The sequence below is a fragment of the Ostrea edulis genome, chromosome 8, assembly GCF_947568905.1.
Source record: "Ostrea edulis chromosome 8, xbOstEdul1.1, whole genome shotgun sequence".
NCBI classification, from domain to species: domain Eukaryota; kingdom Metazoa; phylum Mollusca; class Bivalvia; order Ostreida; family Ostreidae; genus Ostrea; species Ostrea edulis.
The window spans coordinates 53,399,758-53,471,846 of record NC_079171.1 but is presented as its reverse complement, the minus strand read 5'-3'; the positions used below and the strand labels follow the sequence as shown (position 1 = coordinate 53,471,846).

The window sequence follows — 72,089 nt, the reverse complement described above, 5'->3', positions numbered from 1 at the left end:
TATGGAGCCTTGTCTGGATCAGGAGCATGGAACTACGTGGATGATGGTTTGGTGGAAGACAAAGGAGGCGTGGAACTACGTGGAGGATGATTTGGTTGCGGAAAATAAATTCTGAAGACTTGTCTGGATTAGGAGATGTGGAAGTACGTGGAGGATGATTTGGTGAAAGACAATGGACTATGGATATTTGTCTACATCAGGAGCATGACACTGTGTGGAGGATCATTGGTGGAAGACAATGAACTATTGATATTTTTCTGGATCAGGAGTCGTGGAACTACATGGAAGATGATTGGTTGTAGACAATGAACTATGGAGACTTGTCTGGATCAGGAGACCTGGAACTACGTTGAGGATGATTTGGTGGAAAACGAACCAGACGTGCAACTACGTAGATAATGATTGGTTGAAGACAATAAACTATGAATATCTTTCTGGATTTATACAAAGAAGTATGTATGCTTGTCCGGATCAGGAGTTATAGAACTATGTGGAGGATAATTGGTGGAAAACAATGAACTATGGATATTTGTATGGATCAGAAGACGTGCAACTACGTGGTGGATGCTAGTTGGAAGGCAATGAACTATGGATATTTATATGGATCATGAAACGTCGAACTACGTACTTGTCTAGAATCAGAAACATGGAATTACGTGGAAAATGATTATTTGTAGATTATGAACTTTTGGAGGCTTATCTCGATCAGGAGACAGTGAACAATGGATATTTGTATGTACCAGAAGACTTGGAACTATATGAAAGGTGATTGGTTATAGACAATGAACTATGGAGACTTGATCAGGAGACGGGAAAACTACATTAAGGATAATTTGGTTAAAATAATAAACTATGGAGACTTGTCTGGACGACAATGAACTATGAATATTTGTCTGGATAAGGAGATGTGGAACAACGTGGAATATGATGTGGTGGAGGACAATCAACTATGGATATTTTTCTACATCAGGAGACATGAAACAAAGTGGAGTATGATTGATTGAAGACAATGAATTATAAATATTTGTCTGGATCAGGAGACATGAAATGAAACTACGTGAAGGATGATGTAGTGGAAGGCAATGAATGAACTATGGATATTTTTCTGGATCAGGAGACGTGGAACTAAGTAAAAGATGATTGGTTGTAGAGAAAGAACTATTGAGACTTTCCCCCATGAGGAAACGCGAAACTAAATTCAGGATAATTTGGTGGAAAACTACGTGGATGATGGTTTGGTGGAAGATAAAAGAGGCGTGGAACTACGTGGATGATAATTTGGTTGAAAATAATAAACTATGGAGAGTTGTCTGGATCAGGAGACGTGAAAATATTTGAAGGATCATCTGGTGGAAGACAGTGAATTATAGATATTTGTCTGGATCTAGAGATGTGGAAATACGATGAGGAAGATTTGGTGGAAGACAATGAGCTATTCAAATTTGTCTGGATCAGGAGACGTGGAACTCCGTGGAAGATGATTGTTTGCAGACGATGAAGCATGGAGACTTTTCTTGATGAGGAAACGTGGAATTACGTTGATAATAATTGGTTAAAAACAATGAACTATTGATATTTAACTAGATAAGAAGACATGGAACGACGTGAAGGATCCTTGATAATTATGGATATTTGTTTGGATCAGGAGACGTTGAACTACGTGGAGGATGATTTGGTGTGAACACAATGAACTATTGAAATTTGTCTAGATAACAATACATGGAACTATGTGGAGGTTGAATGGTGGAAGAGAATGAATTTTTGATAATTGTGTGGATCAGCAGATATGGAACTCCGTGGAAGATGATTGGCTGCAGACAAAGAATTATTGAGACTTTCTCCTTTGAGGAGACGTAAAACTACGTGGAGGATGATTTTGTAAAAAAAACAATAAACTATGGATATTTGTCGCGGTCAGGAGACGTGGAACTACGTGGAGGATTATTTGGTGGAAGAAATGAACTATGGATATTTGTCTGGATCAGATGACGCGGGATTACATGGAAGATGATTGGTTGTAGACAAGGAACTATTGAGACTTTCCCCTATAAGGAGACGCGAAACTACGTGGATGATGATTTGGGGGAAAACAATAAACTATGGAGACTTGTCTGGATCAGGAGACGTGAAACTACCTGAAGGATGATTGGTGGACGATGGTGAATTATAGATATTTGTCTGGATCAGAAGACGCGGAGCTACGTGGGTGATGTGGTGGAAGACAATGAACTATGGATATTGGTCTACATCTAGAGACATCAAACCACTTGTAGGATGAATGGTGGAAAACAGGATCAGGAGACATGACACTAAGTGCAGAATGATTGGTTGTAGACAAATAACTATTGACTTTTACCTATGAGGAGACTTTAAACTACGTCGAGGATTATTGTTGGAAGACGATGAATTATGGATATTTGTCTGGATCACAAAACGTGGAACTACGAGAACGATGAGTGGATGTAGACAGATAATTATTGAGATTTTCCCTATGAGAAGACGTGAACTACGTGAACTACGTGGAGGATGATTTGTTGGAAAACAATAAACTATGGATATTTGTCTGGATCAGAAGATGTGGAGCTATGTGGAAGACAAATGAACTATAGATATTTCTCTGCATTAGGAGATTTTGCACAATGTGGAAGATGAGTGGTTGTAGACAAGGAACTGTGGAGACTTGTCTCAATGAGGAGACGTCAAACTACATGTTTGATGATTTGGTGAAAGACATTGAAATATGAATATTTGTCTGGAGGAGGACATTTTAAATTACGTGGAGGATGATTTGGTGGAACAGAATTAACTATGGATATTGGTCTGGATCAGGAGACGTGGAACTACGTGGAGGATCACTGGTGGAAAACAATGAACTATGGATATTTTTCTGGATCACAAAACGTGGAACTACGTGAAGGATGACTGGTGGAAGACAATGAACTATTGATATTTTTCTGGATCAGGAGATGTGGAACTACGTGGAAGATGATTGGTTGTAGACAATGAACTATGGAGACTTGTCTGGATCAGGAGACATGGAAGTACGTAGTACACAATTTGATGGAACTCAATGAACTATGGATATTGGTCCACATCAGGAGACATGACACAATGTGGGGAATGATTGGTGGAAGGCAATGAACTATGGATATTTTTCTGGATCAGGAGTCATGGAACTACGTGAAAGATGATTGGCTGTAGACATTTTCTAATGGAGACTTGTCTGGATCAGGAGACTTGGAACTACGTGAATGATGGTTTGGTGGAACACAAAGGAGGCGTGGAACTACGTGGAGGATGATTTGGTTGTATAAAATAAATTCTGGAGACTTGTCTGGTTTAGGAGATGTGGAGGTACATTGAGGATGATTTGGTGGAAAACAATGAACTATGGATATTTATCTACATCAGAAGACATGGCACTATGTGAAGGATGATTGGTGGAAGACAATGAACTGTTGATATTTTTTATGGATCAGGAGTCGTGGAAAACTACGTGGACGATTATTGGTTGTAGACAATGAACTATGCAGACTTGTCTGGATCAGGAGACGTGGAACTACGTTGAGGATGATTTGATTGAAGACAAAGGAGACCTGGAACTGCATGGATAACGATAACAATAAACTATGAATATCTGCCTGGATCAGGAAACGTAGAACTACGTGGAGGGATAACAATAAACTATGAATATCTGCCTGGATCAGGAAACGTAGAACTACGTGGAGGATGATTGGTCGAAAACAGTGAATTATGAATATCTGTCTTGATCAGGAAACGTGGAACATCGTGGAGGATGATTGGTTCGATACAAAGAAGTATGTATGCTTGTCCGGATCAGGAGACATGTAACTACGTTAAGGATGATTTGATGGAAGACAGTGAACAATGGATATTTGTATGGAGCAGAAAACTTGAAACTACGTGAAAGCTGATTGGTTGAACTATGGAGACTCGATCAGGAGACTTGGAACTACGTTAAGGATGATTTGTTGGAATACAGTGAACTATGGATATTTGCCTGGATCAGGAGACTACGAAGTACGTGGAAGATGATTGGTTGTAGACAATGAACTATGGAGACTTGTCTCGATCAGGAGACGTGGATAATTGTTGTTCGAAGACAGTGAACTATTTGATACTTTTCTGGATCAAAAGACATGGAACTACGTGGAGGATGATTAGGTGGAAGACAATGCACTATGGATATTTGACTGGATAATAAGACATGGAACTACGTGAAGGATGATTGGTGGAAAACAATGAACTATGGATATTTTTGTTTTGCGTATACAGTGTTTGACAAGAGGAAGATGATAGTGTATATATTCTATAAACAGATGTAACGATTGATTGTATATTGTTTAATGTCCCTCTCGAGAATCTTTCACTCCTATGAAGACTTCACCATTGCCGGTGAATGGCTGCACAATTTAGGCCTTTGGTCGCCGCTTTTGGCCTTTGAGGAGGAAGAGATATCGTGCGACTCCTGCTGTGACAAGGGGTCTCGGTTTTTGCAGTCTCATCCGAAGGACCGCCCCATTCAGTAGCCTCTATTGACAAGCAAGGAGTACAGACGACTTATTCTAACCCGGATCCCCACGGGACTAAAGAGTTGTTTATAGAACGTTGTGTTTATAGACAGTTGTATATATATGGTGATTGTGTGTTTTTTATATACATGTGTTTTTCTCGTAAATAGATATTTTATATACTTCTATATCATTGTTATTTATAATTTGATAAATTCTGGTTTCATTCTACGTCATTATATTCTCCGCTTGATCATTAGATGTTAAAAAAAAAAGATGTATCGGAGAATTATAGTTTAAATAGAAATTGAAATGAAATGGTCAAAATTCAGATACAATAACAATAATGATTATTTTAGTAATTTCTATCGATATTGATTGGGATCGGTACATTTCCCTCTCGTTTAAATATATTGCATATATCTGAAATTTGGTCATTGTGGTTCAATTTCTTTTTAAAAATTGTAAATTAGTCAGATATCGCATAGAAATCCTTAAGATATTTACGAAGAACTTGAAATTTCAGGATACCTGGAATCAAAAGGTATAAATAGCTGACTTCCTTAAGCGTGATATCTGAAAATCGATGATATATTGAGATACCTAATGCCTTGTCATCTAGTTCGTCAATACAACCTATCATTGGGTCAAATGCTGTATGACATGTTTCATACCGATTGTTAAGCCGTTATTGGCACACTGATTTTGACTACGGATAACTCCGTTTACCTGATCAGGATATATGACTCATGGTGGGTGTGACTGGTCGACAGGGGACGCTTACTCTTCCTAGGCACCTGTTCCTCTGTCCGTTATCTTCACCTTTCATGTGCAATGGTGAATTCGTCAGATATATAAACACATGATCCCTTCATTGACGCAAATATTGAAATATCGGATTACTTTGAATAAAAAGGTATAAGTATCTGATGGCATATTAATATACCTTTTATCACTACTTGCCATATATGCAATGGTAAATTAGTATATATCTAAAATAAACAAAGACATTTACAAAGATTTGAAATTTCAGATTACTTACAATCAAATGGTATACGTAGTTGACCTCCTAAAGCGTGATATCTGAAAAATTCGGACATATCAAGATACCAATATCACTACTCGCCATACGTATCATTGTAAGTTATTTAAATATATAATATAAACACAGAGTTCCTTAAGGTATTCAAATAGATCTTGAAATTTCATTATACCGCTAATCAAAATGTATAAGTAACTGATTTCAGTCAGAGAGATATCTGAAAATTGGTGGCGTATCAAGACATCCTATATCGTTTCTTCTCGTGTATAGTCGTAAATTCGTCCGATATCTAACACGAACACAAAATTCCTTATAGTATTCACATAAATGTTGAAATTTCAGGGTAACTAGAATCAAATTGTAAAAGTGGCTGATGTCCCAAAATGGGTGGTGTATCTAATGAAGGTCTGAATTCAATACTTCAATATTTTAAAGTAAACACTGAGGTGGAAAAGTTTAAGGTAGTACTCTACATCGTCATAATGGCTGACTTCCTTTACAAAACATGGATGAAAAAATCGATATCAGCAATATTTGACTTTTCCTTTTCCATTTAAATACATAGCCGAGTAGCTCAGTAGGTTAGAATACCGACTACTGAACTGTAGGTCTCGGGTTCGAGTCCAGCAGGGGTTTTTAAATTTTTTTTTAGAGTATCTTCTACTAAAACTGTATTTTTTGACAAAATAAAGTCAATTTCAAAATTTTCAACTTCAAAATATTGTTCAACATATCCTCCACTTTTCATCTACATCAACTTTCTCTGGTGTAGCATACCTCCTTAATCGTATTTTGCATTGCAAAGTGATGTAATTGGGGAAAATTGAGCATGAAATTTTATACGACTCCTCGTCAAGATAAACTTGGTAGAAAATAATTTTCAAACTCATTAACCTTTATCTGACAGCTGGCTATCAGTAATGATAACTTATATTTTGTAGTAGCTGGCTACGAGTAGCTAACTTTTCTTACTTTTAGTAGCTGATTACTTGTAACTGGCTACTAGTAGCCAACTTTTCCTGGTTCAAGTAGCTGGGTACTAGTAGCTAACTTTTCTCTTTTTAAGTAGCCAGTTACTCGTAGCTGGTAGGGGGCGGATCCAGGAGTTGTGGTTACGGGGGCGCCACTTTACGAGGCAGTGGGTCCAGGGCGAAGCCCCCGGAAGCTCCTGAATTTTACAGATTTTATGGGACTTGAAATATTTCTCCTATTAAGTCATTTGTACTATTTTCTATCATTTTAATAAGGTGAGATTAATAAAATGATCCAAATTTTAAGGGTTTTTGGGAAAAATTGTTCTCTCAATAAAGTAATTCAAGAAATCAAAGGATTTTGACATTTATTTCTCCTTGAGTGAAAGAAAGTATTGCTTCTTTTATCGTTTAGTACATTTTCCGAAACAAGATACAGCGATTTACCTTAAATTTAAGGGGAGGGGGTAGGGGGCGCCGGCTGCGCCCCCGTCTTAATCCGCCATTGGCTGGTTACTACTAGCCAACTTTGCCGTTCTTTGTTATCTGATGAAGTTGTCTACAACGTCACGTTTGATTGTGATTTATATCCGGTTAATTATTTAACTGATTTTGATTAAATATATATTTGATTGACCAATTATCTCTATATATCAGTTGAAAGTTCGGTCTTCTACAGTGTACCATTCATAAAGGTTTTTTGGTCCTATTCAAATAAAATTCATATTCTATACTGTACAATTTGTATCTATCTTGTCTCAAGTAAAACCTAACTGTATTAGGCTGATGTGTTTCATGTCTTATTTACCATGATTCATTAGATCAATCTTGAAGTGTCACATAATTTTGAGAGCTGATTTACAAGTCACGGTATGGAAATGACATCTTGTCGACAAATTTACGGCGACTTACAACAAATATCATATTTCAAAAGTCGTGCAATAGCCAGGGCGACATTCATTTTATCGCCTTATTTTTTGACGATAAGCTACTAGTCATCACGTTGAATTTAGTACAACCATGACAAGAAGAATATGTCTTATTGAGTTAAAAAGTCGTTAAATTGTTAACATTAGCGATATATCGACTTATTAATATATATAGACATGTTGATGTTTAGTGAACAAGACGCTTTAACGTTTCTGTAGTCATGGTTATATGATGCCCCGTAATAGGACCGCCCGTTCCCTCACTTTTCCGCCCTTAACAACGTGAATCAATCTCCTGCAAAAGAGCGAGGATATCCGATCGAGAAAGCAATCAAACCATTAGTTCCTAATCGCTCCCTCGTCTTCATACTGTCACTCCCTCTCCCTGTGTTGTATTACCGCCCCCTCTCCCTGTGTTGTATTACCGCCCCCTCTCCCTGTGTTGTATTACCGCCCCCTCTCCCTGTGTTGTATTACCGCCCCCTCTCCCTGTGTTGTATTGTCCCTCCCTCTCCCTGTGTTGTATTATCCCTCCCTCTCCTCTCCCTGTGTTGTATTACCGCCCCCTCTCCCTGTGTTGTATTACCGCCCCCTCTCCCTGTGTTGCATTGTCCCTCCCTCTCACTGGGTTGTATTGTCCCTCCCTCTCACTGGGTTGTATTGTCCCTCCCTCTCCCTGGGTTGTATTGTCCCTCCCTCTCACTGGGTTGTATTGTCCCTCCCTCTCACTGGGTTGTATTGTCCCTCCCTCTCCCTGGGTTGCATTGTCCCTCCCTCTCACTGGGTAGTTATGTCCCTCCCTCTCCCTGGGTTGTATTGTCCCTCCCTCTCACTGGGTTGTATTGTCGCTCCCTCTCCTTGAGTTGCATTGTCCCTCGTTCTCAAGAAACAAAAAGATAAACTCCATTTGTATTCCACAGTAAAAACGGTGTCACGTATGCAGACCTTGACACACTTAGTTCGTGCTGATCAGCTATCTCCAATCAGGGAAAGTATCAGAGTAGAATATTTACCCTGAATTGTGAATGAATCCTCATACCGTATGAGAGAGAGAGAGAGAGAGAGAGAGAGAGAGAGAGAGAGAGAGAGAGAGAGAGAGAGATTCAAACAATGATCTTGTTGGCTGTTATTTCTCACTTACTTTTCAATAGATAATTTATGTTTTGTCTTTATTTAGGGGTGAGAGGTCCCATCTGAACATGACTACAGCGATCAATATGTAGAGTATGGATTAGATTTCAAAATAATGGTCTCCCAGCATAAATAAATTAGTTCATCTTATCATAATTCAAACTTTATATCCAGAAATACGCCATGCCTAACACACAAAGTGCTTGACAGTATATTTATACAAGTTGGCATTGCGATTAGAAATATATAAATCGATAAAAAATTTCATATTCAATGTGTATGAAGTTCTCTTACTGTAGTCTACCACTTCATATAAAAAGAAAATATGTTTTAGTATAAACAGATATAAAATCCGCGATCGTTATGTCATTTCATAAGAAGGGCATGTAGCAACCCAAAATGTAAAAACGACGCAAAATGGAATAAATTATCATTATCTTCAATTACTTCAGTTTATGCTAATTGGGCCCTCAATAGATCTTGCATATCTTTGATATTTTGCGTCATTACATTCTGCGTATAACTCACATACACTTATTTCATGTATGACACAAGTGCCTGTGGTTAAACTCGAAGGAAATTGTACCTGTGCAAAGTGTGATAATTGTGTTTATCATATTCTGCGTCGTTATCAGACACACAGAAATCAAGGGGAGGGGACAACAGGGTCTGTCCCCCACCTTTATTAACAATTTGTTATTTTGTAATGCAAATATAAGATATATTGGGTGACCCCCCCCCCCCCCCGCCCCTTGCCCCCCACTTGACCCCAGCTTGAAATTTTCGATATAATAGTAAAAAACGCCCACCACTACCTTCAATTAAGAAAATGAAGATTGAGTAAAAAAAAATTATGAGACACTCATAGTAGATGTCTAACCACCCCATCCCATCCCCAACGATTGAGAAAAAAATTAAATGTGGGGGATTATTGATGCATTCATAGTAAAAGGCCTTTCACTCACACCCCCTCCCACGAATTAGGACTTTTAACACCGGTCTTGGTTTGTTTATGTTTTTTGTTTCGTTTTATTGTTGTTGTTGTTCGTCTTTTTTTTTTTTAAATCATCAATCATTTTGCATGGCAAAATATTCCAATTTTCCATTTTTGAAAGTTGATTTTTATCAACTCCTCTATGAGGTCACTCGGCTATAGGAATGAGAGTACCAAACCCCCGTATGCGTAACCCGGACGGAGTTTACCCAAAATTGAGCGGGGGTATAAATGTCTAGGTGTTGCGTGATTGGCTAATATCAAGAGTGAAATTGTTTGGAATTGAAAGAAATATTATAGAGGTTCAAATTAATTGTCAGGATGAAAAATTATCGCACAAAATCGAGAAATGACTGAGGAAGTTACCATGGTAGGAGTGTGCTTAAAACGAAGTGTGTAATTTACTGCAAATTGCTATGTCTTGTAAAAAAGTACAAATATGGCCTATAAAAGGCACGGGAACCTATATATTTTTTGTCATTTTTTATCAACACATGGAATGCATTTTGAAATGTTTGCGGTCATTTGTTTAAAATCGATATAGTTAATTAGTGAGAGGGCCAAAGGTTAACATTGAGGTCTATGGGAAATGAATTGGTACGCTTTTCCCTTCAAGGTGGTGTGGACCTTAGCACTTCTTTACAAACAGATGTAATTTGCAGCGCTAGCACCATATAGGTCGTAAAACATGTGTATGTATTACATGTTTAGATGCATTATTTCTGTAAAATTGTCTTTTCTACCGTCGGTCAATTGAGTATGTAAATTGACAAACAACCAAAATATCACTAGAAATACAATCTAATGTCAACAGCGATAATTCACACAGTAAAATATTCCTACACGCAGACAGAATATCATCGATCTTAATATAGTACAGGTCAAACACACAGGGCCTCGCGGACTGCATGTTCATGCTTTAGCGTGGACATAGAAAAATCGGTGTCTTCTGTGTATTCTATAACAGTTGCGAGGACCTTTCAAATTCAGGACACATATACATGTACACACGTGTGTCAACACACGTGTCCACAATCAGAAAAATCAATCGATCGGCGATGATAGTAGTGTTTAAGATACAAATTGAAGCGAACTAAAAATATCGTGCACCACAACATTCAATGTTGGAGTGGCTGTATTCATTTTCCACCTTAGTGATAAAACCAAGAAATGCGTTTATGAGCTCGACAGTAAATGCATTTTGATTATTTTAGTGTGCAAGCAATTCAGACTTTTCCAAACTTAAAGCTGTAAATCAAATCAAATATTGATTTTAAAAAATCCAGATATTTTGTTGTGGACATGTATTTTCAAGAAAATTTGTCATAAAAAGTTTGAAAATCAAATTACACGCTATAGATTTTCAGGTTGTTTTTTTTAAATACACATGGTCGGCAAAAAAAATGCACTTCAAGATAAAATTACACTTTGAAACTCCTAACACTGATTTAGAATATTTTACATAAATATATGTAAATTCTCTATGGCAAATCGTTTGGGATTTCTCTGACACAAGTAAACTTTATTCTATTCGTAATGAAACGCCAGGACGGAGTGGTTATTTCAAGGTTACTAATCGGACATTTAAAATTGACCCATTCTCACCTACCAAACAGAAAACTTCATCCTGAATGTATATTTTGTGACAGTCCATTAACTATACATCACATTGTTTTAAAATGCAGTGATTTTACGCCTTTAAGGGGTAGACTTTTTGGTAATGTGCAATCAATGCAAAAACGTTGTACAAATATTGACAATCATTATGATATACAATATTTACAAGAATGTGATTTTTACAGAAAAGGTTGAATACTTTGATAATACAGCGGTTGATATACATGAACTGATCTGTATTTCTACCTGTGGATGTATTCTTAACTTTTATATGTTAAAGGTAAGATAACATCTTTTACGCATTAACTTTAGAATTGGCCGTGGTCATTTACAGTTGATATCTAAATCTCCAAAGAAGCAGCTCATCTTTATCAAATTAGGAAATGAAACATTCTCTAGCTGTAATATATATTTATGTATTGGGAAAGAAGTCAGTTTCTTTTCGTTTGTCATCATGTGGCCTTACTTTTTACTGTTGACTCTGAAAACCCATATCATTAAAGAAATAGCATTCATGCAAGTTTTGCATTGAAACCTATTTAGTGTGAGGATTGTTATACAATATATTTGTCTGCTTTTACAAGGTATCTTTTTTAAAAAAAAAATCTCAAACTTAAGTTTGAGGTTTTTCTTTAATTTGTGCAGTACGTAAGAGGGACGTAGTTAGTACGTAGGCGACTTTCGGCGTTTCACGAAAACGTCACAATCTACGTTGCGGTATACATTGTTATTTTTTAAAAAAAAATATAGGTTACCTTGGAGGTGACGTAAATTTAACGTTAGTACATAATTCGATAAAGATGGCCGCTTTCATACATGTTGACGAAATAGTGAGAAAGAATTTGCAAAGGAATTTAAACCAGGCTTGTGTCTTCTACTGTGTCAGGTAAGAAATGTGGTATTATTTCAAGGTAAGAAATGTGGAATTATTTCAAGGTAAGAAATGTGATATTATTTCAAGGTAAGAAATGTGGTATTATTTCAAGGTAAGAAATGTGGTATTATTTCAAGGTAAGAAATGGGATATTATTTCAAGGTAAGAAATGTGGTATTATTTCAAGGTAAGAAATGTGATATTATTTCAAGGTAAGAAATGTGATATTATTTCAAGGTAAGAAATGTGATATTATTTCAAGGTAAGAAATGTGGTATTATTTCAAGGTAAGAAATGTGATATTATTTCCAGGAAGAGGCAACTAAAAGAAAGAAAGAAAATCTGTTGTAGAGGAATACATGGTTTGCAGGTAGACATGATTAATGAGCTATGCACCATGTTGAACACGAGTTGACAATTTGATTCATTTTTAGAAAGGACTGCATTTTGTGGCGGAAGGATTACTCAAATACTTTTATTGACAGTTTCTGTTTTATCCATTACATAGTCAATATTTCACTCCTGGATGTGTAATTAATCATATATATTGTTATAAGTAGTGTAATGGAGACTTTGAGCTATTAGGAATGTTGGACATTTGAATTGCTTTGGTCCAAATAGAACAACGACTCTTAAATTCGTCTACATTAATTTACACGTTGGTATGGAAATTTAATATGTTGGCTAATCAACAACGACATTTTGACGTACATGTTTCAGAAGCGTGTGTGCAATCTGAATTTCTTTTTACAATATTACTAATTATTATGATCCTTGTAACAGATGGGGTTTCCCGTAAATTAAGTGCCAAAAGGTCATTATTTATTTCCAATCTACCAGTATTATAGAATTGTATAGCTATATTGTTAGAAGATAGGAGAATATGTTTATTTTATGTAATGATTGATTTATGTTGTGTTGGCATCCACAGACAAATCGACTTTATGAGAGTAATCGTAAGTAAATTTCAAGTGCAAAAAGGTTTTGTTGAACACAATATTGCTCAATAAAAAGCGCCTAAGTATTTCTTTTTGATTTCATAATTCTCCCTCAATTTAGAAATCAAAAACATACTTCCGGATAAAAAAAATAATGTTTCAAAAGTCAATAGGGATCCTGTTTTTACTACATACACATCGCAGTAAAAGTATTTTAAAACGTAAATTTATTAACTTCATGTATACATTATGATTTTTTCCATACATAAATTGATAGTTAAATTCCTCCTATTCACTGTGATACAGATTGATACTATCGAGTGACCCCACACCATGTGTTGACACACTACTAGGCGTTCACACAATTTGATGACGTGCACAGCATTACTGGTTTCAATGACCCGCTCTTCAGGTGTGAACTATTTAGCGCGCTTTATCACAGTCAGCAATTGACATCAATTGATAACACTAAATAGTCGAGTACAATGCGACTAAATTGTATTGTCCAATGTCGTCTAACAGGTGCATTAAATTACACCTTACCCCAGGATATATGCCTCGTTTAGGAAATGTATCAGCATGAAAAATATATTGTGGTGTAAAGTATTTTCATCACTTTATTCCGAAAAGCAAATGTTGATAATTTTTCATTGTCGAATTTGGAATTTGTCAAAAGCTTTAGAAAATAAAGATTAAAACTTCGAATAATATTACAAACTAGGGGAGAATATAATTCTACTCAGTTTGACAAAGGTAATGAATATCGCTAATGTAGTTTAAAGATACTTAAATGAAATGTATATATTTTTGCATGGTAATAAGAAAAAATGAAATATGTACAACATGCATTTATTTCGCAGAGTTACATAGCCAATAAATCAAAAGCAAACATCTGAAAAGTAGAACTCAGAATCAAAAAGAAAACACTTGAAAACAAACTTGAAAGTTCGCCGTGAATATAGAACTCGGTGTCTTGACTAAATGGAACAAGGATCGACCAATAAATGAAGATCGTGTCAGTGGAATGTCTTATCACTTTCAGAAGTCCTGTCATGTTTAAAGCAAGTGATCCACGATTTCAACAGGAATATGTAAATAATGAATTTCGGCTTAAATTCTATCGTGGGTAAGAATTATTTTACTGATTAAATTCTATTGTGCATAAGAACTATGTTACTGATTTTAAAAATCATATCGGGGGCAAGAATAATTTTATTGATTAAATTATATCGTGGGTAAGACTAATTTTAAAGATTAAGTACTATCGTGCGAACAAATAATTTTACTCAAATGCCACGTTAATTTATCATGTTTTACAGTTACACAAACCTATAAATACAGGTAGCATTTATCATTAAGAGTCCCATCGCATCTCCGCGTGGTTCAAACAAAACTACGTTAAAAATGCAGGTGTCCGTGCTTCAATGGGCAGTCATTTCTATTGTGTATATTCATTACTTTATACAAGTACTCAATTTCGCAAAGTAACTCATACACGTCAATTCGCATGACCATCACTTCGCGAGTGTTGTCTTCCTCAAATGTTTTTTACATATAATTTTTAAAGTAAAAGCGGATCATTTTGCGAATGATGTTTCTTGCGACATTACGCAGAAATGAATTCCTTGCGTATTTACAGTATAACCACGTTCACTGCACTGATAGCCATCTCCTCATGAATGACAAGTAGTTGTGAACAATGTGCGTATGAATCTTGTTAAATATAGTACATCTGTTTTAACGGCTGAGAAATTCCTCCCTGTAAGGGCTTCACGTCAGCATACTTTTCAATCAATGAGATCCAGATTCTTTATTTCCTTAAGCTATTCAGCTCATCGGTTATAACTACAAAATATCTACAAATGTATACCAATAAGACAGTAGAGGTCGAGTATACATGCGCATTGCTAACTCACTTCCTGATGTACGCTGGACATTTTCTCACCAGAGGGCGCGTTACGCAAGCTTCACATTCACCTCCTTCAAGCTTGGAATCAGGTGACAAAATAATCACATCATATAAACAATCATTATCCGTTTCCTTTCCCTTTAAAGGTTATGGCAACAGGTGATACGTCAGGTTCTTTTCATAATAATTATATATATTTTTAAAAATAATTATTAATAAGTACATATTTACCACTTCGCTGTTTGTCTCTTATTTTACAAGTCTTATCGTATTTTTACAGCCTTTCTTACTTTTGATTCCATGTTTACAATAAAGCACCGCGTGAATGTTATACATTCATACGCATACTACGAAGCAATTCCAATTTTAAAATCAGAAAACGGCGATATAAACGGGGTCTATATCATACAACTTAGTCAAGTGTCTTTCCTTTTGAAACGGCTGCAAGTCGAACCCGACGATAAATAAAATTACTCGCCCAATACGGATTTTACTCGCATGATACGGTTTTTTTCATGTCGTCATGTGACCAAGATCTGACCAATCAGATTTCAACAATTTTGTCTGAGGCGTGATAAGACTAAATATTTAGTGCAAATAATAAATGTTAGATATAAGAAACGTTTACAAGATTTCTGTAAAAAGCCGTTGACCGAGGTGTAGTGCGAGGAGCGCACGGAACTCTGGGTAGAGAATGGTACGCTGGGGTGGAGCTTTGCCGTTCATGTCATAATGTATTTTCAGAAATGAAACTTCTTTCTTCACAGTTAACAATAACGTATTTAGTGTAGGAGGGGTATGGGGTATCAATTTTAAAACCAATCAAAGTACTGTTAGTACTGGTAGACAGTGCCATGGGTTGGGAAGGCTTAGCTAGGATGACCTCCAACTGTAACTGCCTGAATGCGCAATTAATGGTGATTCATTTTGTAATAATAGTTCGGTAATGGCAACACAACAAAACCGAGTTCATAGAGAGTTTATTAAATCCAAAAATAATAATAAATATTAATAATAGGTCAGTAATGGTAAAACAACAAAAAAGAGTTTATTAAATCCAAAAGAAGAAAGAAGTACACGTAGTTTAAAAATGCAATTCCCAAATTTGAATTAACATCAGGCCTTATAATTTGCTTTCTCGTGACAGAATATAAACGTATCTATGCATTGTTTTCCTGCTGATCTTGTGGGAATATATTTCAGAAATTTGAGAACAATCGTAAAATGGAGAATGTTATATCATACAATCTGCCAGTGGGTCGAATGTTGCCTGAGGTATTTCATACCAATTTTCATGCCGTTCTTTTCACCCTGTTTTTTTCACTGCGGATTGTTCCGTTTACCTGATCAAGATAAAGGGCTCAATGCAGGCGTGACCTGTCGACAGGGGATGATTGATCCCCCTGGGCACCTGATCCCACCTCTGGTATATCCAGGGGTCCGTGATTGTCCAACACTTAATTTGTATATAGTATAGGAGTTGAAATTGATCACTTGTCGTTATCTTCACTTTTTAATTAAAGTCTCTGATCAATCCATTTTGAAATAGCCATATAATTCTAGTATGCTGCATCCCCCCCCAAAAAAAAAATAAATTGAAAAGAGAGATATATGTAATTTTTCTTATAACAGATCAAAATAATGAACTTTTTCATTTCATGATATGATTACCTGTTAAGTAGATTGCTATTGTGTACCGGTATGTATAAATTGGAAAAAAATAACGCATTTAAATACTGTTTTTCAAAAGAGATTTCAAATGAATTATTCATCACATGTTTAAAATATTCTCACTTGGATTTTTAATCTTCAAATTGTTCTGTGTCATGTTATGTCAAAACGAATTACAATAGATTAGTGAAGTTCACAAAAGATATCCAAATATGCCTCGTGTTTGAAATAGTTCACATTTTTTATGAATCTAATATTTAAAAAAATGTATATTCTAATTGTTGAAATATCACAGTTTTCAATTTTAAAATCTTATAAATCATTAATGAAATGCTCAAGTTTTCAGTCAGAATGTGTTAGTCGTGTTTGTTCCTGTATATTTTCTTTTTCTAATTATCTCAAATATCCACATAATGTCAACTTCTCAATCATCTAATATTTCATTCATGTAATCTCAATAACGATTTATCAAACTCTCAAAAGATCTCGTGTTCAAATAATTTCTCTCTATTCTAATCCTAAGAATATTTCCCATGTTGATATATCTGTAACTAGTTCTCATACGTTCAAATATTTCTCATATTGTTCTAAATTGTTCAATAATTTTCATGGCTAAAATCTCTTGTTTGAGAGAAACCTCAAAACTGCTAAACCAATGAATGTCCTTAAATATAAAGGCAATGGGATGTTCAAGTTCTTAAAGTATTTCAATTCAAAGTATATTGTATTTCAGTTGTATATTATTCCTGGTTCCCTGCAGTTTTGTCTTATTTTCTCTCAGTTCTAAACCATTTGATATTATTATCTTCAAATAGTATATAGTCATGTAATCTTCAAACTGAGTTTAAACTGCATTCATATATTGCGTTATTCAATTATTTTCCAAAGTCTAAGAATTTTCAATCACTAATTATCAAAAAGTGTTGGGGTTTTCAGAAAGATATCTAGAGTTACCTCGATCAGGGAGGATGTAAAAATCGAAACGAATCTGCAAAATAAGGAGAAAACAAATCAACTATATAGTTAATTACAGGAAGAATTTACTATGCATCGAGATAATTTATTTATCTGGAAAAGGGTTAGGAACCGCTTCACATTAGAAGGGAAACAACATTGCATTTAGTGGAGAAGAATTATACTCCACACTACTAGTATCTTATAGACATTTACTGGTAGAGTTAGACTCCCTAAAAACACTATGAATTACCTATATGTAAACTCGTCAAATCTATTAAAATCCATGTGCATACCAGTTCTTATAAATGAGCGGAAACCCCTCCAGTTGCGAGAAAGATGAAGCTAACGAACAGTGATCAATCTCATCAATCCAATACTTTTGTAGTGATTTTGTTCTAATGAAAGGTGGAGATAACGAAAAGTGATCATTCTCATAACTCCTACAAGTAATGCAAAAAAGATAGTTGGGCAAACACGGACACCTGGACACTCCAGAGGTGGGATGAAGTGCCTTGGAGGAGTAAACATCCCTTGTCGACCGGTCATATCCGCCGTGAGCCACATATCTTGACCAGGTAAACGGAGTTATCCGTAGTTAAAATCAGTGTGCCAGTTGAAATCAAATGAAGTGAATCTTTGGGGATCGTTATGAATATATTTATGGAAAAGAAACTTCTCGTGTAGCAACAGTTTGTAATATGATGGCACCACAACATAATTGTCGTCACATCGATTGATTACCTTTTGATATGAACTATCTACGAACCTAACATCTTTATCTTTTGCTGAAGGATACTTGTCGCCTTGTGTATAATATTAAATTCAAAGATGCCGAAATTCACGAGGTGACGGAATAATTCTTATAAAATATGACACATAGACTTGAACTATCAGTGATGTTCTCAATTCAATAAACACATCACTAAACAAATCATAACTATTGTAGGTTAGATAACCAATATTTTAATAGCATTATGCAAGAAAATGTACTGTACACTATTTTCAGAAAAGACAATTTTATACTCTTAGTAACATGGGAGGGAGGGGTTAGGCTTTCAAAGACCAACGCAGAAACTGCAACTTCATAGGCGCCGACTAGTATGTAGTCATACGCCTGGGCATTCGGTCCACGGTGTCCCGTATTTTTTAGGGAAAAGACCTGTAGCCCATACGTTTACTAAATATGAATAAGTACTTAAATGTACAAAATGTACATGTAACTCTTATTTTCGTTAGCTCTAGAAACTTTTTTTGATGACATTAACAATTATTCATGTTTCACCCTTACGGTTTTTCAATAATCAGAGTACCGTGGGGATTCGTGTTAGAATATGTCCTGAGTAACCATGACTTGTCGCAAGAGGCGACTAAATGGGGCGGTCCTTCGGATAAGACCACAAAAACCGAGGCTCCATGTCAGAGCAGGTGTGGCACGATAAAGAGCCCTTCCTGCTCGAAGGCCGTGAGCGCCGAGCATAGGCTTAAAATTTGCAGCCGTTCACCGACAATGGTGACGTCTCCATATAAGTGAAAAATTCTTGAATGGGACGTTAAACTACATACAATCAATCAATCAATAATCAAATCCTCTATGTACAATTACAGTACTTCTATTCTAAGTATTATTGTTACGTACTCAGTTTGACTATCAAAATACAGATGTATTGAACTCATGTTAAATGGCATTCAATTGATAAAATGTAACATCAATTTGGATGAATCATCTAGTGCATGTGCAGTATTTTTGTTGATGACAACGTCGTAACCTTATGAATATGTATGCGTCGAGGAATGTAACAAACCAGTAATTGGGGATTATCTTTGCGTAAATGGCACAAGATGTAATCTTACACATTTAATTTTTATAATAAAACAACTCAAATTTCTGGATTCCCGTGTATATACAGGAATGCCAACTGCCGAGGCAGCACAAGACAGTGGCTATTATTAGGCATCATCTAGAATTGTTATTCCGTTTTATTCTGAAATGAACCGCACATTTAGTGCAAGAAAGCGGCGCATTGAAAATATGACTAATGAATTTCGCTTACCCCCTCCCCCTTGATATTACTAACCCTCCATGGTTTGGTAGTAGGTCAGTAACAAATACGGTATTGGTTACGTTTTAACTTTTTGTGACAACATAGTCTAGACTGTGAGGATAACGACGGTAAAATGTACCCGCACAACGTGAAGATCTGACAACTTTTTTGTCATTCAACCAGAATTCATTTTCCTGTGTCGAAATGTCCGTTATATGTCACGGAAGATAATCGCAATTTTTCGTACACACTAAACACGAAACATTAGTGTAACTTTATCTTTTCCGTGTATAAACTTAGTCGACAAAGTATCCAAAGAACAATAACAAACAAAAGAAAGTCTGACAAACTCTACATTTTCATAAACTCTATCTCTAAAATAAACATTGCACATTTCTGTGTCATTTTCCAATCCGCAAAGTTAAGGCGCATTAACGCATTGCAAAACAAGATTTACTACGTGTATATCATTATTGTAAATGTATCATTGAAAAATAGGACAGTGATTGTTGTTCGTTTGTTTTACGTCCCGTCGAGAACTTTTCCTTCATATTGAGACGTCACCAGTTGTGCAGGTAGGACGTACCACAAATTTAGACCAATGCTTGGTGTTCAGCAGGGAGGGGTATCTAGTTCTGATTCTCACTTGTGCATGCCGAGCGGAATAGAACAACAATACCCATACCCATGTCTTAGATTTGTCGCGGCCATGTCACGAGTGGGACTTGAACTCAGAAGTGGGAGCCTCCGTGGCCGAGGGGTTAGAGCATCGCGCTCAATATCACGCGGCCTCTCACCTCTGTCGGCGCGGGTTCGAATCCCACTCGCGCCGGTAAGTGAGAAAGTTTCCCAGTTTACTTTCGGAAGGTCGGCGGTCTCTTCCCAGATACATTGTATCTGGGTTCTCTCTTCCACCAATAAAAATTTGGCGCCACCATATAAAGGAAAATTTGTTGAGTGTGGCGGAAAACATCAATCAATCAATCAATCAATCGGTTACGAAGTGAACGCTCTATCACTGAGTTACCGCGACGGGTTAAGACAGAGGTAGAAATCAAATCATGCTCAACGAAATGAACTTTGATATAGAAAATGGCGCGAAACAAGTTGTAAATATCATGATGATACTCAAGAATTTGAAAAAATAAAAAATCGAAGATACGAAGCAAAGTTGGGTGAGCGGTTTTTTCATGACGTCTTAAATCAGTTATGATGACGTGGTGAAGCCCTGGGACAGTATTAAAATTGTTAAATAATTAATACGATTTCCATCAATTGACATCACATTTCTGTTCCCTGTTATCAGGTAAACATGTACAGTAAATCAGTTGAAACTAAGCATAAAGGCCATTCTGTTTTCATTGTAGGGTTCCTTCTATGTGTGAAATGCTACCTTAATGTTGCTCAAGGTGAGACGATGATTTTGATAACATTCATTAAGTTCAGATAGGGTTTTAATTGTGTTCGAAATAGCCCAATGTAATTTAGATTCTCCTGGGTTATTTTATTTCTGGATTTCATCTCATTTGACCAGTGTCTACGTATATGTATAACAATTTGTTTCAGTAAGATAGAAATGCACAAATTGCAGTCTTTTGCTTTATTCAGTGACTCAAACAAATCCCATACTGACATTTGGTAGCCAAACGCCACCAGATGTCGCTATCCCACCTGTGTTGCAGCTTAAGACCGGAGATGACGTCAGAATACCTTGTAACACGACAGCAGCGGCTGGAAAGGTTACCATCACGTGGACCCACGAGACGGTAAGCAAACAATTTCATTGCGATAACCACTTTTTCCACATCTATATATTGTATGAGTAGATGTATCACAGTGTATTACATCTCTGGAACTCATTTCATAAAGGACTGTACAATTTCATAAAGGACTGTACAATTTCGATCAGTAATCTATTATGTCTGATATGTACAAGTTGTAAAAATATGGTTTTATGCACTATACTCATCGTCTTACACCTCAGAATAAGCGCAGCGTTAAATAAAATACTTTTTTAGTCTTATGTCGTAAGATCTTTTTAGTTATGTTTCAGGTTTGTTTCTGCGGAAACAATTAGTAATTATTGCCTACAATTTCACAATTTCTACACACTGAAACTTGATGCATATGGAAACTTGTGGAAACTATGCAATCCTATACGGAAAAAGGCAACGTCAGGTTTCCGCAAGATTTCCATGTTGTCTCAGTTTTAAGGAAACTAGCATTTTCATCAGTGATGGAGTCCTGATTTCTACTTTGATACAGTCTTCACCTCGCTTCACTGTTCTTTACCTTCACCATTCCATCAGTGACGCAGTCCTGTTTTGTGCTCTGATATATTCCTCACATCCTTTGTAGGGTGTATTTCCTAGCAATGTCCAACAGATCGGTGTGGATCTGGTCATTATGAATGCTGCTCGTGTGGATAGCGGGATATATTTATGCCATGTGAACAACAGCGCTGGTGTTGCTTATAAGCTGCTTCAGGTTATTGTCGGTAAGTTACAACACGCCCACTCATATGAAAACGACCGATATGGCTTTTGTTTTCTGCACAGTACAATTTAACTATGTAAAATTATATACAAAGATACAATATTAGTCTTTGAATTGATGACCTTTGTTTTATAATCTGATTGTTTTCTTTTTGTAAAACGCGGGTTGTGCAGATTTTTTGGCAATATTTTCCATTTAAAAATATACATTGACTCTTTCAAGTACGTAATATAGCGATATTACTGCGCATTTAAACGTAATGATTTCCAATTTAAAGGATGGTAACGAGAAATAGTCCAAGAAGGAAAACTCGAAACTCTAAACACATAAAATAAACCATAATTTCTATATTCTTATCGAATTGCAAGTTGATATATATGTTACAGCTCACTTCTTATTTATTTGTAAGTACCACATTTCAAAAATGAAAATCTATAGTCGGTGCAATGTATATATTCATACGCAGATAGACGATAGAAAAAGATCATATTTAATTAGGTTGAAATAAAATACGACGTCATTGCTGCAAATGACAAACAATGGATTTCAATAACAATTAAGCAGAGGTCACAATGTAATAATATTAATCATGGGCAAACCATTTAGCTGCCGGACCTGACTATTCTGTTATTTAACTGTGGTCACGCCATGTAGCTTCCGGACCTGACTATTCTGTTATTTAACTGTGGTCACGCCATGTAGTTTCCGGACCTGACAAATCTGTTCGGTAATACAGTGTGTAGCATTTGACAGTTTGTTTCCAGGTGAAGCCGCTATTACAGGCGCTACTTCATTGATCCAGCCCAAGGTTTCTCTGCCGGATCATAAGACAGTGCTCTACGGAGAAAACGTAACTTTAAATTGTCACGTGACCGGAAGTCCGACACCCAGTGTACTTTGGCTTTTCAAAGACGTAAGCGAGTTTACATGTAACAATTTGATTTCCCTGGTAATCTAGTATTCTTGAGAAAAATTGATAAATACAATAGATGTACAATTAAAACGTCAAATTATTGGTTCAAAGATGTTTTATTATTATTGATTTTTGCATATCCCCCAGATAATGATACTCATATTTATAAGCATCAAATTTACAATAAAATTTTATATAAAATTTCTGATGTCCTATGATAGAGACTTATCAATGATGACCACATGAAGCAGGAGGGTAATAAGTTGCACATGACCAATGCTACATTAAAAGAAGATGGAACATTAACATGTGTTGCCAAGAGTTTGGCAGGCGAGGTCAGAGGTCACATGAACGTCTATGTCGTTGGAAGTAAGACTTAATTCATATTGTTGACAAGGACAAAGTGAAAATAGATCAGTAAGGCTTAAATCATATTCGTGACAATATCAAAGTGAGAGAGCACAAGGAAAACACATCTTTATTGAATTATAACAGTGGTTTCTGTATTTTGAACTGTATATTCTTCTACTAGTAATTGAAATTTCTTATATTTTTATCTACGTACACAGTTATGCCTGTCATTGACTACATGTCGGAATCTGCCTACGCATTGGTCGGTTCGTCTGTTACATTTCGCTGCCAAGCTTCCGGTATTCCCAAACCTCATCTGTATTGGTACTTCATATCTGTAAGTAGTATTGGATTTTCTACTGATTTATAGCGTACAGTCTCCATACATCTCACTAACCGGGGTTTGCTATCTTGTACTTTATTTTCATAACATGCCTTAAAAGGACTGATTTACGATTTTCCTCAAAATTTTATTTTTCACTTTTAATGGTCCAAATCTACTGTCTAACATGTTTAAAAGGTTTCACAGAAAAATTAAGGTTATACATTATCACAGAAGCTCATTTTAGAGAGTTCATTATTAGTTTGTAAACAGAGATTGCAGTTTGTTATTGTTTACGAAATTTTCAAAAGAAATAGATATCGATCTAAATTTATTGTATCTTTCACATTTATTCTTTGTGTAAAATATGTCATCTAATATTTTTTGTGACTATGCACAATTAAGATACTATATATTACAAATTCAATATTTCACTGGTTTGTTTGTCTACATAACAAGACCCGAGTCTTTGTTTACATAACACAAATTTAAGTCAAGAATATAGCTTTTATTCTTGCATTCAGAAGGTCAACATTTTGGTTGTCAATATTAAATGAGTTATATTTTTAATGTTTAACATAAAAAAAATATTTTGTTAAAAAATTGTGAACCAGTCCCTTTAAGGCTTTGAAGGCGAAACCACAAGTACTGACATTAGTATTTATATCCATGAAAGGTGAAAATAAGGAACATCGATCATCTCATAACAGGATGAAACAATTCAAAGTTTACCGACAACTGCCAAAGTATCTTCACCTCATTTTCATTACTTTCGACTTTTGATACGCCTATTCATTGAACGATAGTAATATAATAATAATAATAATAATACCATATTTATATAGCACCCTTTTCATACATGTACACTATGGACGCTCGAAGGTACTTCACAATGGATATGGGGCTCACGGCGGGTGTGACCGGTCAACAGGGGATGCTTACTCCTCCTAGGCACCCGATCCCACCTCTGGTGTGTCCAGGGATCCGTGTTTGCCCAACTATCTATTTTGTATTGCTTGTAGGAGTTATGAGATTGATCACTGTTCGTCATCTTCACCTTGCATATATACCTTACTACAGAATGTTATACACATAATACACAGACAGTAAATAAAACATTGAAAACCAATTATATAAAAGGCCTTATCACATGTAAACAGTCCGTAGCTGCACCTATCCTGATTGTACATATAAAACATGAAAACACAAGATACCATAAATATGCTAGACAAGATTAAAGATCAGTTTCAGGGCGTATTAAAGTCATCATAATAATGAAATACACACACGCACACACAGCATATAATGTATAACATAATTGATGTAAAGAATGTATTCAGTGCCAGTGTTTAGAAAAATTACAAACATAGGAGATTTGGTACAATCCAGGAGTGATTAACCGATGAGGGGATATGTTTGACATGTTTTAATGTCTTAACGGAATTTATTTAACACCCCAGAACGACGTGAACTTGGGTAGACGAGATTCAAATTGATGCAAAACATGTCCACGCGCTTGCATTCGAATGCAAGCCACTTTGACCAAAATTTCAATGCCCATAGATATGGTTTAATGTACCATTGGTTTTCCATAGTTTTATTTTAAACACGTATATACGTGTTAACTAAAGGGAGAGTTATACTAACAGCGGTGAAAAGGCGTAGAAATATATCATTCCCTCTTGTTAAGCGAATTTATTGATGAGCCTCAATCCACCATTAAGAATTACAAATCCTTAAATAATCTTCAGCTACCAAATTATGAAATGAAGGCGTATGAAATGAATGCGCGCTTTTTGTATCAGAATGCACAAATGCAAATAGCTTTATTAACTGTAATTCACATTTTGATCTTGATCAATCAGCCTTGAATTGATAAAAGTTCACTCAAAATGACATTCATGTATCTAATTATTATCAGCATTAACAATGCAGTGAGGTAATAACGTTAACAATATATACAACCAGGTAACGGGAGAGGTGGGAATCCCGGAATCTAACTACCAGATTAGTCCTGACCACACCAGGCTGACCATACACAGTGCTCACCATTCCGGAACTGTCTGGTGCATTGCCCGGAACTCGTACGGCGCCAACAACGCCAAATCTTATCTTTGGACCCGCCTACGTAAGAAATAAAAATTCATGATTCATTCTCCGATAACCCCCCCCCCCCCCCCCCCCCCCCCCCCCCCCCCCATGAAATAGTCTTATTTCCCATCACAATTGAAGATTTGAATGCATTTACATGTATACTTGTGTTTCTATCTTTGTTACAGCGGACTTGATTGGGTGAAGACATGTGTATGGTGAAGGAGAAATAAATATATGTGCATAGCTTTATCGAATTCTCAGTATCTGTTCGTCTTTCGTTTATTCGTCTTAGAAAACCTCTACTGTTCGGAACACGCGGTAGTGGGCGGATCCTATATTATAATGCGGTGTTTTTTAATGTGTTATCTTGCATTGATGGGGACTACCTCACATCATGGGTGAATAAAATATCTAAATCCTTGACTGATGATTTCATTTTTTGCTTTTGAATTGTTTTTCTCCTTGGTCGTTATCTCGACTAGTTTTGATACGTGCTTCTTGTCTTGTGACCTTGTTATTAACAAAATCATCACATGCCCTAAACAGGTTTTACTGATTCATAAACAGTTTGCTGTTGTTTTATGCACTTTTATTGTAATGATAAAATTCCAAATTTCATGATATATTATATATATATATATATATATATATATATATATATATATATAGTTTTCCTAGCAGTCTATAACTTAAACGGGTTGTTGAAACCACTGTACCGTTGTTGTATAGTGGTCTTTCACCATAGCAGGTCCCCTCGCTCCTAGGGGGAAAGGCTACTATATAGTAAATCTTCCGCCATAGCAGGGTTACCCCCTCACGTTTTAAATTTTGATTTTAGAAAACAGACCATCGAAAATCAAATATTGATATTGCATAGATCTGAGTATCGAAAGTGTATGCTGCCGATAGTTTAAATTAGTCTGGTATTCGCCCTAGATTTATTAAAGAAATAATAATAAGGATTAGGAGAGACTATTAATAATAACGATGAAATAGAAGAGTGTATAGTGTATTTTCAAGAAGAGGTGGTGGTGCGACTAAGGTTTGACCCACCCAGAAAAAATATAGGGTGACGAAGACCCAATAATGGCAAAAATGACAATTTAAAAATAATATTTAAAAACCAGGAGGTACAACTACAACCATAAATTCCGATAGATTCAGTACTGCACTTTAAGGTACTTGTCGGTGTTTTGCATTTGTTTTACTCTTTGTTTAAATGTCTTGTTTACAATACGTGAGCACTAGAAATGCCTTCAATGTGCAAGATGGGTAACTTCTTTTCAAATGAAGACAGACCATTTTAAATCGTTAGTCGACGGAAGTGTATCAGACTGTTGTTATCAGTCGACAATGATCTATCTTTAGCCACCTTGTTCTGCGTATAGCCAGTTTATAAATAATCGTATATCAGCAATAATTGGACACATGTAATCAATTAATAATCGATTATAATCGGAATTGGTATTTAAGTGTTTTCCTTCAAATTAGATGTAACAGAATCATTAAATGTATGGAAACAACATTTGAATTCTTCTTTGTTTCATTTGTTCACAGGTAAATAAATCAGAATTCCAATATATCAAGTGATGGAATTTATCTATAATCTCAATGTATCAAAGATATTAGAGATAGGCTCCTTTATTTGACTGTTGAATGTCGTTGTTGTTACCGTCCTTCATATCCCCCACCATTTAGATTGCTTATTTTTAATCGGGTTTAACATACAGAAAATATTATTTGTACAACGTTGAAGAGATATCCGGATTTTGTTTGGTCAACGATGTCGGCGACTTTCATTTTTCGATTAGTAGCATCGCAGACCTCTGAACAACCAACAATTGATCATCGGCGACATCGTTTCATCACTAGTCGTTTTAACCATCTACTTCGTCAATACAACCTAATATTGGATCAAATACTGTCTGATGTGTTTCATACCGATTGTTAGGTCGTTCTTGGTACACTGATTTTGACTACGGATGACTCCGTTTACCTGATCAGGATATAGGGCTCATGGTGGGTGTAAACGGTCGACAGGGGATGTTAAATTGCTTCCTCCTCCTCGGCACCTGATCCCACCTCTGTAGTGTCAAGGGATCCGTGTTTCCCCATCTATCTATTTTTAATTGCTTAAAGGAGTTGTGAGATTGATCACTGTTCGTTATCTTCACCTTTCATACCAAGAATTTCAGTAGCAATTTGTTTAAAAAACAACAGACATCTAGAATTAAAGCATGTGGTATAATCAGATACATAGCATCATTTTTTAATAAAGGGGGTCATTTGACAATACTACCAGACAATTCTTGGTAAGTAAATTAAAAACAACATCCAAAGCTCAAGAGGGAAGGTGTCAAGGGTTGATCTTTCAGTTCCATTAATCGGTTAAATTTTACATTTACACTATAGCATTCACAGTGATGGGGTTGTTTTAAATAGAGAGAGAAGGGAGGGAGTGTGTTCCAGCCTATCTATAGGTCAATCTATGCACGTGAAAAGTATCCAACTTTGCATTTAATAATACGAGGGGGCGGACCCATTGTTGCTACGTGCCTGATAATTGTTTCTGTTCTAATTTCAGTAATTGCTGTAAGTTGAATGATTTACACTAAATTTAACCTTCAAAAGATTAAATCATAAACGAAAAAAAATATATTTCAAAAGAAATATTAAACAAGACATACCAATTCGAAATAACTAAAGCGTTCTGTTTATTGACACCTGGTGTACATCTAACAACAAGTAGTTTTGTTCCGTGTGAAATGATTATTTGATAATGTACAAAATGTATACATGTATGCGTTGGTTGCACATGTGTTTAGGTATTATATCTTACTGCATGCGTTTTGGTTGTCAAAAAAACGACTAGTTAATATCTATAAACTTTCTTAATTGTGTACTACTCGCTAAAAAACCACACAAATATATATATATATATATAACTAGAACTAGAGATAGATAACTAGTAACACAGTCAAATTAGTCCACAAAAGATTGTATAGAGATAGATAACTAGTAACACAGTCAAATTAGTCCACAAAAGATTGTATAGAGATAGATAACTAGTAAAACAGTCAAATTAGTCCACAAAGATTGTATATAGATAACTAGTAACACAGTCAAATTAGTCCACAAAAGATTGTATATAGATAACTAGTAACACAGTCAAATTAGTCCACAAAAGATTGTATATAAATAACTAGTAACACAGCCAAATTAGTCCACAAAAGATTGTATATAGATAGATAACTAGTAACACAGCCAAATTAGTCCACAAAAGATTGTATAGAGATAGATAACTAGTAACACAGTCACATTAGTCCACAAAAGATTGTATAGAGATAGATAACTAGTAACACAGTCAAATTAGTCCACAAAAGATTGTATACAGATAGATAATTACTAAAAGAGTCAAATTAGTCCACAAAAGATTGTATAGAGATAACTAGTAACACAGTCACATTGGTCCACAAAAGATTGTTTATAGATACATAACTAATAACACAGTCAAATTAGTCTACAAAAGATTTTATAGAGATAGATAACTAGTAACACAGTCAAATTAGTCCACAAAAGATTGTATAGAGATAGATAACTAGTAACACAGTCAAATTAGTCCACAAAAGATTGTATAGAGATAGATAATTAGTAAAAGAGTCAAATTAGTCCACAAAAGATTGTATAGAGATAGATAACTAGTAACACAGTCAAATTAGTCCACAAAAGATTGTATAGAGATAGATAACTAGTAACACAGTCAAATTAGTCCACAAAAGATTGTATAGAGATAGATAACTAGTAACACAGTCAAATTAGTCCACAAAAGATTGTATAGAGATAGATAACTAGTAAAACAGTCAAATTAGTCCACAAAGATTGTATATAGATAACTAGTAACACAGTCAAATTAGTCCACAAAAGATTGTATATAGATAACTAGTAACACAGTCAAATTAGTCCACAAAAGATTGTATAGAGATAGATAACTAGTAACACAGTCACATTAGTCCACAAAAGATTGTATAGAGATAGATAACTAGTAACACAGTCAAATTAGTCCACCAAAGATTGTATACAGATAGATAATTACTAAAAGAGTCAAATTAGTCCACAAAAGATTGTATAGAGATAACTAGTAACACAGTCACATTAGTCCACAAAAGATTGTTTATAGATACATAACTAATAACACAGTCAAATTAGTCTACAAAAGATTTTATAGAGATAGATAACTAGTAACACAGTCAAATTAGTCGACAAAGGATTGTATAGAGATAACTAGTAACACAGTCACATTAGTCCACAAAAGATTTTATAGAGATAGATAACTAGTAACACAGTCAAATTAGTCCACAAAAGATTGTATAGAGATAGATAACTAGTAACACAGTCAAATTAGTCCACAAAGGATTGTATAGAGATAGATAATTAGTAAAAGAGTCAAATTAGTCCACAAAAGATTGTATAGAGATAGATAACTAGTAACACAGTCAAATTAGTCCACAAAGGATTGTATAGAGATAACTAGTAACACAGTCATATTAGTCCACAAAAGATTGTATAAAGATAGATAACTAGTAACACAGTCAAATTAGTCCACAAGAGACTGCATATAGATAGATAACTAGTAACACAGTCAATTTAGTCCACAAGAGACTGTATATAGATAGATAACTAGTAACATATTCAAATTAGTACACAAAAGATTACATATAAATAGATAACTAGTTACACATTTGGATTAGTAATTAGCATACTAAGATTAATAATGTTCCATTAAATATAATAATACAGATAATGTTAGATATAATTACAGTGAGAGACTAATGTACAACCAGTTAAACGCACAAAAACAAAAGTACAGGTTATATATCACAAACACAGGGCGGTAATGTGCAAGGACTTTAATCAACAAGCAGATGTAATTAACATGGTGCTGTAATGTACACAGGACTATAATGTACACAGGACTGTAATTAACAATATTGCTGTTAATAACACTATGTTTAGTAATTAACACTGTGTTTATATATGTATTTAACACTGTGTTGATATGTGTGATTAACACTGTGTTGAGATATATAATTAACACTGTGTTGAGATGTGTAATTAACACTGTGCTGAGATATGTAATTAACACTGTGTATATATATGTATTTAACACTGTGTTGATATGTGTGATTAACACTGTGTTGAGATATATAATTAACACTGTGTTGAGATGTGTAATTAACACTGTGCTGAGATATGTAATTAACACTGTGTATATATATGTATTTAACACTGTGTTGAGATGTGTGATTAACACTGTGTTGAGATATATAATTAACACTGTGTTGAGATGTGTAATTAACACTGTGCTGAGATATGTAATTAACACTGTGTTGAGATATGTAATTAACACTGTGTTGAGACATGTAATTAACCCCGTGTTTATAGATAAATGGATTCCCTTCACTTTAGCAGTATCCCACTCAGCCACAAAGAGATTGTCTCTGATGTCCACACATAAACCTAATGGATATTCTAAATTGTGAATGTAGCGGAGGAACTGTCCGTCCTGATCTAGGATGTGAATACGGTGATTGTTAATGTCTGCTGTCAGGACGTGACTCTGGATGTCTGTAGTGATGCCGACTGGATCAAATGATTGTTTGGTATTAGAGGGATGACCAGTGTATCTAAATTGGAGTTTTCCTGACTGATTGACCACCACTACTGCTCTAGCTTTATTATCAGCTACACAGATATCTAAGTTCCTGTTTCCACTGATTTATTTAATATTATGATAAGATGAATAGAGAGGACGATCGTGATCATCAAACTGAATGATGTGTTTCTCTGTGGAGCCGGAGTATGGTACAACTCTGGATTGTTGTCCATCATCACTGATCATGGCAACCAGGAGATCATCAGAGGCGGTACTGCAGATAAAGAGAGGCATCCACCCCTGTAGTGTGATCACGGTCTGTATCTGTTTATTCTTCACTAGGTTCATAGTGTTATCATTATAGTCAGTATAAACAAGATATCCGTCCCGTGTCAATGTTATGTCCCCTGGTTGTTTGCCTGACTTGGTTTTTATTGATGTCAGTAGTTTACTCTGGAGGTTGAGGAGCTTAATGATTTCGTTATCCCCGCGTGTCCAGATTTGATCTTCACTCAGACAGCTAACACTGTTTAGATAGCTATACACATTGTCTATGGTGGTGGCGAATCGCGGTTCATCAAGCAATGGTTTGACTAGAGGAGACGATAGTTTCTGACGACTTCATTGGTTTGACTGGAGGAGACGATACAGCTTCTGTTGACTTCATTGTGTCGCCATGTTATGTGGCGGGTGTGACCGGTCAACAGGGGATGCTTACTCCTCCTAGGCACCTGATCTCACCCCTGGTGTGTCCAGGGGTCCGTGTTTGCCCAACTATCTATTTTGTATTGCTTGTAGGGAGTTATGAGATTGATCACTGTTCGTTATCTTCACCTTGCATGTGTTAATGGATAATGGCGACAGAGAACCAAACATTTCATTGAGCTGATCTTTGTTTATTTTCTGAGCAGAAAGACTGGGTACTGTAACTCGGACTTTAGGCGGTAATGCTCTAAATTCGGAATTCCTAAATTTGTAAGTAGAGGTTAAGGAGACGTCATTTGCTTTTAGCATTGATTTCAAGTCGGAAATGATCTGCTTGAATTCAGTAATTTTCTGTGTGATTTCATCTGTATTTTTATTCAGGGTAGTAGGTGTTTGTTTTCCATCTCCTGAATGTCGGATTTCCATCGGTTGACAATGGCGGTGATCTCCCGGCGTAGGACTTCGCCTTGTTGGTCAGCAGCTGTGGCCAGTTTCCTGTAATTTGTTTCTAACTCGACTTTCTCAGTTTGGACAACAGACGGCATTTCTTCATATCGGGGATAAATTTTCGTCTCTTATTCTTCCAAATCTTTTTGTAAACTTTCATTTTTAGCGCTGAGTTTTTCCAGAATATCTGATACATCGTGACCTTCTTGTTTACTTGAGGAGACGCAGGTAGAACAGACAGGAGACTCACATTTCTCACAGTAATTTTTACAGAGTTCGTCGGCGTGGTCTGGACATTTTGATTAGTTGAGAGACTTTCTGTATTTATTGGCCACGACTTTGTGTCTTATATACGAATCCGAAAGGTGCTCCCCAACACAAGTCTGGCATAGATTTATATCACAACTTTCAAAGTGACTCTGTAGGTGGACAGTTTTACAGAGGTCACACAATAGGATAATCTGGGCTCTGCGTGACGGGTCAATTTCTGGTGTCGGGGTCACCCGGAAACTTAAAACTGTTAATGATAATGGAGCATCTTAATTAAAGAGTTTGACTTGTTGAAACACACGACCAGGGATAATCACAGTATGAGTATGTTATATAAACTGCGAGTATTTATATACCAGACGTCAATGTATTGAATTAAGCCCCCCCCCCCCCCCCCCCCCCCCCATCAGAATTATATGAAATAATTGTGAAAATGAGCAGATTTATCTTATTGATCACACAAATATGGATATTTAAAAGTTTGTGTCACCTGAAAATCCAACATGGCCTCCCCGTTATTTCGACCTTCCGTCTAGTCCTGAGAATTAGATACTGGTTTGGCGTGTCAGCCTGTATACACTATCTACATATATGTGCGTGTTCTCCATTGTGTAAATAGTTATAAAGTTTGTTTTGGTCTAGTTCATGTTCGGTAGCGACGTCAACATTTACGTCAGAAAAATATGATTGTTTCAAGGTTTGTGTAAATTCCTTTATTATAATCCTTGTACAAATACTTAGCAATATCAGCTGTGCCTGCGGGTGGGTGGGGGGGGTGGGGGGGGGTGTTCATGTAGTAATCACTACTACTGTCTCAGTTTGGACAGAGTTTTATATAGAGACAACACCTGATTTAAGTGAAGTTATTACTACCGTAGCATTGAGAGTTATTTATCCTGCCAACGCCCGCCATTACACAGGACTTCTGTTTTCAAGTTCATATCTGAAGGACTATGCAGGCGTAACGTTGTAAATTTCTTCTTGCTATTTGCATATGTATTATCCAGTGCTACATACATGCATCTGAATGGCGTGTGACTTTCACAGAAATAAACAAAAAGTTCCATCGAACGCTTATTGAAGGAACAATTACTACCTATATATTAGAGTAGACAGTTTAGATTTGACGCGGTGTTGAGATTAATATCATTTAGTAAATGTAATCAGGAAATATTTTATCTATACTAGGGAAATCATGGTATTTTTAACATTTTACCCGACTAATTCATTTTATAAAGCAAAACCTTGTAAACATTTAGAGGCAAAATCAAACGTCTAGATAGATTGATCAAATCAATCGACGGTTATATATTATCAGGTCAATGTAGTGTATGATGTCGTACTATGTATTCCACGTGGGTTATGCATTTTTTCTGCAATACTTGTTACCTTCATCACTCGATGAAACAACAATGAAAACATTTTATTGTTTAAACACAGGCAGATCATTTCCCACGTATCAGATAGAAGGGCGTTTTGGGAGTTAGTATTTCCGAAAATCGACATTTTTCCGAAAGAAATCTACCTATACATGACATGTATTTTTATGCCCCCGAGATCGAAGATCGGGGGGCATATTGGTTTTGTCCTGTCTGTCATTCTGTAATTCTGTCTGAAACTTTAACCTTGCTAATAACTTTTTAACGGTAAGTGCTAGAGCTTTGATGAGTATTCCTTGTGATAAGACCTTTCCATGGGTACTAAACCTTTTGACCTTGACATTTTACCTACCTTTAAAAAAATTGGCATTGGTCATAACTTCTAAATGGTAAATATTAGAGCTTTCAAATTGCACATGTGCATTTCTTGTGACAAGATCTTTCTACTGGTACCAAGATATTTGTCCTTGTGACCTTGACCGTCTTCGGAATTGACCATTATCCGGGACATTTGTGTTTCACAAACACATCTTCCAAAAAGAATGTGTCGAAAATATAACTTCCCCGTTAGACAGGTACATAACTTGTACCCCCCCCCCCCCCCTGCACATCACTCAGTAGTACCGCAGTGGCGGATCTAGAGGGTGTTTATAGATGCACGTAGAATTTGTAATTTTTAGCATTATCTAGCGAAATCCCAAGCCACTTTTTCTTAATTTTCAACATGAATTTGCAAATAGGTAATGATGAAATAGTCTGTATCATTGCAATAAACAGATACTGTAAATTGTGTACAACAATCAGAACGGCCTTTTCTGTATACTGATAATAAACTTAACACACTAAGCAGAATTTTACAGACTTTTCTGTATACTGACAATAAACTTTACACACTAAGCAGAATTTTACAGACTTTGTGTATACTGACAATAAACTTAACACACTAAGCAGAATTTTACAGACTTTTCTGTATACCGACAATAAACTTAACAGGCTAAGCAGAATTTTACAGACTTTTGTGTATACTGACAATAAACTTAACATGGTAAGCAGAATTTTACAGACTTTATGAGATTCTCACATGTATAGGGCTAAATACTTAGTTGGGGGGGGGGGGGGGGGGGGGGGGGGGGGGTAAAACATGATATCGATTTCGGAAATGTAAACAAGAGAGCTGATCAAAAATCTAATAATCGGAAACCATATATCCAGGAATGAAATGTGCTATCGTTTTAATGGCCCTCAAATTTCAACAATGCAACATTTTGAACCCATGTGCCAGCTATTTATCCCCCAACCCTTCAAAGAAGAGGGCCATATTGCTTTGCACCTGTACGTCGGTAGACGACATGTTGTCCGCTAAATATCTTGAGAACCATGCACTTGATCGTAATGATATTCCATGTCGATTGGTTATGAGTAGAAGATGACCTTTATTGATTTTCAGGTCAAAAGGTCAAAGACCAAGGGTCAATCCACTCTGGATACAGGAGGATACTGTCCACTCAATATCTTGAGAAGCCTTTCCTTGATGGACATTGAACTTGGTACACTAATACATTGTGAAGAGTGGGTGACCCTAGTTTTTTAAGGTCACATGGTCAATGGTGATACTGGACATAGGGAAATACTGTTCATTCAATATATTGAAGACCCTTTGCTTGACAGACATCGAACTTGGTACTCTGGTACGTCATAAAGAGTAAATGATCCCTATAAAATTTAATTTCATATAGTCAAAGATTAATGGTCAAACTGAACATAGACATCATGATGAGTATATGACCCCTATTGAGTTTTAGGTCGCATGGTCAATCAACTCTGGACACAGGAAGACATTGTTTGCTCAATATCTTGAATTGGTTTGGTACTACTATCAATTAAATGGTGTGTGTGTGTGTGTGTAACGTTTGTCAATTTTGCACCACGGGGGAGGGGGGAGGGGGTTGAGTATATGGTTTTTAAATATTTCCAGTATTTTATCGGTGCATACGATTATATTGCTTAATAAAAGCATTTTCTCACCAGAGAGCGCGTTACACAATCTGTATTTATACACGTTAACCATTCCCCGTAAATGTAAAGCTCACCTGGCTGTGTACAAGTAAACAATAGATAAATCACCCGTGTAATCGAAGATGGTGGTGTGCCGCTCTCTGGTGAGAGAATGACATGAAATACGTTTGTGTATTAATACTTGGCAATGTTTTCTGTTGTAGATTGATTTGAGTGTCTATGTACATGTGTATGAATAAACTTTTGTTGCACCTGCGCATGCAAGCTTATTCTACATTATGTGTTCGAGTTGTTTTTCTTCTTCATGGATTGGTTAGGTTCTGTTTAACTGCAGATCTGTAACTCTCTGAGGAAATATTAGGACAAAACCAAGAGCTACATATCAGCAACTTAAACTGCCTCAATCCCACAAACTTCGGTTTCTTGAATAATTGGAAAGGGGCGTCCTGCAGAAAATGGGGAGGGGGGGGGGGGGATAACCCAATAATATAGCTTTATGTATATATGAATATAACCATTTGAATGGGCAATGACCGTTGTCGAAAATGATTGGGGGACCCTGATTCTACGTGCCTGATCTAAGGCAGATCTGCACTTTCCTCGGAATAAGAAATATGTTGATAGTCGCTGTGTTGATCAAGAAGTGCAAGACATATTTCCGCCATGTTTTAATCGGTTGACCAACAGAATACTTTGATTACAGCTGGTCAATGTAGCAAGCACAACTTGCCTTAAATTGCCGTAATATTTGCAATTCTACCAAAATGATTTGAAAACACGAATTCTAAAAATTAGGTATCCTATATAAATATTTAGATGCTGTTTCGAACATCGTATAAAAACATGGAAGGTAAGGCACTCGTGATGGGATAAAAGAAATCCAAATTGTAAAATGATACTTAAGTATTGGAACGCACGCAAGGTATCATTGTTTGTTAAATATTTACTTTTAAATGTGATCAGTAAAACATTGAATATTTAGGCCAACCTGTGTCTCTATTGACTGTACAGTGTACCTGAATTTCATTGTATTGAATTATATCAATATACTTGTATACTTAAATAAAGCCCAGTTTTTAAACACTATTATGTAAATGAATTATTATTCCAAAATAACTCGACACCCCCCCCCCCCCCAAAAACACCGCCGATTCTGAAAATTCAACTTTGTGATTAGCTGCAGAACTGTAGCTCTCTGAAAAAATATTTTGACATAACAGAGAGCTACAGAGCCACCCCTTATAAAAACCTTCGATTTACGGCGCACAAAAAGCTGCCCACGGTTGAGGCCTTATATCGTTGTATTCTTGAGTTAATGTCTCATAAATTTAATATCAAAAAATTCTTAACATATTTTCCTACTATACTTGTGTCTAAACATACCTTCAAATATTCATTAAAGCCCCACACGACCTGAAAACTCCCAGTTTCAAATGATTTCGTCATGTTATGTCAAAATATTTTTTCAGAGAGCTACAGTTCTGCAGCTACTTTGTGATGTAACCTGCCATGTTTATTTTGACACGGATCAATTTCATTGGTTGGAAGATATACAGGTCTGTGCTTATATTGAATCTTCACCGGAATCTGGCATATTACAGGAGTTTTACAAAAGTTCATAGTACTTTGAAAACACACATCGGGGGATGCACCGTGACGCTTTACCCCGGTCTACTTCACGAAGCGCGCTAACTCGGCAAGTCGTGCCCTAAGGTATTTTTAAAATATGAAATTTATTTTTTATATTTACATTTTACTTCCATTTCTGTCAAAATTACTTGTACTACATTATTTTTAGATTCATACACACATTGGGAACCTTGATGAGGAACTTACTTTTTAAATGGTGAAGATATCGACAAAAAAATATGGGAAATGTAAATATCGATTTATTGTTTTAGTCGTTGACAGGTACACTTTTTCATCCTTAGTTTTATATATTCACCTCGCTACGTTGTAATAGGTGGTTTTATAAGTGATAATACTATTGTCTTTCTGTCATATTTTTTTTAGTTTATAACCCAGAAAGACACTATTAATAGTAATAATGATAATTATCTTTATTTATAACGTCGGACATTACTACAATGAACGTCACCTATTTATCGACCTGCACGAAGGCTGGCGCTGGTGTTCATATCTGTGGGAGGAAACCGGAGTACCCGGAAGAGATGCACGTGTCCGAGCGTGCGACCGCCATACACTCTCACATACAACTACTGCCGATCACGGGTGTCGAACTCGGGTGTCAGTCGTGTTTAATACCGAAGGCCCGTCCGCGAAGCAAGGCTCTAAAAGTAACACGTATGTAAAAGAAAAAAGTCAAATCAGCAAAAGAAAAAGAGATAATCTCTATATACGTTCACTGAAATTTTCGTGATCCATATGGGCGCCGCCATTTACTTTTTCCATTACCTGCTTCAACAGTTATTCGTGTTTTATTTTGAATGCCAATAATAGAAGACTCTAACGTGCAATTCGTAATTTAAACACTCAGTTTGTTGAAAAGGAATAGTATAATTATCATTGTAACAGGTTTTAGCAAATAAATACATATAAAACCGTAATACGATTAAATAGATGAACGAGTTCATGAGTTTCTTTGAATAAGAATATACGAGAAAATTAAGGTTACTTTTTTACCATTTTGAATTCATTGGTTAAGTTTGTTTAGTTTTAACGGCCTTTTTCATTGCATTCGGAATGTATTATTGTTGTTTATAATATGTTTGCTTTGAAAAAGAGAAAAAAAGTTGAGACTAAATGTGACGTCACAATGCACAGTTTACGTCGCCTTGCGTTTTATTTCCCGCGTTCAATGAATAGGCGGATCATGTAAAACTGTTGTCCCCATATAAACCCCTTTAATATTGAGATGTTACTGGATGTTTAGCGCAAGGAAATTTCATTCAAAATATATATTTTTAAATGAATCATAATCTACCGTACTTAACGGAATTATGATTACCACTCGGGACACGGAGTTACGTACATGCTTCGCTCGGTCCAACGGCCACACCGTATACATATTATTAACTAGTCTTCAAGTGATAATGAGGGCGGGGATCTTCTTCAGTACGGATAAGTTTCAGTTAGTGTTTGTTGAGAAGCCATACCGCAATGAAGACCAATTCTGTGTAAAACCCGGGTATTTCAAAACTCCCACACATGAGAAGACGGAGGTGTTGTTTGGCACATTTGTGTTACTTATATTTACTCTTTATTTGTGAGAAATCGAATATTTTCGGGGAGAAATAGAAGTCTTTTATTTCCTTGTCCACGTATACTTCTTTTTATTGAATCTTGGAATTTTAGAAATGAAATACAAATTGCATAAATCCAAGCAAAACACAGTCTTCCATAATATTTGATGAATTAATAAATTCACTTGCAACAAATGTGATTTGGATTTATTTTACAAATTCCTTCATTTGTAATATAACAAATCAGACTATGTCGGCGTGACTGATTTAATCTCGTTAAATATCTGACTTAATGTCCATGTGGTTGATTTAATTAGTTTAAGCTCGCATAATGTTTCCTGTCTACTTTTGTGTTGCGATTTGAAATACATGGTTTAGACTAGGGTATCTTGGTAAACACTACCCGAAACATGGCCGAATTGGTTATCTCTCTCTCTCTCTCTCTCTCTCTCTCTCTCTCTCTCTCGAGAAAAATGCTGTTTGTTTGAACACGAGAACACAGATTTTTTAAGGTATACTTTGTTTGACATACATCACTCGTTTATACTACGATTGATTGATTGAATATTGTTTTACGTCCCTCTGGAGAATATTTCACTCATATGGAGACGTCACCACTGCCGGTGAAGGGCTGCAAATTTTAGGCCTATGCTCGGCGCTTATGTCCTTTGAGCAGGGAGGGATCTTTATCGTGCCACACTTGCTGTGACACGGGACCTCGGTTTTTGCGGTCTCATCCGAAGGACCGCCTCATTTAGTCGCCTCTTACGACAAGCAAGGGGGTACGGAGGACATATTCTAACCGAATCCCCACGGGATCGTTTGTACTACAGAATTCATAACTAACGCCAAATGCTACATTAAAATGATCATCTTCCTTGCCATCTGTAGTATTGTAGATGTTAAGATGAATAAGGTATATAAGTTAAAAGTAAACGTTTTCCTTAATCAATCATGATTGAGAGATTCAGTTGGCATGGTATTTTGAATAAATATTTTACGTTGAAAGAGAGGTAACTCTTGCTGCAGCTCATGAACATTTGACGGAACTGATTGATTGATTGATTAAATATTGTTTAACGTCCCTCTCGAGATGGAAACGTCACCATTGCTGGTGAAGGGCTGCACAATTTAGGCCTATGCTCGGCCCTTACGGCCTTTGAGCAGCGAGGGATCTTTATCTTGCCACACCTGCTGTGACAGGGGGCCTCGTTATTTACGTCTCATCCGAAGGACCGGGGCCCCGTTTAGTGACCTCTTACGACAAGCAAGGGGTACTGGGGAACTATTCTAACTCGGATCCCTACGGGATTGAAAATGTACGTAGACTATAACTAATAGTTGAATGACAATGGTGTTAAAATGTTTGAAAAATGCTTAAATAGTAATTGAAAATTATTACTACTAAGAGTAATTTAAGTTTTCAAACAGAGAAATAAAAATTGTCACGAAAACTGCATTGAAATCACAATGTGTTCCAAATTTGCCTGTACATGAAATGTATTCCGTGGCCTTGGTTTGCTTTTAAGTTTCTGTCCAATATTTCATGCGTTATAAATTAAATCAGTGTGCAATCTGCGACTCTCACATATTTCTTTATTAGAATTCCCATCTATAAGATACACTTGGTAGGTCGTCATCAGACAAAAAACAACTTTCATCAATTCAAAACTGTTAATCTCCTGTTATGCTCAACATGAGAAAATGTGACAGCGTATGTAAGCGCTATATCGGATATTTTGCTTGGAAGTTGCTTTAAGGTCAGAGTTGAAAGGATGAAACAGTCCCTACCTACTTTAAACAAATTAGGTTTTATGAGGTCACGGAATCACGTGGTTGCGATTAATTGTTCTGATTGCTCTGCTGTTTTCCGCCACACGCAACAATTTTTTCAGTTATCTGGTGGCGCCCAGTTTTTATTGGTGGAAGAGAGAACTCAAATACAATGTACCCGGGAAGAGACCACCGACCTTCCGAAAGTAAACTGGGAAATTTTCTCACTTACCGGCGCGAGTGGGATTCGAACCCGCGTCGACCAGATGTTAGGGGGCCGTGTGATTTTGAGCACTATGCTTTAACCACTCGTCCACGGAGGCCCTCACGTGGTTGCGAAGTGAATGCTCTAACTACTAGATAAAATATTTCAGTATCTACAATTTTTAAAGATACTATACTATGGTCACAGATTTGGTTTGTTGTAGTAGTAGTTCCTCTGTAGTAGTTGTTGCTTGGAGTATCTGGCATGCTTTTTCTTCTTCAGAATCATGCTTTCGGTTTAACTCACTTCCCCACAATCACGCACACTTTACCGCAGAAATCATTCTTTTCGTTGAAGGAACACTTTTACCCTGTTTAGTCGTTCTGTACGTTGGATCTATGCGATTGACAGCTGGTGAGATTTTGAGGTGCATTCGAAAAATTTAGACTTTATTCTTATGTCTAAGATTTGATCTCACAAGCTTAATCAAGGAATGCTGAATAGAATGGAGCTTAAGTTCTGAGGTCAGCACCGCTGATATTTTATCAAATCTGAGGTGTCGCAGGAAACCTGAAAATCACTAATCTAAAAGTTTTCTGCAGGGTTTAATGTAATGCACCTTGAGATTGATACATAGTAGCGTAATATGAAATGAAATCCCAATTAGAACATAAATATAATAGTGAACTGCATCTGTACCTTGTATGACCCCCCACCCTCGATAACTGATCAATCTCATAACTCTTATAAATATTGAAAAATAGAGAGTTGGACAAACACTGGCTCCTGGATATACCAGAGGTGGGATCAGGTGCCTAGGAGGAGTAAGCATCCCCTACCGACATACATATTTATCTTTAGTACTATTTATTCCCATTTACACATAGACATAAAGATACACAATCGCTGTGGGTGTACCCGTCAGTATACCGTGTATTAATTATCTCTGTCGGTATAATGTAAAATGATGTTTAAGATTTTATGGTATTGCCAATTTTTTTTTTTTGGGGGGGGGGGGGGTATATAATTTTGATTTCCACTTATAAGGTTTATTATGAAACATAGAAGGAAACATGGGGTGGCTATGCTTTTTTTACTCTTCATTACATCAAACGTAAATTTATTGACCTTGAAATTCACATTGAACTCATTTGCATAAATTAGCTTGGTGCCAACACAAGGAGTACAATGCATTAATTACATCAAATCAATGTATTACTACATGGAGCCAGAATCAGTAGCAGATTGATAAATGACAATTATATATAAATAATTCATCATATATGATTTAATTCCTGAAGGCAGCAACTCACACATGTGACGTCATAGGTTTTTGTAACATTCGAACCCAGTTTTCTTTGTGATCCAACTACTAGGCTCTTTGATAAACTAGTATCTATTTAACATGGAATTTATGCTGAATACAATAGAGGGCATTTCTCTGGTAATGATAAATTATGGTATTTTCATAATTTTATTGATTGGGTTTCATGATGGATTTGGTTGTATCGTAATAACCCGTGTAACGTTTATAGGTCTGACCACGCTCGCGGTTGCTTAAAGTACGTGATCAAGAGAGACTCTAGATCTACCACATCACTAGAAAAGCTAGCTCACTTGCGAGCCAGGAGAAATTCCCTTTATACTGTCCGCTACACCGTTATGTAATGCACACCAGTGATGGTTATAGAAATGCTTCAAGGAGGGGTTAGGGTAAATCAAATTTGAATACCCACACCAAAAAAAAAAAAAAGAAAAAAAAAAAAAAAGAAAAAAAAAGAAAAATGGGGGTGAAGAAGACCCAAAAATGACAAATCTGACATTTGAAAAAAAAACACCAAAAAACAAAAAACATTAAACCAGGGGGTGCAACTCCGTTAACTTTCTATAGATTCTGTACTGCACTTTAAGCTATTTGTCGGTGTTTTGTATTTTTTCGTCTTTTAAATGTCTTGTTTACAATACATGTGCACTGGAAATGCCTTCAATGTGCAAGATGCGTAACGTCGTTTCAAATGAAGACAAACCATTTTAAATCGCTAGTTGACGGAAGTGTATGATACTTGTTATCAGTGCACAGTGATCTATATTTAGCCAGCTGAGCGCCCATTTGTTTTTCACCTGGTTTACTGGCGAGTCATTGATTGTAGAATATTTGCGTTTTAAATACTTCATATAATTAGGAATATATCGGTCAACTTCCGCGGAAGCTTCGCCGTTGTGCTATCACGGGAACGAATTTCAGATGAAAATAGGTAATTATGTTGTTTTAAAATATGTTTATGTACTAAATTTAGTTCCCATGCAGAATGTGTTTGATTGTTTGGATCTGAATATATTGGCTTTGGATCCTTATCCAGTCACATCAGAGATGAGATGTTTATTATTCATTCACACATCTCCTATTGCCGGAATAAAGATCCCTAGTCAGTCACATTAGGTATGGTTATTACAGAACTTCGCAGAGCATGCATCAACTTTCGTTTTAAAAGGATGTTGCTAAAACACGGAATGGGAAACGGAACAGAACAGAAAACGAAAGTTATTGTATGTAATGATTATGACAAGGTCAGCATTCTTTTTTAAAATAAGAATATCATTATGAACAAGGGGAGCAAAATTACAGTGAAAATGGGAAGACATTCACAGAATCCACCGTTCCATACACTTCACACCAACATATGTGTATTTTAGATCATATGTACACTCTATATTTAATTGCTGTTATAAAATTTAGAAATTCATTTCAAAATTAAGGATTATCTCCCTCATGCATAGCTCTTATCCTTGGACGAATTTGACTCCACTTTTTTGGCACGCTGTTTTTGACTATATTTACCTCTAAAACTTCATAGTTATTTCGGATTTCAAACATTTCGGTTGAGCATCACTGAAGAGACATTAGTTGTCGAAATGCGCATCTGGTGCACCAAAGTTGGTACCGTATAAGTTTTACATCATTATAACTCTTTTTGAAAAATATCAAAAGAGCGCCTATTGGTACATTTTATCATTTTCTGATCCACCCCCCCCCCTTCCCCACCGATCGAGACAGTTTGTTGTTTCAAAATAAGAGAAAGATAAGTATCATGAATAAAATGAAATAAAATTGAACTGTTTCAATTCTATCACTTTTTTTGGATGCCACCCTTTGAGGAATGAGTTTATAAGCTTATCCAATGAATAAGAGGTCCCCCGAAAACAAAACGGAAAAAGATAAAGTAATAATTTGATACTTTTCTCAACCAATTTTACTCACATGGGGTTATAGGTGAACTCAGCAGTGCCGTAAATGTTGACATGTATGTTACTCAAGGTCGAAGCATGCTTAGTGGGGGTTCTTTATCGTCTCCACGCCCAACGTACTTCGGTTTTAGTTAAGTTCATATGCAAAAAGGCTCTTGACTTTCACATCTAGAAGGATTAACAGTCATTAGCTAATTTAACATACATGTATTAGATTTGATCCATGCGCGGGGTTCGAACACGGAATCACGTGACTGCGAAACGGGTGTCCTAACCACTAGATTAAATACCTCAACAAATACAGCGTTTACGGATATTATCTATCGAGGTTATGGATTTGTTTTATTGGGTTTTTTGTTGTTGTTTTTCTGGCATGGATATACTTTTCTTCAGATTTCATGCGTTTGGTTTAAGGAACAACCTTTTACCTTTTTCGGTCGATCTGGACGTTGAGTTCTATGAAAGTGACAATTCTGGCAAACAATTGAGAGGATTTCTGAAGTCTAAAACTGATAGTTGATGTTTATGATATAAGATATGTCACAAACTTAAACCAAACAATGCAGAATAAAACGGAGTTCACGTTTTGTGGCCAGCACCACTAAGATTTTCTCAAATCAGAGCTTTCTCAAAAAATCTTAAAATCACTAAACTAAATGTGCCACCAGATATGAATTTTTTCTCAAACAAGGGAGGTTACTGGGATATGAGAAAACCAAGATGACAAAACTATGTGATATTTAAACAAAGCATCTTGAGAGTGGTAGATTGCAGCATGATATGAAATCAAATCCTAAGTCAAAATAAGGAACTGCATATTTGCATTGGATGGCCCCCACCCTCGATGATTGTTCACTCTAGAAATGAGATGCTAGAAGTTTGATATATCCATGGTGCTAATATTCATAGCAGTGAGAAATCGTTATCATGACAACATCTTCAAAAAACCCAGGGAACCTCAGTTTCATCCGAAGTACCCTCGATTTTATCTGTTCTGTATTACGGAAAACTGTCACAGTCAATATTAAAAATAATCAGAAATCATATCATTTAACCAGAAATGAAGTCATCTAGAAATTCAGACTGACTCCCTAAATACCAATTATGACTTCATTTATATATTAATACTAAATCCCTAAATACCAAGATACAATGAACTGCCACAACTTGGTGTTACGCACCCCAGTCAATCAAAATAAACAAAGAAAAAAACTACTATCATATTGGCTGTGCAATATTTTCATCGAATTCAGGTTGAACATACAATTTCATTTATTTTCCCAGCATTCAACGTGGATTATGGAGAAAAGATCTCTATGCGGTACAGACACTGAACAAGACCTAGATGATATAATACGTGACAGTGACTTCGAGAGCTTCAGGTGAACTTTTCCATTTATTAAAGAAATCAATGCAACAAATGATGATTTATGCAATAAAGATTCGAAAGTAACAGCTGAAAAGTAATATGAGTCATCATATTGGAGCATGCAATTAAATCCTAAGATTTTAACAAATGGAAATCATAACATTATCATTCGTTTTCAGCGTTTTCATTTTCATATACCATGTCTTTTTTTCGGACACGTGTATTGTCAATAGATCTTACATCCAGTTCTGGTTTATCCGTATTGTTTATAGGAATTGTGACATTGATCACTGTTGTTCTTTTCACCCTTTCATTAATGCTCATACAATCTAAGACAATTGTATACTGGTCACAAATGAAAATGGGGAAGATGAGATGGTAATACAAAAACACAAGGGTCCCCATGACAATAGAAACTTGGAAAATATTTTGACTTCTTTTGAAAGAGGGATATTTATGTGATTTTTTATGGGAGATAAGTAGTAATCCCAGGGGATATTTTTCATTTTCGTTCTATGCAGCAGGAAAAATGGAAATGACTTCGAATAGAGAAAAACCCACTTTTCAACAATTAGTTAGCTTTCTGCAAACATTATTACTGCTTGTAATGTATTGTAATTTCTTGTTGTGGCCTTCAATTCAACATTAAATGTATCGACGACGTTTTTTTATTAATGATAATAACTTCCCCCAGTTTGGAACAATTTCCAGATTTTTTTCTTGTTTTGTCATGATTTTTATATAACAAGACAAGCTTAAGGTGCCTTCAGGTAAGAAAAAGTTAACCTAAAATCAGACTGAATTCAGCGTAAATCAGGGTCGATGTAAGCTTACCTGATCTACAATGTAAGCAATTTTACATATTTTTCTGCATAGCTGAGTTACAAATGAAAGTCTGTCTGCCATAAGCTAACTATTGATACCTTCAATTTCGGATATTAAGAAAATAAGCCTATCTCTTGGAACTTGATTTTGCAGTTGATGTATTTTTGATTAATTTTCGTGAAAAGGTGAATATAACGAACAATTCAGTTTCTCTTATTTGTTAAAGAAAAAAATAACACATCGGAAAATAGGAAACAAATGATAATTAAACGTCGTATTGCATATGTGCATGAAAATTGTTTTTTACAGAAACACATCAAACTACAGCTTTGTTCAGCGAGATTTAGAAAATGTAATTACTTCCATAAAGAAATTGATTGACTTACCAGAATACCATGATCATATCAGAGGAGAGGCCTGTATGCAAAAATTGAAGAACATCGACAAACAATTAGATTTTACAATTGTAGTCGCAGGTAATCAAGGGAAATCAGTATTTTCTATCTATCTATCTATCTATCTGTGTGTCTGTCTATTCGTCTGTCTGTCTATTCGTCTGTTCCTTTGTCTATATGTCTGTCTATTTATCACTTGCAATTACTGTGTGTGTTCTCTTTGTATGAAAAGGTGAAAATAACGAACAATGATCGATTTCATAACTCCTATAAAGAATACAAAATTAAAAGTTGGGCAAAGACGGACCTCTAGATATATCATCTTACGTCACAGTCCAGGATTTTTCACTCTAGTAGATACAGCTTTGTGGTGGAGTGTCACAACTTCTCACCTATGGATGCCACTTACTGTCGTAGCAGCGAGAGTTATTTATTGTGTCAACGCTTATCATCATATGGTGCGGACCTAGTTTTGAAATCATATCCAAAATACCCGTAACTTGCACATTGAATACTAGGCACTTGGTAATGGGAACGAAAATTGAATTGATCAATAATTGAGTCCGTACCTTTCGGTTGCAAAGTGCATGCATTTATCTGTAAGCTACCGCGACGTATTTGGCCCTATAAGGGGATCAAATCACACATACATATTTATCATTAGTACTATTTATTCCCATTTTATACGACATAAAGAAACATAATGACTGTGGACATACCGTTTATTAATTCTCTCTGTCGATATAATGAAAGGTGAAGATAACGAACAGTTATACATCTCATAACTCCTATAAGCAATACAAAATAGGAAGTTGGGCAAACACGGGCCCTGGAAATACCAGAGGTGGAGTCATGTGCCCATGAGGAGTGACCATCCCCTGTCGACCGGTCACACTCGCCGTGAAAATGAGTTTGGAGATTTTATAGCATTGCTAATATTTTAGGGATGCATAATTTTGATTTGTACTTTAAAGTTTCATTGTGAAATAAAGAAGGAAACAGGAGGTCGCTGTGCTTTTTTGTGCTTCAGTACATTAAACATGATTTTGTTGCACTTGAAATTTACATTGGATTTATTTGCATACTGTAGCTTGATATATTGGAGTAAACACCATGAATACAAATAATCAATTACATAAAATCAATGTAGAGCTACGTGAAGGCAAAATTAGAAGATTAAATAATAAGTACTGAAATATAAAACAATTCAAAATATAGAATGAAATACTTAAAGGCAGCGCCTCATGCATGTGATGTCATAGGATTTTACAAAATAACTGTTTAATTCTGATGGAATGCAAAGCTAAGTATACTGCTCTTTTATAGAGCATGTTGAAATTTCTAGATATATTGATTTAAAATGCGTATTGATTTTATATTGAAAGAAATGTTGCTGTCTTCAATGTCATTTTCCCACAATTCTAATTCTAAATTGTGAAACTTTAAGGAGAAAGTGGAGCAGGAAAATGCAGTGTAATAAACTTAATGATCGGGGAGGACATCTTACCAACAGACATCAGAATCTCAAGCCCTAGAGTGTTTAGAACGAAGTACGCGGACAAATTACGAATATCAACGTGTGACAGCGAGGACAGACAGATACAAGTAACAGGGTGTGATGACAGGGAAGATATGGCAGACAAGTTGTCAGGACTAGCCAGCACAAAGGATGCGAAAATAAAATACATCGACGTTTGGATTCCAGTTGAAATATTGAAGGTATCTAGATTGATTGGAAAAATGTTCGTCAAAATGTTTTGCATGGGAAATGTAACTTACAGGAAAATTAACTTTGTAGTTTTATTCAAGGAATATAAAGAGCAGTGATTAATCTCATAACTCTTATATAGAATGCCATGACCAGGGGCCGTGTTTGCTCTACTCGTGATTGCATTTTCTTTATGCAAATGATAATAATTAGTGATTGCTTGTTATCTTAACCTTTTCATCAATATGTAATAAGGATTTATATCAGATAAACCACTTTACAGTTAATCAAAGTATATTAAAGGCAATATATAGATATACATGTATAAACAAACATATGAAAGAGTTATCGCCCTTTAAAAGGAAAAAAAAAATAGTTGATTAGTTATAGAACATATACATTTTTCTGAATTTCTTTTTATTGAACTTTTTTTTCTTATTAGAGACATTAAAAAACATTCATCAAAACGTATAATTCTAATGGGTAAAATTAATGAAGGATTTTGCAAAAATCCATGATGTCGCATGAGGGTGAAAATACCTTAATATTAAATGAAATTGATACTCTTAACAGATCTTACATGTATGTTGTATACGATTTCAGGATAACATAGTAATACTTGATATCCAAGGCATAGAAGACCAGGATCAGGAGGAAGTAGCCGAATTGATTAAGGATTATTTACCCAATACGCTGGCTTTTGTCTTTGTTGTTAATGGGGAAAATGCTGGAGAGCAACATGGTGGTAGGGTAAGTATGTTACAGTTTATGATAAAGATGTGAAAATATCAAAGAATTGCTTTCAATGTCAAAGTAAATCATATCTTTTATGAAATGTGGATTTCGATCATGTACATTTATTGTACATACTTTGTATTAATTTTAATTCAGGGTAACATAGTAATAGTCGACAACTAGAAAATAATTTAATTTGATTTGAAACAACGAAAACTATCAGAAGCTCAATAGGAAACAAATATGTTGCAGCTTGTGCAGAGATTGAAAAATGTGAAAAAGTCCTTCATTGAAAAGTATGGATTTGATCCGAAAGATCCGATTTTTCTATTGAACAAGTGGGATACATTGCCCCGGCAAAATCTAAAGGGAGGCATATTTGTAGAGACGAGACTGAAATTACACGATATTTGTGAAGGAATTGACGAGCACCATGTTCTTGAATTTGTCGCGTCAAGGGTGAGTAGTTATCACCCCTTTGTATTTATCCAGAATATCAGCGAATTCAATATTACCTGATAGAGGGAATCTGAGTTGATATCAGATGGATAGATATCGCACAAAATATTGAAATGTTATTTCAACATATTCATATGCAAAAAACAATTAAAACAAAAACAACAACAAACAAACAAACACGCACACACAATTTGTCAATGAGAAGTGATAGCTCTATATCAATATTCGGATGTACACCAGTATGAATTTGATTGTGGATGGTTTAATTTACAGTTCTCTGACAATAAAGTGGATCACAGACAAATCGACCGGTTCAAAGTGTTATTGGGGAACATGATCGCTAACAAGAAAGTCAGAAGAAAAACGCACCTTGAGTAAGTCATTCCAAACTTACATTCATTGTTAAAACTCACTGAAAGTGATCAGTCACGATAGCTTGGTTGTTTGAGGTATCGATTTCTATCAAACCCTCTGTTCGAGCCGATCTCGTGTCATGACCCTGACAAGCCTAATACATATAGGTAAATATTGATTGCTGTATGGTCAAACGCTCAGCATGTAGAAGTGAGAATAAAGAGTCTTCCAGATAGAACCATGAAAACGGAAACCGCGTGACGCGACATACTTTGGCATGAGATCGTGAAGATTACGGAGAGTTATTGTTTTACCTGTTCTAGAACTCTCACTGATACAACCCTGTTAATTATGTTCCCCAAACAAAGTTTGGGAACATATTGTTTTTACTCTGTTTCTTATTAAGGTCTTCCGTCTCCTGCGGAAGACCTTACTATTATTGTTCGCGTTCTTCTTCTTCATTATTATTAGGGTCTTCCGTCTTCAGCGGAAGACCCTTCTATTATTCTATTGTTGATTTTTCACTTTTCTTTTTATTAGGGTCTTCCGTCTTCAGCGGAAGACCCTTCTATTATTCTATTGTTGATTTTTCACTTTTCTTATTATTAGGGTCTTCCGTCTTCAGCGGAAGACCCTTCTATTATTCTATTGTTGATTTTTCACTTTTCTTATTAGGGTCTTCCGTCTTCAGCGGAAGACCCTTCTATTATTCTATTGTTGATTTTTCACTTTTCTTCTTCTTATTAGGGCTTTCCACCTCTCAGTGGAAAGTCCTATTGTTATTGTTCTGTTTATTATTATTTTCCTGCCGTCAAAAAAAATCTTCGTCTTAAGACTTATCGAAAAACTTTATAGTCCATCATATAGTACTTCTTGAGAAACGAATACAGTTCACCCTGCGTAATTGAACTTTGACCCCTTACGGAGTTATTTGACCTTTCGCAGAAATCATTGTTAGCACTTCTACTTTGTAACCGTAAATGATAGGAGGATGAAACCTTTTCTAAAACATAGAGGGTAATTAGTAGAAGCGAAGAATTTCAAATGAAGGGGTTCAGTGTCCCCTAAGGGGAGTTAATGCCTCTTTATGTTTTGCGATTTATTCGTAAAACATGTCGAGCTTGAGCACGGTTTGTCGTAGAGACATGGGACCAACTGGAATAGGATCGGTGACCTTTGACCTTGAAAATTAGGTCAAGGTCAAAGGTCAAGGTCATCAGAAAAGAGGAAAAAATAGCACTTTTTATACTCTCTTTCCTGCTTAAGATAGCGTTGAAATATTATATGGATAAGTATTGACTTCTTGATTGGTTTTGATAGTATGCATTACAACTTTGAACTCTGACCCTTCTGTGAATTTCGGAGACTCGCGTCGAAAACCTTGTTATCGCTACTCCTACTTAACGGAAAGTCATAGAGACACGAAACCTTCGCTAATGAATTCACAGTAAAACCGTCTTGCAAAGAAAAAATAATCAAAGGGATACAAAAACCCTTAAGCATAGTTATTGCCCCTGAAAGTCTCCAATATCATTATCTAAGCCTATAACTTTTATATTAATATAGATAGAGACATGGGACCACTTGCATTAAGACCGATGACCTTTGACCTTCAAAATGAGGTCAAGGTCAAAGGTCAAGGTCATCACCAAAATTAATTTTTTTTTCATTTTCAAGGTCTTTCAAAGTATTTTTAGCATTGAGAAGCTAACCGAAAGGAACCAAAAACCCCTTAACAAATTATTGCCCCTGAATATCTTGATTAACATTTTTTTAAGCTTATAGCTTTTACATTAATATAGATAGAGACATGGGATCACTTGCATTAAGACCGATGACCTTTGACCTTCAAAATGAGGTGAAGGTCAAAGGTCAAGGTCATCGTGAAAATTATTAATGAAATTTTCTTGGTCATTTTGAGTTTCGTACATCATCTTAAATATTCTTAAATGTCTTTTTTAAAATCATTGCAGGTGGAAAGCCCTCTAATTGTTCGCGAACAATTAGGATCACTAGTTATTATTATTCTTTTTTTTTCTCCTTACCGATTTTTGTGCAGAAGATTTCTCGGAGATGGCTGGATCGATTTGCTTCAAATTTTCAGGATTGATGCGTTGCCATTTGAAGTTTGTACAGCCGTTTCAATTTTTGAAAAATCACTTTCGGTTGGAAGTTATCCCCCTTTTATCGATTTTCAGATGACCATTTTGTCCAGACAAAAACTCGAAAACGGTAAAAGCTAGAGTGCTGAAATTTTCAGTGATGTTAGACGACATGTTGTAGTTGTGCACCTGGGTTTTCAAAATTTCCGGAAGTGCCTAGTATGGAAGCTCGGTATGGGTCGAAAATGGAGTTTAAAAAAGTGTCCAATTTTTTTCCACGTTTTAAATCAGAACTTTTTACTCGTAACTATTTTGTTTAGATATAAATAACAAAAGTTGTACAGTTTATTGAGATCTTTCGTGTCATATCAAGAAATAGGCCCATGGGCCTCATGGCTCGCCTGAACCATTGAATTTCTGTTACAATGATTAACTTTTTTCTCACGAAACTTTTGGTAAGACATGTAGAATAAAAGTTGTTCAGTTTTGCAAGATCTATTTCATGATATCTTAAAAAAGGTTCCCGGGCGTCATGGCTCGCCTGAACAGTCGAATTTGTATCGCAATTAATAACATTGATAACTTTTTTCTCGAGAAACTTTTGATAAGACATGTAGAACAAAAGTTGTTCAGTTTCGCAAGCGTAAACTAACGATGTTAAGAAATAGGCCTGCGGGTCTCATCGCTCACCTGAACAGTTGGGTTATTGTTGCAATCTATAACATTTTTGTCAAGAAACTTTTAATAAGACATCTAGAACAAAAGTTGTTCAGTTTTGCAAGATCTTTCGAACAACATCATGAAAAAGGCCAACGGGCCTCATGGCTCGCCTGAACAGATTGATCAGTGTCACAATTACTAACTTTTTTCTCGAGAATCTTTTGATAAGACATGTAGAACAAATGTTGTTCAGTTTCGCAAGCGTTAACTAACGATGTTCAGAAATAGGCCTGCGGGTCTCATGGCTCACCTGAACAGTTGGGTTATTGTTCCAATCTATAACATTTTCGTCAAGAAACTTTTAATGAGACATCTAGAGCAAAAGTTGTTCAGTTTTGCAAGATCTTTCGAACAACATCATGAAAAAGGCCAACGGGCCTCATGGCTCGCCTGAACAGTTTGATTAGTGTCACAATTAATAACTTTTTTCTGGAGAAACTTTTGATAAGACATGTAGAACAAATGTTGTTCAGTTTCGCAAGCGTTAACTAACGATGTTAAGAAATAGGCCTGCGGGTCTCATGGCTCACCTGAACAGTTGGGTTATTGTTGCAAGCTATAACATTTTTGTCAATAAACTTTTAATAAGACATCTAGAACAAAAATTCTTCAGTTTTGAAAGATCTTTCGAACAACATCATGAAAAAGGCGAACGGGCCTCATGGTTCGCTTGAACAGTTTGATTTGTGTCACAATCAATAACTTTTTTCTGGAGAAACTTTTGATAAGACATGTAGAACAAAAGTTGTTCAGTTTTGCAAGATCTTTCAAATGATTTCAAGAAAAAGGCCCACGGGCCTTATGACTCGCCTTAACAATCTGATAAATGTTGCAATCAATAACTTTTTTCTCAAGAAAATTTTGATAGGACATGTAGAACAAAATTAGTTCAGTTTTACGAGATATATCTAGAATGATATTAAAAAAAAATAGGCCTCCGGGCGATATGACTCGCCTGATCAGTCGAATTTGTATCGCAGTATATATAACATTATTAACTTGTTTGTCGAAGAAAAGTCTGACCCCTTCAATTAGTGGCCGAGAGCGACAGAGAGTCTTTAATTCATAGCACTTAAATGATCAATATTTGTAAAACATTACCGAAGCTAAATTGTACGTCTAGACAATATATTTGTATCATTATTCATGAACGAAAATCTCATTCGAATTCTTATCTCATCACATCTAAAATTGGACGGAAGACCCACTCGTTGCTCGCAACGAGATCGCATCTAGTTATTAGGGTCTTCCGTCTTCAGCGGAAGACCCTTCTATTATTCTATTGTTGATTTTTCACTTTTCTTATTATTATTATTATTATTCTTTTTTTTTCTCCTTACCGATTTTTGTGCAGAAGATTTCTCGGAGATGGATGGATCAATTTGCTTCAAATTTTCAGGATTGATGCGTTGCCATTTGAAGTTTGTACCGCCGTTTCAATTTTTGAAAAATCACTTTCGGTTGGAAGTTATCCCCCTTTTATCGATTTTCAGATGACCATTTTGTCCAGACAAAAACTCAAAAACGATAAAAGCTAGAGTGCTGAAATTTTCAGTGATGTTAGACGACATGTTGTAATTGTGCACCTGGGTTTTCAAAATTTCCGGAAGCGCCTAGTATGGAAGCTCGGTAGGGGTCGAAAATGGAGTTTTAAAAAGTGTCTAATTTTTCTCCACGTTTTAAATCATAACTTTTTACTCGTAAATATTTTGCTTAGACATATATAACAAAAGTTGTACAGTTTATTGAGATCTTTCGTGTCATATCAAGAAATGGGCCCATAGGCCTCATGGCTCGCCTGAACCATTGAGTTTCTGTTACAATGATTAACTTTTTTCTCACAAAACTTTTGATAAGACATGTAGAATAAAAGTTGTTCAGGTTTGCAAGATCTATCTAATGATATAAAAAAAATAGGCCTCAGGGCGTCATGGCTCGCCTGAACAGTCGAATTTGTATCACAATTAATAACATTAATAACTTTTTTCTCGAGAAACTTTTGACAAGACATGTTGAACAAAAGTTGTTCAGTTTCGCAAGGGTTAACTAACGATGTTAATAAATAGGCCTGCGGGTCTCATGGCTCACCTGAACAGTTCGTTATTGTTGCAATCTGTAACATTTTTGTCAAGAAACTTTTAATAAGACATCTTGAACAAAAGTTGTTCAGTTTTGCAAGATCTTTCGAACAACATCATGAAAAAGGCCAACGGGCCTCATGGCTCGCCTGAACAGTTTCATCAGTGTCACAATTACTAACTTTTTTCTCGAGAATCTTTTGATAAGACATGTAGAACAAAAGTTGTTCAGTTTTGCAAGATCTTTCAAACGATATCAAGAAAAAGGCCCACGGGCCTTATGACTCGCCTTAACAGTGATAAATGTCGCATAACGTTATACTCGTAAATATTTTGTTTAGACATATATAACAAAAGTTGTACAGTTTATTGAGATCTTTCGTGCCGTATCAAGAAATGGGCCAATGGGCCTCATGGCTCGCCTGAACCATTGAATTTCTGTTACAATGATTAACTTTTTCCTCACGAAACTTTGATAAAACATGTAGAATAAAAGTTGTTCAGTTTTGCAAGATCTATCTAATGATATCAAAAACTAGGCCTGCGGGCGTCATGGCTCGCCTGAACACTTGAATTTGTATCACAATTAATAACATTAATAACTTTTTTCTCGAGAAACTTTTGATAAGACATGTAGAACAAAAGTTGTTCAGATTCGCAAGCGTTACTAACGATGTTAAGAATAAGGCCTGCGGGTATCATGGCTCACCTGAACAGTTGGGTTATTGTTGTAATCTATAACATTTTAGTCAAGAAACTTTTAATGAGACATCTAGAGCAAAAGTTGTTCAGTTTTGCAAGATGTTTCAAACAACATCATGAAAAAGGCGAACGGGCCTCATGGCTCGCCTGAAGAGTTTGATTAGTATCACAATCAATAGCTTTTTTCTGGAGAAACTTTTGATAAAACATGTAGACCAAAAGTTGTTCAGGTTTGCAAGATCTTTCAAACGATATCAAGAAAAAGGCCCACGGGCCTTATGACTCGCCTTAACAGTCTGATAAATGTCGCAATCAATAACTTTTTTCTTAAGAAAATTTCCATAGGACATGTAGAACAAAATTTGTTCAGTTTTGCGAGATATATCTAGAATGATATAAAAAATAGGCCTCCGGGCGGCATGACTCGCCTGATCAGTCGAATCTGTATCACAGTAAATAAGATTATTAACTTTTTTCTCGAAAAAAAGCTGATCCCTTTAATTAGTTGCCGAGAGGTAGAGAGAGTCTTTAATTTATAACATTTAAATGATCAATATTTGTAAAACATTACCAAAGCTAAATTGTACGTCTAGACAATATATTTGTATCATTATTTATGAACGAAAATGTCAGTCAAATTCTTATCTAATCACATCTAAATTTGGATGGAAGACCCACTCGTTGCTCGCAACGAGATCGAATCTAGTTATTATTATTATTCTTTTTTTTTCTCCTTACCGATTTTTGTGCAGAAGATTTCTCGGAGATGGCTGGATCAATTTGCTTCAAATTTTCAGGATTGATGCGTTGCCATTTGAAGTTTGTACCGCCGTTTCAATTTTTGAAAAATCACTTCCGGTTGGAAGTTATCCCCCTTTTATCGATTTTCAGATGACCATTTTGTCCAGACAAAAACTCAAAAACGATAAAAGCTAGAGTGCTGAAATTTTCAGTGATGTTAGACGACATGTTGTAGTTGTGCACCTGGGTTTTCAAAATTTCCGGAAGCGCCTAGTATGGAAGCTCGGTAGGGGTCGAAAATGGAGTTTAAAAAAGTGTCTCATTTTTCTCCACGTTTTAAATCATAACTATTTACTCGTAAATATTTTGCTTAGACATATATAACAAAAGTTGTACAGTTTATTGAAATCTTTCGTGTCATATCAAGAAATGGGCCCATAGGCCTCATGGCTCGCCTGAACCATTGAATTTCTGTTACAATGATTAACTTTTTTCTCACGAAACTTTTGATAAGACATGTAGAATAAAAGTTGTTTAGGTTTGCAAGATCTATCTAATGATATAAAAAACTAGGCCTCAGGGCGTCATGGCTCGCCTGAACAGTCGAATTTGTATCACAATTAATAACATTAATAACTTTTTTCTCGAGAAACTTTTGACAAGACATGTAGAACAAAAGTTGTTCAGTTTCGCAAGGGTTAACTAACGATGTTAATAAATAGGCCTGCGGGTCTCATGGCTCACCTGAACAGTTGGGTTATTGTTGCAATCTATAACATTTTTGTCAAGAAACTTTTAATAAGACATCTTGAACAAAAGTTGTTCAGTTTTGCAAGATCTTTCGAACAACATCATGAAAAAGGCCAACGGGCCTCATGGCTCGCCTGAACAGTTTGATAAGTGTCACAATTACTAACTTTTTTCTTGAGAATCTTTTGATAAGACATGTAGAACAAAAGTTGTTCAGTTTTGCAAGATCTTTCAAACGATATCAAGAAAAAGGCCCACGGGCCTTATGACTCGCCTTAACAGTGATAAATGTCGCATAACGTTATACTCGTAAATATTTTTTTTTAGACATATATAACAAAAGTTGTACAGTTTATTGAGATCTTTTGTGTCGTATCAAGAAATGGGCCCATGGGCTTCATGGCTCGCCTGAACCATTGAATTTCTGTTACAATGATTAACTTTTTCCTCACGAAACTTTGATAAAACATGTAGAATAAAAGTTGTTCAGTTTTGCAAGATCTATCTAATGATATAAAAAATAGGCCTGCGGGGGTCATGGCTCGCCTGAACAGTCGAATTTGTATCACAATTAATAACATTAATAACTTTTTTCTCGAGAAACTTTTGATAAGACATGTAGAACAAAAGTTGTTCAGATTCGCAAGCGTTACTAACGATGTTAAGAATAAGACCTGCGGGTCTCATGGCTCACCTGAACAGTTGGGTTATTGTTGTAATCTATAACATTTTAGTCAAGAAACTTTTAATGAGACATCTAGAGCAAAAGTTGTTCAGTTTTGCAAGATGTTTCAAACAACATCATGAAAAAGGCGAACGGGCCTCATGGCTCGCCTGAACAGTTTGATTAGTGTCACAATCAATAGCTTTTTTCTGGAGAAACTTTTGATAAAACATGTAGACCAAAAGTTGTTCAGGTTTGCAAGATCTTTCAAACGATATCAAGAAAAAGGCCCACGGGCCTTATGACTCGCCTTAACAGTCTGATAAATGTCGCAATCAATAACTTTTTTCTTAAGAAAATTTCCATAGGACATGTAGAACAAAATTTGTTCAGTTTTGCGAGATATATCTAGAATGATATAAAAAAAGAAAATAGGCCTCCGGGCGGCATGACTCGCCTGATCAGTTGAATCTGTATCGCAGTAAATAACATTATTAACTTTTTTCTCGAAAAAAAGCTGACCCCTTTAATTAGATGCCGAGAGGTAGAGAGAGTCTTTAATTTATAACATTTAAATGATCAATATTTGTAAAACATTACCAAAGCTAAATTGTACGTCTAGACAATATATTTGTATCATTATTTATGAACGAAAATCTCAGTCAAATTCTTATCTAATCACATCTAAATTTGGACGGAAGACCCACTCGTTGCTCGCAACGAGATCGAATCTAGTTAATAAGGTCTTCCGTCTCCTGCGGAAGACCTTACTATTATTGTTCGCGTTCTTCTTCTTCATTATTATTATTATTATTATTATTATTTTCCTTGGTAGTACACGCGTTTTTCTCAGCCATTTCTCGATCGATTTTCACGAAATTTTCAGGAAAGATGTCTTGTGATGACGAGACTTTGCTTGCAAAATTTTGTGCTTGACGTCACTTCCGGTCAGGAGTTATCTCTCTTTTAGTGACTTTTTGAAGGGCCTTGTTGTCCACGCATCTCCTCCGTTAGTTTTGAAGCTAGAGTCTTGAAATTTCTACACAAGATAGAGTAAACATTTTAGAAGATTTGTGGGGATTCGATTTTACCGGAGGCGATTTGCCTGAACGCTCGCCTGGACCTGAAAAAATGGATGCCAAAATTTTTCGCCGATTTCGGCGATTTTTGACCTTTGATCTCCAATATCTTTTTTCTTGCAAATATTTTGTTAAGACATGTAGAACAAAAGTTGTGCACATTTACGAGATCTTTTCGAAAATATCAAGATTTAGGGGCTAGCCCCTTAAATTAGGGATCTAGAAGGGCTCAAAGTCTAGATCAAATATCTCAAAAATCGTTAATATTTTGGTATAAGTCAAAGAACAAAAACTGTTCATCTCAACAATCCAAATCTATTCGTATAAAAATTTAGGTCATATGTTACGTAATAAGGGATTTTAAGGGCCAAAACCATAAATTTTTTACCCCTTGTATCTCGAAAACGACAAATATTTTGAAAAGCAATAAAGAACAAAAGTTGTTCAGAATGATGATCTGAACAATATGCATATTCCGTTTTTACCCTATGTGGCCCCGTTAGGGAGCTACAGTTTGGCCCCTAAAAATTACTTCTAGAAATAACTCGAGAACGGTAAAGAATTTCTAAATACTTGTTGAACAAAAAATGTTTGAAATGTCATGACCTTTCTTACGATATCAAGCAAAAGGGGCCGACCCTTTAAATTAGGGGTTCAGAAGGGTCCAAAGGTTTATGAGAATATCTCAGAAAGTATTAATATTTTGTAATAAGTCATTGAAGCGGAAATGTTCATCTCAACGAGCTTGTTCGTATCAAATCAAAAAGTAGGTCATATGTTACGTAATAAGGGATTTTAAGGGCCAAAATCATAAATAATTGACGCCTCATATCTTGAAAACGACAAATATTTTGAAAAGCATTATTGAACAAAAGTTGTTCAGAATGATAATCTAAACAATATGTACATTTCGTTTTTTCCCTATGTGGCCCCGTTAGGGAGTTACAGTTTGGCCCCTAAATATTTCTTGTAGAGATAACTCGAGAACGGTAAAGAATTTCTAAATACTTGTTGAGCAAAAAATGTTTAAAATGACAAGGCCTTTCTTACGATATCAAGCAAAACGGGCTGGCCCTTTAAATTAGGGGTTCAGAAGGGTCCAAATGTTTTTGAGAATATCTCAGAAACTATTAATATTTTATAATAAGTTGTAGAAGCGGAAATGTTCATCTCAACGAGCTTGATCTTATCAAATCAAAAAGTAGGTCATATGTTACGTAATTAGAGATTTTAAGGGCCAAAATCGTAAATATTTGACGCCTCATATCTTTAAAACGACATATTTTTTGAAAAGCATTATTGAACAAAAGTTGTTCAATGTGTCATAACCTATCGATCAATATCAAAAAATGGGTCTGTGGGCCTCATGGCTCGCCTGTAGAGTCGATTTTTGTCGATATCAGTCGATTTCAAAAACTTGTAACTGGTAAATATTTTGTAAGGACATATTGAACAAAAGTTGTTCAGTTTATCGAGATCTATCGATTGATATCAAGAAATAGGCCTATGGTCCTAATGGCTCGCCTGTAGAGTCGATTTTTTGTCGATATCGGTCGATCTCAATAACTTTTGACAGGTAAATATTTTGTAAAGACATATGGAACTAAAGTTGTTGAGTCTATAGAGGGCTAACAAATGACATCAAGAAATAGGCCCGCGGGCCTTATGGCTCGCCTGGAGAGTCGAATTTCAAACGAATTTCACCGCAACTTTGCTTCAGAAGCTTATGATATGAAAAATTGATTATATCTAAAGTGTCTTAAAGTCGGAAACTAAATTGGGACTCATTTGTCTTTTCTTTTTTCTTTTTTTAACTCCGAGTGCATCAACAAATCGGACGGAAGACCTACTCGTTGCTCGCAACGAGATCGCGTCTAGTTATTATTATTATTATTTTTTTTTTTCCCTTTCGTCTCCGAGACCGTTGGATGGATATTCCTGAAACTTTCACAGATTATAGAGAAGGATGGTACCTCGAGGCATTTTTTTCATTTTTTCAAAATTCACTTCCGGTCGCAAGATATGTCCAATTTCCGTCTTTTTACAAGACATCTTGTCCAGCGTTTTTCTCAGAAACGGTAAAAGATAGAGTCACCAAATTTTCAGAGTTAATAGATCTCACTTTGTAGGCGTGCAGTAGGGAGTTAAAAATGTCGGCCGTCACTTCCGGTCGTCACCGGAAGTGATTAAAGGAAACATGAATTTCAAACTTTTTTCTTTCAAATTGAAACCTATTTTGGTCTACGATATCTCGTTCTAATTCTCAAAAAATGTTGACCCCACCGGAAGTTGCATCTCCAACTTCCGGTTATATCAAAGAAAGACTTCATTCTCTCATTTTTCAGTGCCATAAATCTTGGTCATGAAACTAGTTAATGAGTTGAGTTTTACATATATTATAGTCACTATAAATGTCTAGAGTAACGTCAAATATTTTTGTAAAATTTATTTCCGGTCGGCAAATACGGCTTATTAGCTGTTTTCGTTGTCCAGCGTTTTTCTCAGAAACGGTAAAAGATAGAGTCACCAAATTTTCAGAGTTAAAAGATCTCACTTTGTAGGCGTACAGTAGGGGGTTAAGAATGTCGGCCGTCACTTCCGGTCGTCACCGGAAGTGATTAATTAATCATAAATTTCAAACTTTTTTCTTTCAAATTGAAACCTATATCGGTTTATTAGGTCTCGTTCTAATTCTTAAAAAATGTTGACCCCACCGGAAGTTGAATCTCCAACTTCCGGTTATATCAAAGAAAGACTATTCATTCTCTCATTTTTCAGTGCCATAAATCTCGGTCATAAAACAAGTTAATGATTTGAATTTTACATATGTTATAGACACTATAAATGTCTTAGAGAATGTTTAAATATTTTTGTAAAATTCACTTCCGGTCGTGAGATATGGGGTGGACATATTCAAACCTTGTTTTTTCAGTTTCTCAATAATGAATACAGATAGAGGCTTGAAACTTGTAGAGTTGATCAACAAACATCAGTCCATTGTACACATACATTCAATTTTTTTGTCCGTCACTTCCGGTCTATACCGGAAGTAATTTAAAAAATGTCGATTTTCCGATTTCTTCGAGTGATTTCTCAGAGATGGCTGCACATATTTTCTTGAAATTTTTAGGAATAATGTCTTATGAAATGACCTTGCTATAATTATTTTTGTTTTTACAAAATTCACTTCCGGTCGGAAAATATGGCCGATTTTCTGTTTCTCAAAAGGAATTTTGTCCAGCATTTTTCTTGGAAAAGGTAAAATATAGGTTCATCAAATATTCAGGGATCATCAATCTCCGTTTGTAACCGTGCTGTAGGGGTTGAACATGTCGACCGTCACTTCCTGTCGTTACCGGAAGTGATTGAAATAATCGTAAATTTCAAAAAAATTCTTTTAAATTGAAACCTATACTTGTTTATTAAGTCTCTTTCAAAGTGTCAAAAGAATATTGACCCCGTCGGTAGTCAAAACGACTACTTCCGGTTTCTTGATAAAATACTTTTTTACTTTTCGTCTCTTTGTCCCCATAAATCCCACTTATATTTGAAGTCTTTCATATGATTCTCACATGTCTTAAGAACAGTATCAACTTCTAGAGTTTTGATTATTTTGTTTTTCTAAATTGACTTCCGGTCGGTAGTTACCAACTACTTTTTCTTTCTTTAGTTTACAATGTACTTCTTTTTGTTGAGAACTCTTTCAGATAGAGACGTGAAATTTTCAGGGAATAGAGACAGTAAAGAGTCGCTGTCATTTATAGGAAAACACATCTGAATAGTACTTCCGGTCGTCACCAGGAGTTACAAGAAATGAGTAAAAAATTCGATAATACATTTCTCACTTATTGTTCAAGTACACTCTCTGATATATTTGAATGGTTTTCGTAGGATCAGAAAACTCTTTACCGGAAGTGAACAAACGGAAGACCTACTCATTACTAGTAATGAGTGTCTAGTTATTATTATTATTATTCTTTTTCTCCGGTACTTTTTTGTCCGGTAGTGTTCTCAGAAACTACAAAAGGGATCGATATGAAACTTTCCAGGATGATAGTATAGCGTTTGTAGATGTGCATAGTGATAGTCATTTTGTTTTCACGTGCATGCACGCGCGCGCACATGCATTGCAATTTTGGTACAAAAAATGGAAAATCAGAATTTTAAAGGGATCGATATGAAACCTAAATAGGATGGTAGTATATCACTTGTAGATATCAAAAATAATAGTTATTTTGTCTGCATGCACGTGCATTATAAAATTTGTACACTAACTTTGGAATCAGTCTAACTTTTTTTGTTGTTCATTGAAATGACTTGATATTCATATCATAGGTAGATATTGAGACCCTTAACTGATTTGCATGGTCAAAATTACCAATTTGCACGCGCATGCACGTGCGCTTCATTTTGATTGGATAATACTAAAACGTTTGTAACTATCTTATTTATGAAGCGAATGAGATGATATTCACAGCATACGTAGACAATATGTGTATCTATATTTTGGTGTAACGTTTTTACAAATGTTCAATTTTTAAAGGACAATAACGTTTTTGTTTTTCATCAAATTCTATTGATATTAGGGGTTTAGATGTGTCTTGGTACTCCTTACAAATTGCTGTGGTTAGAATTACTGCTCATCACGTGCATGCACGTGTGCTGATTTCTGATTGGACGATTTTAAAATCGCTATAACTTCCTTATATTTGGTGGAAACGTTATGAAATTCATACTGTGGGTATATGATACAAATGCCTGTTGAACGACATCAACAAAAATTCGGAATCATACACGCGTGCGCGTGTATGCACGTGCAACGTTTTCTTTCATTTCTTGGTACTGAAATGCCGATATTGAACGTACTACATGTAATTAAAGGCTAAAATAAAATGATTTTTTCCTATAGACATCACTTTTTAATTGGGGGAGGTTTGGGGAACATCTGTAACGGTCCCCGTTACAATTAGAACTAGTTTGAATGAATTTACACCTATTCGACTCAATCGATACTAACAAAGACAGACTGTTAATTTCGAGTTTTTTTTTCCTATTTCAAAATACTGGTAAATCTTAGAGGTGTGCTTCCCTGCGGTTCGGATGTTTGCATAGCAGATAGTAATCATCGTTTAAGCAATGGTGTTGATTGTATAATATTTAACATCCCTCTCGATTACCTTTCATTCATATGAAGGGTCAGCATTACCGGTGAAGGGTTGTAAAATTTAGGCCTATGCTTATAGCTTACGGCCTTCAAAAGGATATTGACACGATTTGAGCTGAAAATTTTCAAATTTAATTTTTTTGATTTTTAGTGTTTATTATACTTAACTAAGGTATTACTACACCTGCTGTGACACGTGACCTCGGGTTTTGCTATCTCATCCGATGGGTGGCCCAATTCAATCGCCTTTTACGGCAAGTGGGGGGGGGGGGGGGTGCTGTGGACCTGATCTCACCCGGATCCGTAAGGGAATTTTTTTTGTAACAGAAAATATAAACATTTGCTTTTCCGCATGCAGGAATTGGCTGATGTTTATTTCTGGAAACATTTCTCTCGATAATATTTCACATTTCTTTCATTCAGATGTTTAAATTGCCACGGTGGCCTAAAGGTAGAGCGTTCATCCTGGGGCAATGCCAGACCTAATTCGTTAAAACAGGTAGTGACAGTTCCATCGACAAGCGTTCGGTATCAGGTGTAAATGTCACGGGTCATCGAAGATGAAGAAGCTAAACAACCCTCACTGCTCAATGGCCGTAAGCGCCGAGCATAGGTCTAAATGTGAAGCCCTTCACCGGTATTGGTGACATCTCCATATGAGTGAAAATGTCGAGAGGGACGCATATTGATAATGTAAAATTTATACGGTACCAATTATGATGCACCAGATGCGCATTTCGACAAATAATGTCTATTCAGTGATGCTACAGCCGACATTTTGGAAATTCGAAATAACAATGAATTTGTAGTAGCTAAATGGAAAACTAGAGTTCAAAAAAAAAAAAAAAATCTAGAGCAAAATTCGTCCAAGGATCAGAGCTATGCACAAGGAAGATAAAATTCTTACTTTTGAAATAAATTTCTAAATTGTATCCCAGCAATTAAATACATATCTGTATTTTCAAGCTAGTAACGAAGTACTTAGCTACTGGACTGTAGAAACCCTCGGGGATTAAAAAGGAAAACTAAAGCTAAAAGGAAAACTAGAGTTCCAAAAAAAAAAAAAAAAAAAAAAATCTAGAGCAAAATTCGTCGAAGGATCAGAGCTATGCACAAGGATGATAAAATTCTTACTTTTGAAATGAATTTCTAAATTGTATCCCAGCAATTAAATATATATCTGTATTTTCAAGCTAGTAACGAAGTACTTAACTACTGGGCTGTAGAAACCCTCGGGGATTAACAGCAGAGGACTCGATCCAGGGGTCATGATTTAAAGCTTATACGGTACCAATTTTGATGCATCAGATGCGCATTTCGACAAATAATGTCTCTTCAGTGATGCTCAAAGCCGAAATGTTGGAAATTCGAAATAACAATGAACTTGTAAGAGATAAAAGGAAAACTAGTGTGCCAAAATCTGGAGCCAAACTCGTCCAAGAATGAGAGTGTATTTCTCACTGGCTGTAAATGTCCCACGAAATTACCTTTTGGGGGTGGAGTGGGGCAACTTTATGAGGCCGGGGACCATAAGAAGGTCCCCAGTGGGTCCAGGGTAAATCCCACCACCTGGTGGTTGCCCCTTGATTTTACAGATTTCAAAGGGCTTAAAATTGGTCTCGTATGTAGTCATTTTTACAATTTCTGTCATTTTTGATAAGGTGAAATTAATAAGATGACGGAAATATTTGGAAAAATGCAAGTTCTCCCAATAAATCAAAAGATTTTGTCACTTTTTTCTCCGACAGTTTAAGAAATTATTGCTTCTTTTATCGTTTACATTTATTTAAACAAGAGACTATGATTTACCTTAAATTTACCTGCGCCCTTTGAATTCCGCCACTGATATTTAATTTTTTATATTATCGTCTTTGGGAAGATTTTGGTATGCTAGTCCCGACGAGCACGGGCTACGAAGTGTGATTTAATTTCAAACTGTCCAAGAGTTGGATTCTATCTCTACCCAGAGTTGTCGTCCCTTGCTCTCACATACACCTTTGTCAACGTCTCAAGGGTTTACAATGTAAAACGTATGCGGTACCAATTTTGATGCACCAGATGCGCATTTCGACAAATATTGTCTCTTCAGTGATGCTCAACCGAAATGTTTGAAATCCAAAATAACGATAAACTTGCCAGAGCTATTATAGGGTAAAACAGTGTGCCAAAAAGTGGTGTCAAATTCGTCTAAGGATAAGAATTTTGCATGAGGGAGATAACCCTTAAGTTTGAAATGAATTTCTAAATTTTATCACAGCAATTAAATATACATCCGTATTTTCAAGCTAATAACGAAGTACTAAACTACTGGGCTGTAGAGACTCTCGGGGACTAACAGTCCACCAGCAGAGGCCTCGACAAGATTCTTGTGAAATGGCACGGATGCTCAAATAAAGTATGTTTTCAACTTCAGTTACAAAAATATATGTAAATAGATAAATACTGAGCTGATGTCAAGTCTTTTTTGGAAACAAGAATCATTGGTTTGTGCTTAAATTCGGAGACTGGGTTGCTATATTGCACCATGCCTATACATAGACACATGGAGAACGGATATTAATAGGGATAAAACTACAGATAGTTGTCTGCCCTACATGTTCTCGATATTTTATAAAGTAGGTCTTAGTTTTATTCACCGTAAAAAAGTGGAATTACATGTGGAATAACATTGCTTATTTTGAATTAACAGAGGTATATGTGAGTGTAAGGAACGATGACTCTGAGTAGAGATTGGGTTGGATTGTCAGCGAAAACATTGTTTAAAGCATTTTCCCCTTTGCAGTACTGGTTTACAATAGCAATATCTTTTTTTCAACCCAACTCCCCTTTACCATAGTTACCACCGATTTTCCCGTCCAAAGTTCCCGTGGGGATCCGGGTTAGAATAGGTCCTCAGTACTCTCGTGTCTGTCGTAAGAGGCGACTAAATGGGGCGGTCCTACGGATGAGACCGCAAAAACCGAGGCCCCGTGTCACAGCAGGTGTGGCGCGATAAAGATCCCTCCCTGCTCAATGACTATAAGTGCCAAGCATAGGTCTAAATTTTGCAGCCCTTCACCGGCAGTGGTGACGTCTCCATATGCGTGAAATATTCTCGAGAGGGACGTAAAACAATATTTAATCAATCAATTAATCCCGTCCAAAGTTATAGGTATAATCAATTAATATAATATCAGTGAATATTACGTCAGCAAAAATAAAAAAAATCGACTGTGAAAAAACAAAACAAAACAATGTCAAGTTTATTTACATGAACATAAGAAACGTGTTGTATGACTATTGATGAGAATTACGTAGAATATCGAACGTAACAATTGTTTTCAACAACGGATTCTATTCATTTTGAAATATACAATGTACGTCGTGTTTTGTATTTTTTTCATTTCAACTTTTAATAATATGTAAATAATACATCTTAAACTTTAATTTACACAAGAAATTCAAATTTGCGATTTTTTATTTCGGTAGTCATTTTACAGACCTCTCTCGTGATCATATATTTATATGATGAACTGCGTTAGGGAGCATCTATCTCATGGACAATATCAAAAGATCGATGTCGGATAAAATCTAAATTCAGATAGTTAGGGGGTGGGGTTGAAATCTCCAGTACGTTTCTGTCATCCGACATGGATTATAAAAACGGCAAGCGACTCTTAAAAAGCCATAATACCATAACAATAATATTACATTTTAATGAATATTTGATAGTTTTAATGTACACTTTCATTTGTGAATGACTAGTAGAAAAGGTATACAGAGTGGTATTTATACTCGTATATTTTTACTTTTTTACTTTTTTTTTTACTTGCTAATCGATTAGGTTCAACATTCACTATATTTAGTTTTAAAGGGGGAGGAGTTCTTCGTGAACAAAACTATGTGGATGTACTTGTCAGACATTGAACTTTTGATATCACCCCTTTCTGTCATATTTTTGAGACCGGGATACTAGAAATGTTCCCCTTTTCTTTCCGCAATATATACACTTCTTTCATTGACGTAGTTGATACGACAAAAATAGAATTCTTGTGAAAATTGTTTATTCATATGTAAACATAGTAATGAACAAATAGAAAAAGCGAAGATAACGAACGGCGATTGATCTCGTAACTCCTATAAGGAATAGAGAATAAGACTTTGGCAAACCCGGACCCCTGGATACTAATATATCTATCATAGGTGGGGTCACGTGACTGGGAGGATAGGTCTCCTGTCACGCTCGCTGGGATGAATCACGTCAGACAGCATTTGACGCAATGACACGTTGTATTGATAAACTAGACCGTTGTGATAACCGTATAGTTTGCGAAATGCTGATTTTAAACGATCAATTGACGCATATTCAAAACATCAGCTTTTTGTCAGTAGTGAGTCCTGTTTGTGATCGCAATCGTGGGAAATAAAGTATGATTTACGTTTCACAGATATGCCAATACTGTTTCGTGAGAATATAACTAGGGCTATTTGGGGATTGACATCATGAATATTATATCAAAACAATTTCACGTTATATAATGCAATGTATGTTTCAGATTTGTCAAATCCTTCATCGAGTGTTGTGAAGTGGTTCTTATCAAGAAGGTGAACTTTGGGAGACAAAGTGTAGAAGAAAATGTCCAACTTTGCAATCAATTTTCAAAAGAATTACACGATGCTGAGTATAAAAGACAAGAGGTAATAAATCTAACAATGCAATAAAAACAAGCACCACAGGTTTATCCGTATCATGTGTGGTATGACTACATATACATCATATTATATCTCACAAACGTATAGAACCAGTTGAGATACGTAAACACCACATGCATTTGATAATGAAATATTGCTTTATCAATATGTTAAGTTGCGATGAAGAAACTGAAGGTATCCTGTTTGCTATACAGTTGAGTTAATCGTTTGTGGATAGCATCTATATTCAATAACATTCAAGTACGAAGCAGATGTGGAAGACTGTGAAATCGGGTTTTTTTTCGCGTTCATTACAATTCATTACGTTACATTGATAGTTTGATTGTATATTTTTTATTCTTCCACTAGAGAATTTGTTACTCATATTGAGACGTCACCATTGCTGGTGAAGGGCTGTAAAACTTAGGCCTATGCTAAGCACTTATGGCCATTGAGTTGGGAGGGATCTTTGTCGTGCTACACCTGTTGTGACACGGGACCTTGGTTTTTGCGGTCTCGTCCGAACGACCGAACCATTTAGTCGCCTCTTACGACAGGCAAGGTGTACTTAGGACCTATTCCAACCCAGATCTCCACAGGGTTCCATTACGCTACAAAAAGTCTTATATACGACCATTACGTTGCTAAAAAATGTCTTAGACACGTTTGAATACAGTATCGTACCTAAGCAATTTTTGTGGAGGGGAGAGAGAGAATTTTGACGTTTGTTCATTTTAATCAAGAAGTGAAACTATATATATTTTGGAATGTATCACGTATGTTATGGCGCCGCCCACATATAATGTTTAATGTTTTGTGTTATACATATATACTATGGATTTAATCCACAACAGCCATAATTACACCTATTCTAAAAGTGCGCCCGTTTTCTAGGTTTCATCTGATAGACATTTAAATTTTACTTTGAACGTCTATGAGATTCGAATCTTTGGTGGTAGAGAAGGCGGTTGCTATGACTAAAAGGTTTTATCCTTTCAATATGCAACGCTAATTACAATGTAATCATCGCCTACTGAGTGAGGTTTACAAACATATCAAGTAACACACTGAAATAAGTATATTTAAAGTGTTCAAATGTTTCTGCAAAATACACGTGAAAAATGCTTAAATCATAGCTCTCAGCATAGTACATAATATATTGTCTTTAAATCCTTCAAAATATTTTTGTAGGATATATAGCAAAAATCTTAACAACACGGCCATGGTTTCTCATGATTATGCTTTTTTTATTTCAAGGCACATAAAAATCTTCAACAAAACGTTGATGAATTTCTTGAAGAAGCGGCTAAAACTTTTCATGACTACATCCACAGCACTGAGTTCAAACGTCGAATTCTACAAGGCATGGATGAATATTCACGGATTAGGATAGGAAGTGAAATCGGCTCTCGAATAGAGAAAGAAACATATCGATGGCAGCAGATGAATATAGAAAAAATGTTTGAAGCGACAGTCATGAAAAAACTAACAGAAAACATGGTCAAAATCCAGGAGTCACTGCATAGATTGAACTACAAATTGAGAGGATTAACTTCCCCTTTCGACGTTGAGAATAAGCTTCCGTTCGCTCTTGTTTCCTTCTTTGCTCCCAGCGCACCTGCCGTTGCCGGAAGTATCCTGATGACCCACCTGTCAGTAAATCGTAATGCTGCAATAGCCTTGGCTGCTACAGGACTTATGACTGGTTTAGTGTATTCAGGATTGGTGATGCTTGATGCTATGGATGACAATGAAACCGCCATTAAAAATGCGTACAAGGCCAGAGTAGAGAGACTGACAACAGAGAAGATAAAACAGTCTTTAACTAAAGCATACGCCGAAGGACTCGAAAACATAGTAAAGAATTTTCTCGAGGGAGATTTCAAGGACGAAATAGATAACTTGAAACGGACTGTCACATCAACGAGAAAGAAAATAGATTATTTCCAAAAGGAGACTTCAAAATTGGCCTTTCTCTGTTCTGCAATGTCGAAAATCAGAATCGATTTCAGCAAGATAAACAATGCCTGAATAGAAAGCATTTTTTTTAATTTAAACAGTATCAGAATATGATAATAAGACATTCTTTATTTAGACAGGATAGCTCAATTAATACAACTGACTAGTTTACATTGTGGTCCTGTAAGAATGGGTGGACAATATGATGAAAGATATGTCATGAGGTGAAAATTACGCATATATTTTGGTTCATAGATTTCTTAAATGCGATTGTAATAATGAACCTTAGAACGTAGCGTTACGTTGTTACACGCTTTTTCAGCTGGAAGCAACACTTAATTCTCAGGTAACCTATTCGATTCTGTCTTTACTCCAGGTTTACTAAAAATCAATTGATTTATTGATTGTATTTTGTTGAACGTCCTTCTCGAGAATATTTCACTCATATAGAGACGCCACCATTGCCGGTGAAGGGCTGCGCAAAATCTATACCCATTATCGGTCTTCACGATCTCTGAGCAGTGAGGGATTTTTATCGTGTCACACCTGCTGCGATACGAGACCTCGGTTTTTGTGGTCTCATCCAGAGCATCGCTCCATTTAGTCGTCTCTTATGACAAGTAATGGGTGTTACACCCCAAGTCACCGGCGACGATTTGGATTAGGCGACGATTTGGAGTTTCTTAAGTAACATTCCAAGTTGTCGCCCGCCCTAAATCGTCACCGGCGAAGATTTGGGCATAATATCACACCCCAAATTGTCGTCCCCCTTCCCCCTTGCTGCAACTATTTGGAAACACCATTTACATAAAAACTGGCCCTGTTTGTTAACACCCCCCTCCTCTCCTTCTTAGTTATCCGATTCTTGTTGTTCTTGTTCTTCTTTCTTGATCCAGCTATGACCACAAACGCTTCTCTGAACCTTACAAAACAT

At 35.9% G+C, this 72,089-nt stretch overlaps 2 protein-coding genes across 3 annotated transcripts; both read left to right on the top strand.

Moving 5' to 3' along the window:
* Positions 1–14,080: 14,080 nt before the first annotated feature.
* Positions 14,081–26,040, top strand: LOC125661893 (cell adhesion molecule-related/down-regulated by oncogenes-like). The gene is made up of 9 exons (XM_048894041.2): positions 14,081–14,154; positions 20,975–21,016; positions 21,216–21,373; positions 21,966–22,104; positions 22,868–23,016; positions 23,238–23,385; positions 23,586–23,704; positions 25,658–25,817; positions 25,969–26,040. The coding sequence occupies exons 1-9, from the start codon at positions 14,127–14,129 to the stop codon at positions 25,983–25,985; spliced, it is 960 nt and encodes a 319-aa protein (XP_048749998.2). The 5' UTR covers positions 14,081–14,126; the 3' UTR covers positions 25,986–26,040.
* Positions 26,041–43,375: 17,335 nt separating this feature from the next.
* On the top strand, positions 43,376–71,295 carry LOC125661888 (uncharacterized). 2 transcript variants are annotated; one of them, XM_048894033.2, is made up of 9 exons: positions 43,376–43,689; positions 45,965–46,062; positions 47,184–47,350; positions 48,717–48,988; positions 49,581–49,727; positions 49,965–50,171; positions 50,445–50,545; positions 69,061–69,202; positions 70,454–71,295. In XM_048894033.2, exons 2-9 carry the CDS (start codon positions 45,980–45,982, stop codon positions 71,225–71,227), a joined length of 1,893 nt encoding a protein of 630 aa, XP_048749990.2. In that variant the 5' UTR covers positions 43,376–43,689; positions 45,965–45,979; the 3' UTR covers positions 71,228–71,295. The 2 variants fall into 2 exon arrangements, with proteins under 2 accessions (XP_048749990.2, XP_056002434.1); XM_056146459.1 differs by having other exon boundaries at positions 43,460–43,689; positions 48,783–48,988.
* The last annotated feature ends 794 nt before the right edge of the window (positions 71,296–72,089 follow it).

Coding starts and splice junctions, on each gene's coding strand:
- LOC125661893 (XM_048894041.2), top strand. CDS start 14,127: ATGAATTTCGGCTTAAATTCTATCGTGG. Junction 14,155..20,974: donor CGGCTTAAATTCTATCGTGG/GTAAGAATTATT, acceptor TTTTCATTGTAG/GGTTCCTTCTATGTGTGAAA. Junction 22,105..22,867: donor GCTGCTTCAGGTTATTGTCG/GTAAGTTACAAC, acceptor GTTTGTTTCCAG/GTGAAGCCGCTATTACAGGC.
- LOC125661888 (XM_048894033.2), top strand. CDS start 45,980: ATGGAGAAAAGATCTCTATGCGGTACAGACACTGAACAAGACCTAGAT. Junction 46,063..47,183: donor AGTGACTTCGAGAGCTTCAG/GTGAACTTTTCC, acceptor TGTTTTTTACAG/AAACACATCAAACTACAGCT. Junction 49,728..49,964: donor GAGAGCAACATGGTGGTAGG/GTAAGTATGTTA, acceptor AATATGTTGCAG/CTTGTGCAGAGATTGAAAAA.